The 60,948-nt window shown below is 42.3% G+C and overlaps 1 protein-coding gene, 1 long non-coding RNA gene and 2 other non-coding genes across 4 annotated transcripts; 2 read left to right on the top strand and 2 right to left on the bottom strand.

Annotated features, from left to right (window-relative positions):
- The first annotated feature begins 8,218 nt into the window (after window positions 1–8,218).
- On the top strand, window positions 8,219–9,036 carry LOC115402032 (uncharacterized). The gene is made up of 2 exons (XR_003933062.1): window positions 8,219–8,309; window positions 8,968–9,036. It is a non-coding gene; the product is annotated as an uncharacterized LOC115402032 (long non-coding RNA).
- A 5,554-nt stretch (window positions 9,037–14,590) lies between these two features.
- trnat-ugu (transfer RNA threonine (anticodon UGU)) lies at window positions 14,591–14,662 on the bottom strand. The gene has a single exon. It is a non-coding gene; the product is annotated as a tRNA-Thr (tRNA).
- A 5,789-nt stretch (window positions 14,663–20,451) lies between these two features.
- Window positions 20,452–20,523, bottom strand: trnat-cgu (transfer RNA threonine (anticodon CGU)). The gene has a single exon. It is a non-coding gene; the product is annotated as a tRNA-Thr (tRNA).
- A 5,999-nt stretch (window positions 20,524–26,522) lies between these two features.
- Window positions 26,523–31,249, top strand: gp1ba (glycoprotein Ib platelet subunit alpha). Its single transcript, XM_030110138.1, has 6 exons — window positions 26,523–26,725; window positions 28,576–28,671; window positions 28,758–28,949; window positions 29,030–29,125; window positions 29,185–29,364; window positions 30,007–31,249. The coding sequence occupies exons 1-6, from the start codon at window positions 26,558–26,560 to the stop codon at window positions 30,103–30,105; spliced, it is 831 nt and encodes a 276-aa protein (XP_029965998.1). The 5' UTR covers window positions 26,523–26,557; the 3' UTR covers window positions 30,106–31,249.
- The last annotated feature ends 29,699 nt before the right edge of the window (window positions 31,250–60,948 follow it).

The raw sequence follows: 60,948 nt of genomic DNA, 5'->3' as shown, positions 1-60,948 counted from the left end.
AAGTCACCAGATATGATCAGAATCACTAGTTGTTGGTGAGGGGCTTGATCAGGGAGCCACAGTGAGAATATTATTGATCTCAGGATCAACATTTTCTGGTGTTTGATCTGCTGTGTGCTGCTCAGTGGTGAGATAGAGACTCATGTTGTCAGAAGTCACAGGTTGGTTCCTGCAGCAGCAGCAAACCTGGGAACCACACACTCAGACACAGACACACACTCACACACTAGGAGGAGAGGAAAATGGAGAGACAGCACGGCGACGGCTGTAACAGAAAACATGTTGAATGTATATGTTACATGCCAGGATGTGAAGTAATATATTAGCTGTCTCATAGTTTAGGAGCATCTTGAAGACTGTGAGGAGTTTGCAACCTCAACGGGAAATCAAAGGAAACTCATCAAAGCAATCAGAGGGTGTGCAGTCTCTGTAAAGAAAGACTATCGAGCCCAGACTGGAGAGACATTCCTGATCTGAGGTGAAAGTGCAAACCATTCCCATGCTGTGAAGTCCCAATTTCAATTCCAAGATAACCTTTAACCTTCAAACTTAAATCCAATGTCATGAAATCAGACTGGACACAGGGAGTCCCCACATTGTTTTTGGACTGTGGGGGAGAAGTCGTGGAGAAAAGCCAGAGCCTCCATGACCTCCTCATGACTGCTGAACAGCATCTCCTGCCAGACTGTCAGGATGTTGAACTCTGTCCACGATACCAGCTGCTCCTGGACTGACACACTAACTGCTCCCTTCAGTGAACTCAAAATCTGAAGGACTTTTACATCTGCAGGTGTGCTCCTCCTCCAAGCCCTGCTTCCATTATCCCTGCAGGTGGATCAAGGACAGGATGGTTCAGATCACGAGCCTCGGTGATCCTGGAGAGGGAGAGAGACGACTGGAGGGAGATAGTTCATCCACTAGAAGAGAGACAAAGGTCAGCGACTCCTAAAAATGATCATGTTCCGTGAGAAGGTCCTCCAGCAGTTTCAGCCTACAGCAGCTTCACTAAGAAGACGGTCCAGGAAGTCCTGAACCAGCCCAAACAGCAAGCTTTATAAACAGAAAGGTCTTAAAGCAGAGACTGTGTCAGCCTCCCTGGCAGAGACTGGGAGCTGGTTCCACATGACAGGAGCCTGATAGCTAAAGGCTCTACCTCCTGTTCTACTGTTAGAGAACCAGGAACCTCCAGCAGACCAGCACTCTGAGAACCAAGCGTTCTCCTGGGACAGTCTGGGACGAACAGCTGTTTAAGATATGATGGGGCCTGGCTGTTCAGAGAAGCTGATAGTGTTCTGATGTGTTCTCTCCTGCTGGTTCTCCTCAGAACTCTTGCTAAATCTTTTTGAACCAGTTGAAGACTTTTTATTCATTTGTTGGTTCCTGATAACAGGGAATTACAGGAGTCTACTCTGGAGGGAACAAATCCATGGATTAATTTTCCAGCATCGCTCTGAGTCAGCATGTTCCTGATTTTAGAAATATTATCAGGTGAAAGAAGGAGGTCCTGCAGACCTGTTTAGGACTCATCCTTTAACTCCCACTTTAAAGCTGAACCTTGAATGAATGAATGAATGAGTTTATTTATTTTTCGAACATATATAAAGTGAAGAAAGAAAAAAAAAAGATGAAAAAGAAAGTTAATACAAATCAAAGAAAAAAAGAAAAAAAAACAACAACAACATAACAGCAAAGTTCGAAAAAAGGAGTAGGAAGAAGTAACAACTTTTTAGAGATTCCTACCCCTTTTTAACAATTAACAAGTTTTAAATCATACATCATAGGACATCATATAATATAATATATGTATGCATATACCGTGCAGATATCCCTATAAATACATAATATATACCCACAAATACCATATAGTTATCCCCATAAATATATACTGTATAACAGAATAATTATAATATAACTACAGTATAACATCAATATATCAATTTCCACTATATGTATAATACTCAACACCATTTGTTATCATCATCCACAGTTCCAGACTTCCTCTTCCATATACTTATTAAGAAATATTTTTTGTACCTTTTTTTAAACAGATTTATGTTGCTACTTTGTTTTATTTCTGTCTCCAGACTGTTCCACAGAGCCACTCCACAGCTTGACCATGCACATACTTTTCAATGTAGTTTGAACTTTTGGTTTTTTTATAGATCAGGTCTCCTCTTAGATTATAACCACCCTCCCTTTCCGCAAACATCCCCTGTATATTTTTTGGCAGTAAATTATTTCTTGCTTTGAACATTATTTGTGCTGTTTTGAATTTGACCAGATCCATGAATTTCAACAAGTGTGATTTTATGAATAGTGGGTTAGTGTGGTCTGTGTATCCTGCATTGTTTATTATCCTTATTGCTCTTTTCTGTATCGTGCATATCGGCTGTAGAGTGGTTCTGTAGCTGTTTCCCCAGACCTCAACACAATAAGACAGATATGGCAAAAAAAGTGCGCAATATAAGGTGTGCAGTGACTTAAGGTCCAGGATATGTTTAGTTTTCCACAGTATTGATGTACATTTTGCCAGTTTTGCTCGTATGTAGCTCAGATGAGGTTTCCAGCAGATTTTGTTGTCCAATATCACGCCAAGAAATTTAATTTCACTTACTCTCTCTATTTTGTTATCATCTATTATAAGTTCTACATTACAATCCATTCTATGTCTCCCAAACAGCATGATCTTTGTTTTACTTAGATTTAATGATAATTTGTCTTTATCAAACCATAGTTTTAATTTATTCATTTCTGTTGTGATGGTCTCCAAAATCTGCTGCAAATTCTCACCGGAACAAAAGATATTTGTGTCGTCCGCAAACAGAATAAATTTCAATAATTTAGATACACTGCATATGTCATTAATATACATTATGAATAATTTTGGTCCTAATACTGACCCCTGCGGTACCCCACATGTAATAGTCATCATTTTTGATTTATGATTCCCCATCTGTACAAACTGTTGCCTGTTTCTTAAGTAGCTCGAGATCCAACTCAACCCCACTCCCCTAATACCGTAGTTATCTAATTTCTTTATTAATATATCATGATCTATGGTATCAAATGCTTTCTTTAAATCCACAAATAGTCCTATTGCTACTTTTTTATTGTCCATACAGTCTGTGATTTCCTCTATTAATTTCATTAGTGCCAGAGATGTTGATCGACCCGTTCTGAACCCAGACTGACTGTCCGTTATAAGGTTGTGCTTTTCAATGAATTTATCCATTCTGTCTGTAAATAGTTTTTCCAGTATTTTGGAGAATTGGGGGAGTAATGAAACAGGCCTGTAGTTTGTGAACTGATGTTGATCTCCGGTTTTAAACAGTGGTATTACTTCAGCTATTTTCATTTTGTCTGGGAATGTACCTGATTGAAAAGACAAGTTGCAGATGTAGGTGAATGGTTTAGCAATTCCTTCAATAACTGACTTTACTGTGGACATGTCTATATCATTCCAGTCTTTAGAGGTTTTGTTTTTACAGTTTCTTACATTCTCTACAATTTCTCTTTCATCAACTGCACCCAAAAACATTGTATTTGGATTCCTGTACCCCATGTCTTCTATATCCCCCCTTTCTGTCGTCACTGGTTCCTTTATTTTCGCTGCTAAATCTGGTCCCACATTTACAAAGAATCTGTTAAAACCATTCACCACATCCTCCATATTGTTAATGGTCTTATTATTTTCAATATAGTACTCTGGGTAATTTATAGTTTGGGATCTATTTCTCACAATGCCATTAGAACATTCCACATGCCTTTAATATTGTTTCTATTTCTCTCCAATAGTTTGTTATAATATTCTTTCTTACTTTTCCTCATAATATTAGTTAATTTATTTTTGTATTTTTTATACTTTCCTCTGCCTCTGTAGTTTGATGCTTTAAGAATTGCCTGTATAATGTGTTTTTCTTTTTACAGGCATTTTGCAGCCCCTTTGTGACCCACGGACTATTTGTTTGTTTTTGTATAACACTGTATTTCTTAGTAGGACAATATTAATCATATAATGTCTTGAATATACTTAGAAATTTGTCATACGCTTTATTAATATCTTTCTCTCTATAAACCACATTCCAGTCCTGTGTCAATAAGTCATTTTTTAGTGCCATCATGGCCTCCTGTGTTTTCACCCTTATATATTTATAATTTCTGGTATTCTTCTTCCTACTATAGTTACAGTAATATACATTAAAAATAGGCAGATGGTCACTGATGTCCGTTAATAATAGTCCACTCTCAGTATTATTTTCCATGATGTTGGTGAATATATTATCAATTAAAGTGGCACAGTGAGAAGTGATCCTGCTCGGTCTGGTGATAGTAGGATACAAGCCCATACTAAACATTGAGTTGATGAAGTCATCAGTCATTTTATGTTTCTTTGGATTTAAGAGGTCGATGTTAAAATCACCACAAATGTACATTACCTTCTGTGTTGATTTTAGGAACATATTTTCCATCCACTCTTTGAAGACTTCGATGCTTGATCCAGGAGATCTATATATACAGCTCACCATTACATTTTTCATTTTTTCGCGATATATTTCTACTGTAATACTCTCAAGTAAATCATCAACAACTACAGTCATTTTTTCAATGATTTTATATTGCAGACTATTGTCAACATATATTGCCACCCCCCCCCCTCCACTTTTGTTCTTTCTGTTGATATAATTAAATTCATACCCATTCAGCTTAAATTCTGCTCCCTTCTCGTTGTTGATCCAAGTTTCTGATATGGCTATTATGTTGAATGGAGTATTGAAGTGACTTAAATATTCCTTAATTTTATGAAAGTTTGCATAAATACTTCTAGCATTAAAGTGAATAATTGATATCTTGTTCTCTTGTTTGATCATTGTATTGTATTGATTTTCAGTGTAGTAACAGCAGCTGATATTGATATTGTTGAAAAGATTATTTTCTGGCTCAATGTTATTTTCTGTATCTTGTGTTTTATGCTCAGTATAATGGAAAGTGTCCAGTTCTTCAGTCATGATGATCTGGTGTTTAGTCCCTGAGTTTGATCATTCCTTGTCTTGTTTAGCTCCATCATAGTTTGTCCAGTTCTCCAATATCACGGATAACCAAAACCTTGGCCTCTTCCGGAGATCCCTTCAGCTTGATGAAGATTTTGCAGTTTTGTGTCCAAGTGCTTTGTATTTTTCCTTGCTTCCTCAGGAGTCTCGCCTTTTTTTGCAATGTCCGCATTTTTCTTCGTTAAGTGCTCATTCAGAAAAACATCTGTGCCTTTAAGTTTCTTGCCTTGCTTTAACAGCTGCATCTTGTGCTTTCTGTTAGTAAACCGTATTATTACGGCCGGTTTGTTGTTTCTCTTGGGGAGAGGGTGACATGCTTCAATGTCTGTGCTTTTTACCTCGATCCCCTTGGATTGCAGGAACTCTGTCACCTGTTGCTCCACAGAGACGGCATCCTCCTCGCTCTGCTCCTCTCCGTCTCCTCCCGTCACGGCTCGAGCGTATGACCGGGGTTTAATCTGAAGTCCAGTCACAATGATGTTATTAATCCGAGTGTATTGCTCCAGATCCTCCACTCGGTTCTCGAGAAAGGCGATCCGCTTTGCCTTCTCTGCGTTCTGCAGCCGCAGAACCTTAATCTCCTCCACCAGGTCCAGAATGTTCTTCTGCTGCAGCCTCACAGCAGACACTTCCTCACCCAGAAAATCGAGGGATTTTTTGATGTCCTCCATCTCCTCGATCGTTGGAACTTTCTTGGGTGGCATCGCGTTTGTTGTTGTTACGCGGCCAGCTGGTCGCCTCGTCGGCAAAATTAGCTAGGTAGCTTAGCTTGGCTGACCCAGCTACCGGCTTCGCCGGCTTTCCAGTGTCCGTCTTCCTCAAATCGGTGTCGCAATACAGTCCGTGGTCAAAACCGGTAGTCTCCACCATTCAGTCCGAGGTCCGTAATCCAAATCAGTTGTTGGTCTGGAAAAAAAGTTCATAAACCAGGGACGATACACGGAGTAAACACAAGCAACAGCAGCAGCGACCCGGTTTTTGATCCTTCGATGTCGGCTCTTCCTGTCATTGTGAAGCAGAATTCACCAAGCGTTGGATTGTTCTCCCTCTAATAGGGAACGTGAGCTGGATTAGACCGTCGTGAGACAGGTTAGTTTTACCCTGCTGATGATGTGTTGTTGCAATAGTAATTTAATACTTTAATAATGTATGCTAGTCTCTGTGGTAGAATGTCATGATCAGCAGTATAAATGCAGACAGAGACCAGAACAGGGACCAGGACAGGGACCAGGACAGGGACCAGTCCTCTATCTGAGGCTGTGAGAAGATCATTAGTGACTTTTACCAGAGCTGTCTCTGTGCTGTGATGAGCTCTGAAACCTGACTGAAAAGACTCAAACAGGTCATTGTTATATAAATGGTCACAGAGCTGACTTCAACAGCTTTCTCTAGGATTTCAGAAATAGAGGGAAGGTTGGATACTGGTCTGTAACTTGTTAGAACTCCTGGATCAAGGGTGGGCTTTGTGAGGAGAGGTTTAATAACAGCAACCTTAAAGGCCTGTGGAACATAGCCTGTTACTAAAGATAAGTTGATCTGATCTAATATTGATGGTAAATGGCCATAATATTATTTATTGCATGTTTAAATTTGTATTAAATGAAAACATAAGGAGCAAAGAGACAAAGGGCTGGACAAATGTGGATTTGATTATCATGAGAATATTGTTAAATAATGTTGTGATTTATTTTGTATGTTTCATATTTTTTACATTGTAAACATTTGAATGACCCTGAAGTACCTGCCCGCGATCATTGAAATGTGTCCGCCTGGCTCTCACCGTAGCTTCGACACAGCCGTCAGGCAGCCGCCGCTGCTGGCGGCATCGCTCCGACTAGTTTGGCATTCCTTGGAGAGCGCAGCGAGGTACGTCGGTGAAATATGATTGGAAAGTCTAATATTATAAAGATCAAATTGCACTGTGAAATGTTTGTTTAAATGTTTATCTTTTTGTTTGTATGCATGCTTTTTAAACAGTTTCACGATGTCGTAAGGAGTGCATCTTGAAGGAATAAAGAAACCTAAACTGGACTGTCTTTAAACAGTCTCGTTGGGATTGGATCCAAAAGACATGTTGTTAGTTTAGATGAGGCCACAACCGAGGAGAACTCAGAGAGGCCTATGGGATGAAGCTGGAGAGCTGTTAGTCAGGATCAGCTGACAGATCTGAAGGTGGGATTGATCAGTCTGTGACCACTTTGGGGAGCGTGTTTTCATTTTTTTTTCTCTAATAGTTATAATTTTTCAGTCAAGAAGTTTGCAACCTGCTAAGGGGACATAAGGTTTGACAGAGGTGTGATTTCTGTCAGCCTGGCTATAGTGCTAAAGAGAAACCTGGGACGCACAGCGTCTGAGTCTATGCTTCTACTGCTGTGCTCCGGTATATCCTTCCGCGGAGCACGATGCTTGTGCAGGTCTGTGTGTATCAACACGTTATTTTAACGGATTGAAAAGGAAAACACGTCTTTTAAAATATTTTATAACCATTCGGATTTACTTCATGTGCTAATACACCATCCCCTGGACCACTGGAAGGAGGATTTTGTTCACTTTCGTCAGTCCAGCTCTGTCTCCTCTTCACCGCCAGCAGCTGAGCTAAGCTAACTACAATGCTAACAGCTGGGATCCAGCCGCTGGACGCACAGACACAACAAAGGTATTTATGAGCTTATCTCACTTTGTAAATGATAGGGATAGGGCGTGGGTCCAAAATCTTCGGAGTATTCCTTTAAAGCAGCAGATACTTTGATGATCTGTGTGGGATTATGGGTCATTAAACAATTGTCATGTTTACTTAAAAAATTATTTGTGTTGTGGTCAGAATTAGAAAAAAAAGTGAGTGTTGTTTTGTGATAACAATTTCAGACATTTTAATAGATAAATTGTGAAATGTACCAAAGGTTATTGTGACAGACTGATCACTGGAAAAGAGAAGTTGAAAAAGCAGAAATTTTTCAACAAGCAGACTGAAGAGACAAGTGCAATACTATGTAAGCCTGTCCAAAGTCACGGAGGACAGTTTGTGACTTTGCATTTGTTTTAAACAAATATATGAATATTAAAGAGTACTGTGACGTGTTCCACCAATCATGTAAGCTTAACGTTATCTGATGTGAGAGTCACATGAATCAAGAGTATAAAAATGGTGTGAACTGATATTATTTGATATTTCAGGGGATTCCATAGCGAGAAGAACCACCGGTATCCAGGAGCGTCAGAGGACTGCTGTCAGCAGAGGACGTTTGCAGCCATAATCTCCTGGTAAGTTGTGTTTCATGCGTCAGTTTTGAATCTTTTGGGAGTTTGAGTTCTTCACAAACCTCTAACATCAGCTGTGGTCTCTGGCCGACTGAATCCTCCCTCAGTCTGTAGTGGCTGGCAGATTCATCTTTACCAACTGAACATACAGCTTCCTGAAAATTAAAAACTTTTACATTTAGCATTCAAACTTCACACAAAAAAGCTCCAAAGCTTGATTTGAACTGAGAACACTCTCACGGTGTGGTTTGAGTGCTAAAAACTACATCACTGGGTGCACCTCTTCTTAGAGATAAATATTGTTCCATTTTATTCGTCTTCCAATTTCATTCATTATTTTTCACATAGTGAAAAAAAATTAATCTGAAGCTCTCGGTTGGAGAAACATACACTATAATAGGTCATATTGCAGTCTTTTTAATGAGATTAAAAAGAAGTGCAGACGCATAAAATAGATTTCCCCCTTTTAGTCCCTCACTGATTTTCCTTCCCATTCTGTGATGTCCCTCCCTAAAAAAAAAAAATTAAAAAAAATAATCAAAATTCAAATGAACTTTATAGATGATCTGCCACATCTAAAAGAACTTTCACTGCTCGCTCTTTGTACAATACAGGCAGCGGAGTGATCATTTTAACTTGTCTTCAACTGCGTCTCTTTCAGCTGTTCTGATCAACTGTGTTGCAGCTTCAAGCGCTTGACCAAAAACAGGGTTCTGCATCAAAAGTAAAAGGTTTGTCCTTTTTTTTTCAAGTTGTCATTAGATGACAGTTCTCAGCAAAGAATTTAATTTTTTTTGTTTGTACTATTTCAAGATATTTCCCCAAACTTTTATGAAACACACTGTTTTTTTTTCAGTTGTATTTGTCTAGTGTGTGAATCAGTTCAATTCCACCATTGAGTGACAATAATATGAATAAAATGGAGTAAACTGTATAAAGTGTTGTCAAATATTCATAGATCTTCAGATTTAAGCAACAAAAATGGAAATGCTTTGAATGAGTTGTTGAATATTGGAATAAATGTAAAGTATTTATATTTTCTCTTTGTTTCTTCACCAGCAAACCATGAAGATCCAGCTGGCCTGCTTCCTGCTGCTTTTCACCTCTGTTCTCTCTCAACCTCCAGCCATTCGTGAACGTTACGAGAAGTTCATATCGCAGCATATCAATACTGGGATGAGTGTGAATCGGTGTGATCAGGTGATAGGTCAAAAAGGGATCAGAACAGTCGACGGAATGTGTAAGGAGACCAACACCTTCATCCTCGCCAACACTGGGCGTGTCAAGCCTGTCTGTGGTTGGGCAGGACAGCCTCGCGGCCTGTTGACCGAAAGCCAGAATCTCTTCCCATTGATTGTCTGTGAGCTGAGAAATCAAGGTTCCAGACCTCCTCGCTGTCAGTACCGTGGCAGAGCTCTCACCAGGAGAATTGTGATCGCTTGTGAGCAAGGATATCCAGTTCACTATGACCAAGACATTTTTGTCTTGCCCAACTAATTACCTATATGCTTCAATGTCCTGTTCAATAAAAAAGAGTTGAAGCCTTGCAGCTGTGTCTGTCTCATATCCAGGGCACGTGACAAATCTGAGGTGAAATCTGAAGGGTGTTTTAGAAATTTTGTTTAATAATCCTCTGCTAGGGCATTAACGACTTCAGTTTTTTCCAGGTCGACTTATCCATCAATAAATTCGAAGTCGAGTCAACAAGTCGTGATGACGTCATCACATTGACGGGGGGAGCAACACAGCTGTCCAGCAATGAGCAACTTGCATTAAAGTTCACTGCAGCGTGCAGCCTCGTCCGTGCTTCACATGTCTGCGTGGGTGCGTGTTGCGCATTGGTCCCTGTGGCGTAAAAATCTTCATAATTCCTGTCCACTAGAGTTCGCTTGGATCGATCCACGGATGTCTGCACCCATATTTTGCTGTGTATGCGCAGGTCGCGCCGGTATACACATTCGCCAGAGCGCCACAGAAAACAAAACATGACGGACGCTAACTCTGAAAAGTGACTGTGTGAAGCGAACAGGCTGTCGCTCCGTCTACAAACACACCCAGAGAGTGAAAAACTCATGGACGCAGAGAGCAGACTCTGTCGGGAGGGATGAGAGGGTCTGCCAAAAGAAATGAAAGTATCTAATCGCTCAGACTCCGCCCCCACGATTCAGAAGCAGAAAAAAAGGCTAAACAAATTCTAATACTAAATGATAATATATTGACAATGCACCGTATTGGCCTGAATATAGGACGACTCTGATTATAAGACCACCCCTATTTTTCAAATATCATTTTGTGAAAATAAAAATATGTTGAAGACAATAAGGTTACTAATCCTGGTAGTCCACGCTGGATGAAGCTGTTGCCCCAAAAGATTGTCCAAACAGCATCAGGAGCAGCAGCACGCTGCAGACGCTCAGCTCCGACATGATGAGTCCTCACGGGAGTCCTGCAGCTCCGGATCAAACACCTCACCGACGGGACTGAGGATTCCTAAGCTAACATGGTTCATGTTTCTCACAGGGAAAACACACAAATGTGTTAAAACAAAGTCGTCACAAATTTCCCAACACAGTTTAACTCATTATGAGAGAGAAATCATTGATCTGTTTTATTAGAAAGACACGTTCAAAATAGTAAAGCCTGTCCAAACTGGAAACATCTTGAAAGATGTTGATGAAATGTTGAGGAAAGTGTTGTGAAAATCCTGGACCTGAATGGGAGGACATGCTGTGAAGAGATGTGTTCTATAGTCGGGTTCTGCACAGCCAGCTGAGAGGACGCTATTGATGATGTTTCCACTTCATGACCACAACAGAACATTATTTCCCTTCTCTTCTTAGTAAGAGGTCGACACAGTTTATCTATTTTCATTTCTTTCTGATATTTACTGCTGATGAACAACATTTGAAGATGAAATCTTTTCTAAGAAATGACTGTAAAAATGTTTCCAAATACACAAACCTTTGCAGCATACGGAAGAAATTATTTAGAATAAAAATGCCCAATGCAAAAAATAACAAAAAACTTTCATGTGCTGAGATGGTTTCAAGTCCTGTCGGTGTGTGTGACCAGCGTTTCAGCTCTTCAGCCCTCTGTATTGTCTGAACAGACCTGACATGTTGATATGAAGTATCAGTACCAGTTGGAGGATCCTGTGCTGGGTCGAACACACAGTTAAAACCACCAGGATCGGATGATATATGAAGAAAGAGGTTTTGATAAAAAGAAGGGTCATCACCATTAGGAGCGTGTACTCATATTAAACTGACTTGTGTTGGATACTATGGTACCATTCAGTATAATGTACCTCCCAGATGGGTCTATGTACTTGTTTTTTAATTGAAAAGGGATAGATTTATGAATTAATATTATGACTTCTCTGCCATTGGATGAGAAGAAAGCAGAATAAATTTGCTTTTTTTTTTAACTCTATTTATGGTGTTTTCTCCCAAGTGAGTTTCTTGTAGGAAAATTGTATTGGTCTTCATTTGTTTTATCCTGTTCATTACCTGTTTCAGTTTTGCCAGTTTATTGAGCCCTCTAGTGTTCCAGCTAGAGACTTTTAACTCTAATCTAGTGGTCATCTGTGTTTAAAATAGGATGTGGAATGACTGAAAAACTTAAAAAGAAAAAAGCACAAGGACAATGACAAACATAGTACTGGGATCTTATTCCCTCCCACAAAACCCTCACGCACTTCCCCAAACCAAGCACATGTAAATTACAAAAGAGTAATTGGCTTCGGTTATGATCATGGTTCAATCCACACAATGAGGACGACGTTATTCTTCAGCAGATTCAGCGTCACGAGGCTCACTGACTTATTAAAGAAAGACTGAGTTCAACCAGCAGTAAGTTTAAAGGTGGATTTAAAATAAACAAGTAAATCCAGTGGAAGAAAAAAGAACAACTTACACGAGCCACTCTAATTGACTAACTTTTGAGGTGTTGACGCAGTATTTAAAACTTAAAACAGTTAGAGAAAGTTGGAAGGATGTATATCTCTCGAGCTTAATAGTTGTACAAGTTTTACAACCATTTCAAAACAGTTATTTATATATCCAATCTCTGCAGGGAGGAAGTTCAAAATAAATGTCTCTTTATTATAATAAAGAGGAAAGAAAAGAGATTGTCCGAAACACAGCTCTTCCATCATGCATAAGCCAGGTATTTTCAGAAGTTACCTTGTTTATTCGCTGCCCAACGCAGTGATGAGGCCGGAGGAATTCACTTCAGGGAATAAACTGCACTCATTGGCTCTGGGATCATGAGTACTGTCATGGAAAAGCGGTGTCAGTGGGTTGAAACCCTCTGCCTCGGTGACGGATGTGAAGACGAGGCGCCTGCCGTCATGGGTGATCACCAGGTGAGCTGGGTGGAGCAGCCCCTAGCGGACGTTCAGGGCGTGGCGGAACCTTGCCTCCAGTCCATTGAACAGACGCCGACGTTGCCGACTTCACTTGCCAGCTGATCCGTTGGTTATTATAGCACACCTCCCCCTGTCTTCTGGCTGCTCTCAGTGTATTTTCACCATAGGCAGCGACAGGGTGGGGCTTGGTCGGGCTAAAGCCCCACCAAGAACTGTATTAGCCCGACCATAAGCCAACCAAGAAAAAATAAAAGTTTGAAATCCAACAGCGCCACTGCGGCGCATGTAACGGCAGTCAGACAGGCATCTGCCAAGACAGCTGAGCCGTCACTCTGGGGTCCTGCTACGTAGCACGTCACTCATGTGAGAACGCCTTAGCTAACCTGAACGCCTTAGCTAACCTGGCTGTAATTTGTATTGGCGGCTCATAGTCACCCGTGATTAAGTTAACAGCAGTAAGCTGGTCAAAACATGGACACATTTTTTTTTAAACGTTGCCAGACGGTCCGTCTTGTTGATGAACAGTTTGTCCTGCTTCTCAAGATTTTCGAGGAGCTTTTCCAGGTCACAAAATTCATGTCTGAGCAGCTCCAATCTCCGGCTCTGGAGCTTTCATCCACAACAGACTCATCAGAGTCAGTCACAGCGACATTATCAGACCAACGTGCAGAAGAGTGGTGGAGAGAGATTCGGGACGGAGAGCGGACCTGTGCTCCTGTGGTTTTTGCCTCCAGTCAGAAAAACCGGAGGATTATACTTCTGTGAAAATCAGCCTGGTGAGTTTAATATTGTGTATTATTTTCCTGACTGCTGCGTGTGGTTTTCCTCCTCGATGCGCTCTTGCTGCCTGCATTCTTCATTTTTTGGAGCTGTGTTTAGATTCTTGGCTGTTCTGTGGAATACAGCTGTATGACCGGAGCGGCGCTGTGTTGCCAGATTGGGCGGGTTTCTGCCAAATCCAGCTTCTTTATTGAACACGTCGGATGAGTTGATGAAGTGATTATGTGTTTATGACGTGTTTTTTTATTATACAAGTACCGTTTTAACGTGCATTTTCAACCGAGATGGCGGTTTGGGCTGCTTTCTATTGAGTTAGACGAGTTCCATAATGTTTACCGGGGGGGGGGGGGGGGGGGGGGGGGCAACAGATCTGGCAACCTCTGCCAGCGGACTGCAGAGACACTGCAGACAGTGCTGCGGTGATTCCGGACCGGAGACGGAACGCAGCCAGAACAGGTTGTTCTGTTGTACATGATTTTTCTGCAGGCCGTACAAATCGCTGACTTTCAGAAGGAAGACCGGCTCTCCGCCATGCTCGATGTGCGCTCAGAATAACAGTGTGTGTCGTGCGCTACGGAAGCCTCACACGGACAAAAGTGCAGCAAACGAGGAAAGTTGGCTCGACCCGGGGAGCGTGTTCTCACTGCATCCAGATCGAGCTGGAGTGTTGTTTTATTTTAAATACACACTCACATTGAAGTCCTGGCATTTTTTGGAGCCCTGCCACAATATGAGTCAGCCCCACCTTAGCCCCACCAAAAAAAATTATCTGGCGCCGCCACTGATTTTCACCATCTTTATAGTTCAGAAATTTTAGAAATTAGCCTCTTTGTGGCTATTGTTGGCATCATGTCTAGCATTGGTCAATGGTCAAGGAAATGTCCATCAGCGGCGGCTTGGAGGGAAAATGATTGTGGGATATTGTTAGGTCTTGGGTTCGACTCCAAATGACTGTCGGATCACTTGGGACTCTGCTGCAGCTGCGGGGTGCGTGAAGCCACAGAATGAATCCAGTGGAAATTCAGCCATTTACTACGATGGAGCAAACGCCAGCAATACACATGCCTGAAGCTCCTGGTGCCACCAAATGAAGCAACTCATTTCCCCTTGTAAGAAGGGAGCCTTTCACCTTCTGAGGCATAGATGGGGCTTGAACCCATGATCTTTGGTTTACAAGACCAACGCCTTACCACTTGGCGACCACGCATCATCAGTAGACAATCAACAATGTTTGTAGAACCCTCTTCTCCTCACTAGGACAGGGAATTGTTCCCAGATTGGAGCAGTTCTTTTCCAAGGCGTCACTCCAGACCTGCTCTGAGTTGTTCATCAAAAGAATGTTAATGACTTTGTTTTGAGTGTCTTTCTCTTCCAGTGTTTGGGTGTATGATGTCAGTGTTAGTTGGAGGTGTGTGATCATCAAAGGGTGGATGCTGATCATGGAGCCTCTTGTTGAGGTGATGCAACAACAGGGTTTGTTGGAGCAACAGTTTCAGGATTGTGAGAGGAAATGTCTGCAGGAGCTCCTTCAAACCAACGTTTTCTATAACTGTGTATCTTAAACCGCTGGATGACTGGATCTGGATGACTTGTTACTTGTTGACAACTTCACTGAAGAGTTGCTTCTGAGCTTTGAGGAGAAACAACAGTTTCTCAGTTCTGTACATTTGAGGATTGAATGAAGTTGACGATAGTCTGCTTCCTGTGTGTTGTGGCAAAAAAATATAAAGAATCCAATGAAAGGTTTAAGAGAGAGCATCTTCTCTGGCAGCAAGTTCTCTCTTTGTCGAATTCCAAGATCATTTCTGAAAGAACATCAAAATGAAGGAGATGTTCTGAAGCACCATGTTTAACTGACACATTCAGCAGATCTACTTAACTGCGGTTGAACCCAGAACCTTCAGGTTATGAGAGTGAGAGCAACCCTGGGGCAACTTCTTACACCAGTGGAGTGAAGGACACCATTCTCCTTGTAGTGTGATTCTGTCGATCTTGGATGTCTGTTTAATGAATTGCATGTGTGCACTGATCCAGGATTGGTTTCACCAGCTTGATGAATCTGTGTGTTTTCATCCTGGACTGGTCTTTTGTGCATCCAATAAACCCTGAACATTCTGGATTGGTTGAGCCTGGATCACTGAATCATACTTTCATACAATAGATACATGTCATGTGAATTTGTGAACTTTTTTCTGTTCAAACTGTGATTTTACTCTTGAGGAGTGAGGTTGATTGTGAACCCAACATAAGCCAATTTGTCTCTTGAGCCCAAGATGGTTATTCAAATTAATAAAGTCTGCTTAGCCGCTGCTAAGCTAACTGATCGCTATCAAACAATCTGAGAAGCTTCTGTTGGAATGGGCCTGAAAAAAGCTACGGAAGTAGACAATGTCAAACTAGCACTGGACTTTCTCTCAAAGGAGATTGCGGAAATGAAGGAAAAACAAGAAAATATGCTGGAGTTGGTGAGGGAGGTCAAGAAACTGCGTGACCTCAATGATGAAAAGGAAAAGAAAATCACCCTTCTGGAGAGCCAAGTTGCAGACCTCAAACAATATACGAGGATGAATGACCTGACCGTCACTGGGCTGCAAGAGCGAGGACATTGTGGCTGAAGAGACTGGATCAGTTGAGCAATAAGTGGCTGCCTTCTTACAGTCAAAAGGAATTGATCTCAACTGCAACCATGTTGAGGCTTGTCATGTGTTGTCCAGGAGAAGCACGGGAGAAAAATCACCTATTGTCATTAGATGTGTAAATAGAAAGCAAAAGAATGTGCTTTTAAAAGAAGGAAAAAAGCTCAAAGGAACCAATGTTTAATGAATCAATGAGAACCTGAGGAAGCATAGCGCAGACATTGCAAAGAGAGCTGGGTACCTGAGAAAGATGAAAAAGTTTCAACAGACATGGACTTCAAGCTGTAAAGTGTACATTAAGCTTAATGGAGGACCAGAAGAAGCGAAGGTACTCATGGTAAAAAGTCTAGATGAGTTGAGAAAATATAAGTAAAGCAAGCACTGGACAATGAGGTAAGCCGAAATACTCATACCCAATGCATAGCACAAGGAAAAACTCAAATATATCAGAGAAAACTATGAGACATGAAGACACTGACTATTCCACCACCATGGAGTTACAAACATCTGAATACACTCAACATACAAGTCTGGATATGGAATACGGTATTGATCCAGACAATCATTTCTTTGCTTGCATGGAGAATAATAATTGTGGATACTACACAGATGAAACGTACAACCAAATCAAGAAGTATGGCAAATTCTCTGTGATTCATGTCAACAGTAGAAGTCTTTATAGGAACTTTGAGCGTATTAAGGACTATTTACAACAATTCACACAACCTTTCAATATAATTGCAATATCTGGGACATGCATTTGCAGAGAGGGAGATGAACTTTAAGTTGGATGGATATGATTTTATACATGTGGACCGAAACAACAAAGGTGGAGCAGGAGGAGGAGTTGGATTGTTTGTCGACATGAATCTGAAATTTAATGTTGTGGAGGACATGTCTATGGCAATTGAAAATCTGTTTGAGTGTATTACAATTGAAATTCAAAGAGAGAACAATAAAAACATAATTTTCAGTTGCATTTATAGAATGTCAGGCTCTTGCATAGTTCAATTTAGTGAGAAAATGGAAGAACAGTTTGCTGGAAAATCACAAAAACCATAGTCGTGTGTGGAGACTTCAACATCGACCTGCTTAATCCAGATAGTAACGGGATGATTGAGAATTATATTGATACAGTATACAGATTAAATTTGTATCCTAATAGTACTCGACCCAGTTGAATAACATCTCGCAGTTCTACATTAATTGACAATATTTTGACCAATGATATTCCTCATGACTCAAGTGGACTGTTAGTATGTGACATAAGTGACCATTTACCAGTATTGACAGTCTTTGATAGCTGCTGCACGTCTTATCAACAGGAACAAAAAAAATCAGCATAAGAACAGAGGAATCAATAAAAGCTTTCAAAAGTGACTTAACACACAAGTGGGAAGAGGTGTATAATAAAATAAATGTGCATGATGCATATGACGCGTTTATTAAATCTTTTTCAAATGTTGTATGATAAAAATTGTCCCTTAAGGAAAAGAAACAAATTTTTTCAACCAAAAACCTAACCTGGATGGCTAAGGGACTGCAGAATGCCTGTAGAAAGAAGAATATGCTATACAAAAAAATTCATTAAATGAAGAACTAAGGAAACTGAAAATAAATACAAAACATATAAAAACAAACTAACAAATATTATCAGAAAGGCAAAGAAAGATTATTTATGTAAATTATTGGATAACAACAAAGATAATATAAGAGAATTATGGAAAATACTCAACAACGTAATAAATAAATCTAAAGGAATTTTAAGTTACCCCAAGTATTTTACTGTGGAAGGAAAAGAAAAATGATAACATGATGGATGTGGCCAATTGCTTTAATAAGTTTTTTTTGTCAATATTGGAAGTGACCTAGCTGAAAAGATTCCAGATGTGGGGAGAGACACAGGCAATCATAATTTTATCGATTGAAATGTATGCTCAATGTTGAAGAAAAAGAAGTAATTCAGGTAGTTGCTACATGCAAAAATAAAACACGTGATTGCAATGATATTGACATGACTCTTGTCAAAAATGTTATTCAATGTATTTCAAATCCACTCACCTACATTTGTAACTTATTGTGGCGATCTCGACGAGCGGCGGAGACAGTGAAGGAACTCAGTTTACTCTTTAGTTTTCACAAGCATCAAGTTTTATTGTTACAACAACCAACCTTGAGCACACTGGCACCCTCCCCAGATGCGCACAGGCCTGGTCCCTCCCCTTGAGGTCTCCCTGACCCACGGTGCGCACACAAATGAAAGTTAAAACAACACAAAATGGTGGCAAACACATAACAACAATGAACACAACACCCCCATAATAAAAGGAAACGTAAATGAACCCAAAACGCACACACAAACTGGCTCAAACGGCTCAAATAGTCCCGATTCCCATGAACCTTTGTGGCTCCAACTCAGTCAACAGGGCAGCGGTCCTCTACCGCCCCCTAGCGACCCCCCACGGTCGCTACATTATCTTTTCAAGTGGGTACATTTCCAAATCAAAGGAAAGTAGCAAAAGTAATTCCACGGTATAAAGCCGGGGATAAACATTATTTTACAAATTATAGACCAGTCTCATTACTTTCTCAATTTTCCAAAATATTAGAAAAGTTTTTTGTTGTCTATTTGAATACATTTCTGGAAAAAAATAAAATACTTAGTTAAAGTCAGTCCGGGTTCAGGTCAAGCAGGTCAACTGCATTAGCACTTTTAGATTCTGTTGAGGAAATAGCAAATTTGTTGAAGAAAAGAATGTATACAATCGGAATATTCCTTGATCTCCAGAAGGCTTTTGATACTATTAACCATGACATTTTAATATATAAGTTAGAGAGATATGGAATCTGAGGGAGAGAATTAGACTGGGTAAAAAGCTATTTGACTGACCGTAAGCAATTTGTAGTGACCTAAATAAAAATTCATTGCGCATACTTTATTGTTCATTAGTTTTGCTATATTTTACTTACTGTGTAGAAGTATGGGGAAATAACTATAAAATAGCATTACGCCCTCTAATCATCTTACAGAAGAAAGCAATAAGAATAATACATGGTGTCGGTTACAGAGAACATACAAACATACTTTTTGCAAATTGTAAATTATTAGAATTTAAAGATATTGTTGATTTATTGACTGTACAAATTGTATTTAGGGTAAGTAAGGACAATCTTCCAAAAAATATCCAACTTTTATTTTCTAAAAGAGAAGGAGTGGGTATAATTTACGACATAGACACAATTTTAAAGTTAGATGGGCAAATAATAAACGGAAAAGATTTTATCCTTCAGTTCAAGGAGTAAAATTGTGGAACAAACTGGGAAGACAGCTCAAGGAATGTCCAAATATTAAATTATTTAAAAAGCAACTTAAAGGTGGAATACAACATTTTCTCGAAAAGACGAAGCTCCACGTCTGTTACTCACTTTTTGAACAACGCGCATGCTCCAGACCATCCGCCCGGCTCTCCTGCTTCTCCCAGAAAACGCGGAAGTGTACGAGCGCGATCTCCTCTTCTCCGGCGTGCACGGCTCTGTTTACAGTTTCTGCGATCCGCCTCGCTCATAAATAAAGCTTTTTTTTTTCCGAAACAGCTACAGTTTCATTATGTCAGACTCGCCATCGGTAAGTACTAGCTCAGAAGCTCACCGGCTACATAAACACTCTGAATGCGCAAAAGGGTGAAGCTGATTGGGCGCAAGCACGGAGAACCGCCTTACGAAAGCAGCTCGTCAGAATGACTGACAAACAGACCCACCAATTATTTAGGTGATCCACCCGGAAATCAAAATGTTGTATTACACCTTTAAAGAAATGTGTAAATGCATCAGTTTTAGTGCATATAGTTATTTAATATTGTTGTTTGCATTTATAAATTCATGTTTATGGGAGAGTTATTAGAAATAGGGTTCAAGTGTAAAGTGTGATCATTGTGTATATGTGTGCTGCATGTTTTGGTCTCGAGAGATAAAGGTGACGTAGGTGCCTCTCACTTCCGGTTTGGACTGCCGTTTTCTTGTTGATGGCGACATGGCGTGTTGAATGACCTCGTCGTTTTGCTCGAAAGGATTAAGTTTTCCATCAAGAGACACCAAGCAGGCTCCAATGATGTTATCCCTTTGTTGTAGGCATGCAGCCAACGAGGTATTGTGTGAACATAATGATGTAATGATGGAAGTTGTAATATCTTTAGTTAAAGACTTTAAGTGGGGAGGGGTTAGAGATAATCAGTTTTACTTCATCCCACTCCCTTCCAAGCTAATATAAATGTGTTTCTTATTGTGTTGTATTGTTCTTTTCTTGACTGTTGAGCACTTTGAATGAAATTCTGCTCGAAACCAATTAAACATGCAAAGTCTGAGGCATGGATGGGGGTTGAACCCATGATCTTTGGTTTACGAGACCAACGCCTTACCACTTGGCCACCATGCCACAGATCAGTGACAACTCGTGGCCCATGGTGACTGAAACTGGCCCATGAACAACAACGTCTCACCCGCCAGGTGATTTTGGAGATCTAGAAGTCGTGGAAGTCGTTAAAACAGGAGGTGGACGAGTACGTGGAGTCGACAGCCTTTATTGTGACACAGTGACTGACAGCTGTCATACAGACGTTCCAATCCAGTGTTGAACCACTTCCTTCCCTTTAACCCCAACACACCAATGCACCACACCTCCACACACCCCTACCTCACCAAGCCCCGCCCCTTCTAATGTGAGGCACTAGTTCACCGGCGGACGCTACAGGTTCCTGTTTGACAGAAGCAGGAACATCGTCACCTGACTTGTATCCAGTTCCTCCAGAACTGCCTCCACTACCTGCTTGAAAAGCTCTGAGTCAGTTTAATGACATTTGATTACACTAGACTCAACTCAAGTGTGCAGAGAACAAATCCACAGACAACAAAATGCAATTTGTATGTATGAATGAAAGAATGAAATAATTTATTTCAAAGATAAAAAAAAAAAAAGAATTGAAAACCAAAGAACAGAATACAAACAAAAAAGGTCTGAAAAGGAGCAGGAAGCAACAAAACTTCTTTAATTTGTATGTGATATTATTTAGAGGTGTGGTATTGTATCTCTGTGCAAACTGAAATCCCTTCAACTCTATTTCAGGTTGTGGATGAAGGAGGCTATAGTCAAAATGTTGAAGGTCTGAGTCTTGTTGTTTTTGCTCATGGTCTTCTTTGACGCCCAGATGATAGCTGGGGAGGGGGGAGGTTTCCCACTTGAAGCAGGGCTCCAGGGCTCCAGGGCTCCAGGGCTCCAGGGCTCCAGGGCTCCAGGGCTCCAGGGCTCCAGGGCTCCAGGGCTCCAGGGCTCCAGGGCTCCAGGGCTCCAGGGCTCCAGGGCTCCAGGGCTCCAGGGCTCCAGGGCAGCCATCTTTGTCACTGTTGACGACAGAGTTCTATCCAGGGCCAAGCTGTTCCTGGTCTTCGTCTTGTTTAGTCCCACCACAGAAAACACTCTGCATCTGTATCGGAGTGGGGCAGGTGAACAAGGAGGCCATGTCATTATTTTTTCTTCTTTTAGACCTTTCCTGGCCTGACACGCAGTGGAGTACTGTGATGTGTGTGATGGAGCATCGTCCTGCATGAAATCATGTTTTTCTTGAACCATGCTGACTTCTTCCGGCACCACTGCTTGAAGAAGGTGTCTTCCAGAAACTGGCAGTAGGACTGGAGTTGAGTTTGACTCCATCCTCAACCCGAAAAGGTCCCACAAGCTCCTCTTTGATTGGTCCGTGCTCGGGCCAATTTTATTTCTGTTATATATGCTTCCTTTAGGGAACATAATTAGAAGTCACGATATTAATTTTCATTGCTATGCAGATGACACACAACTGTATTTATCTATGAAACCTGATCAAACTAATCAAATAGACAGACTCAGTGACTGTATCAGAGAAATTAAAACCTGGATGACTACGAACTATCTCCGTCTGAATCCTGGCAAAACAGAGGTCATTATACTAGGCCCCCATAAACTGAGAGAGTGTCTATCCAAACAGATTATTACCTTAGATAACGTCAGTGTATCCTCCTCCTCTACTGTGAGGAACCTCGGGGTCTTATTTGATCAGGATATCTCATTTAAAGCACACATCAACCTGGCTTGTAAAACAGCATATTTCCACTTGCGCAACATAGCTAAAATAAGAAACATTTTACCTAGAAGCGATGCAGAAAAACTCATCCATGCATTTGTTTCTGCGAGATTGGACTACTGCAACTCCCTTCTCGCAGCCTGCCCAAAAAGTGTATTAAAAAACTTTCAGTTGGTTCAAAATGCAGCCGCCAGATTATTAACTGGAACTAGAAGACGTGAACACATTACTCCCGTTCTAAAATCTCTTCACTGGCTTCCAGTCGAGTTTAGAGTTAGATTTAAAATCCTTCTCCTCACTTACAAAATCCTAAATGGGATGGCTCCAACCTATCTCCAAGATGCTTTAACGCCTTATCAACCAATCAGAGCACTTCGCTCTCAAAATGCAGGGTTACTGGTGACTCCTAGAGTCTCTAAATGGACACTAGGTGGAAGAGCCTTTAGCTATCAGGCACCATTTTTATGGAACCAGCTTCCAAGTGGTGTCAAAGAGGCAGACACAGTCTCCACATTTAAGGTTAGGCTCAAGACGTTTCTCTTCGATGCAGCCTATGATCAGGTCAGCTAGGGATTCTAAACTAAACTAAACTAAACTAAACTAAACTAAACTAAACTAAACTAAAACAAACCAAACTAAAGTAAACCAAACTAAACTAAACTAAACTAAAACAAACCAAACCAAACTACAGTAAACCAAACTAAACTAAGCTAAACTAAACTAAACTAAACTAAACTAAACTAAATTAAATTAAATTAAACTAAACCAAACCAAATTACACTAAACAAAATTAAACTAAACCAAACTAAATTAAACTAAACTAAACTATACTAACTAAATACTAGTTTAAACAGGTTAAGTATCCACAAAGCTGCCCCAGGAGCTAGAATGCTGTGGGAAGTACGGTGCACTGAGCCCTGTCCTCCTCTAATGTCTGAATGTTATTCCCTTTAGTCCGTTCATTGCTTTTCACCTGTTGTCCCCCCCTTCGAGGGGGAGTCTTCTCCAGTTTCAGTTGCTGACTCCACTATTACGAAGGCCTATGAACAAGCTCCGTCCGGACCGGGAGGACACCCCTGTCGGTCCTGCCCGTGGACTGGCTTCGGTTCTACTGCTGGGATCCGTGGTTCTTGTGCTGGACCGTCCAACGGACTGTCCTCAACATAGTCCTAGGCTTTACTTCTTATTGTCTCATGCTAGCTGTTGCCAAAGCTGTCCGTCCCTGGGAGAGGGATCCCTCCATACTGTGGTTCTCCCCAAGATTTCTTCTTTTCCCACTGGGTTTTTGGAGTTTTTTCTTGCCGGATGTGAGGGTCGAAGGCGGTGGTTGCTTCGTTCTGTCTCGTTACTGTAAATATTGACATATTACCATTATGCTTATTCACTGTTTTTACTTTTACCGACAAATGTAACATCTTGAAGCCCTCTGAGGCAACTGTTGTTGTGATACTGGGCTATACAAAAATAAATTGATTGATTGATTGATTGATTGATGATACCAGCCCAGACCAGTACCCCACCTCCGCCCTGCTGGCGTCTGAGTCTGAGTGGAGCTCTCAGCCACGGGCCCATCAAGACTCACTCTCATTTCATCAGTCCATAAAACCTTAGAAAAAAACAGTCCAATGGTATTTCTTGGCCCAGTGTTGACGTTTCATCTTGTGTGTCTCGGTCATTGGTGGTCGTTGTTCAGCCTTCCTGCCCGTGGCCATGTCCCTGATTATTGCACACCTTGTTCTTTTTGGCACTCCAGCGATGTTGCACCTCTGATATATGGCAAAACTGGTGGCAAGTGGCATCTTGGCAGCTTCATGCTTGATTTTCCTCAGTTCATGGGCACTTAATTTATGCCTTGTTTTTTTCAGCACGCTTCTTGCGACCCTGTTGACTATTTTGAATGAAAGGCTTGATTGTTCGATGATCACGCCTCAAAAGCTTGGCAATTTTAAGAGTGCTGCATCCCTCTGCAAGACATCTCACTATTTTTGACTTTTCGGAGTCTGTCAAATCTCTTTTCTGACCCATTTTGCCAAAGGAATGGAAGTTGCCTCATTATTATGCACACCTGATACAGGGTGTTGATGTCATTAGACCACACCCCTTCTCATTACAGAGATGCACACCACCTGATATGCTTCATTGGTAGTAGGCTTTTAAGCCTGTACTGCTTGGAGTAGGACAACAAGCATGAAGAGGAGGATGTGGTCAAAATACTAATTTGCCTAATAATTCTGCACACCCAGTAGTGATAAAAACACTTTTGTGTCCCAGTAAAATGAGACTTTAAAGGGGCTGTATCATGCTTTTTTAGCTAGTCCAAACCCTAGAAATGGCATTAAATGGTTATAGTTTATTTTTGGCGCAAAGGAAAAGTCATTTTGTGTGAAATAAAAGATTTTCTGGGGCTAATTCTGAAACCCGGAAGAGAAAACGCTCTGTTTCACTGAAAATCCCGCCTCTCCCCTTGACTGACAGCTACTTCAACCAATCAGCGCTTCAAAACAAATACGCTGGCTAGCTTTAGCTCTTTAGCTCTTGCTTCTCTACACGCAAAGACAGGTGAAAACATCTTTTCCTGTTAGAAACTCACCAAGCGCAGACCCTTCAGACCATTCAGACCCTTCAGACTCTTGCTCTTGCTTGATTGTTGCTTTCAGACGATGGTTATCTCCGTAATCAGAGTTAGAAAAAAGCAGCAACGCTGATTGCCGAGGGCCTGCGGGAGGGAGGCTCAGGGGAGCCATCTTCACCGTGTGACGTGAACGTGGGAAACAGAGCGTTTTCACGGGTGTGGGAGGGGCTGCCTCTCTGAGCAGCAGAAACACGAGGAAAGCTCAAACACACAGGTACGAAGGAAAAAAACACTTTGGGGGTGTTTTTGGTGAGAACATAACTATATAACAAGGTTAAAACATACAAAAAGTGAATTTTGCATAATACAGCCCCAAAGAAAGGGCATCTCATCCTCACAGATGTACTCAAAAAAGGAGCCGACTTTTTGGAGAATCTCCTGGGCTTTGGAGGGGCGAGTACCTCTCACTGTTTTTTCTTTATCGGCTTTCCCAGAAGCAGCACTGGCTTGTAGCCCAGTGCATAAAGCTTTTTAAGCTGCAATGAAAATGTTAGTAAAGTTTGATGTTAAGTTTGTTCAAATAAATAATTGAATAAATGAATATAAAATAATTTCAATTGCAAATAATATGAACTCAGCATCTTCTTTCCAAGCAAATAGGCAGACTCCACAGCGGTGAGACGCTGCTGAACAGAGTTCTCTGTGGCCTGGAGTGAGTCCAGTGAGACCGGCAGTGGATTTACAGATTCTTGAGTCAAAAAACTATTGTCCTGCCGAAGCAAAGTCGTCTGCTTTTGAAACTCTGTGGTGAGCTGCTCTGTCGTGATGGACACCATGCTGTGGGTTTCTCAGAAGAAACGGAGATCTCGGTCGTTAACTGAGACTCGCTAGCTGCTAATGGAGCTCGCTTAACCACTGCACGTGTTGCCAGAGTTTGAATGTTACTAACGTTTTCCCTCTCATTTTGTGGGTAAATTTCTACATGAAACTTACTGAAGCTTTCAGTGTGAGGGTTGACTGAGACAGTAGAGTTTAAAGTAAAGCTTGTATGCAGAAGGTGAACCAGGAGCCCTCTCGCACATGTCATGCTCCTACATCGTAACTGGAAGTCCCTGCTTGGGTCTACTTGAAATAGATAACTGATGTTATTTCATTCAGACTCAGATATTGTGGACAATCTAGTGCTGTAGGCAAGTGAGTGGGTTATTGCTGCAGTCGCCATGTTAAGGCAGTGCTGTAGAAGAGCCATCCTTTGTTCTGCTGTCCTGACGGTGACATCCAGCACATGTTTCTTCACACGCATGTTGAATGTTTTTATTTCTCTTGCTCCGCTCCAGATGCTCATGGTCTCCAGGTGTGGTTGAGCTGACTTGATCTCCTGTCCATATTACCCTGGGTCTTTGGATGTGCTGGTGCTATAAATGATACACAGCTTTCTATTTCTATATCATGTGACGCACAAACATCTTCCTCAGCTGAAGGCCAAAATGAGACAACTACAGTGTTTCAGCATTCCTGTGTTCAGCCATCATTTTGGAAATGGAGGCATTTGACTGTGAAGCTCAAACAGAAGCATAAAAAGTGATCAGTGTTTTCAGAAAACATGCCACTTCATTCTCATGTTGACTTGATTTTTCTTCCTATCATGCCTTGCAGGATATGCAAAAGGCCAAATGTCCAAATACGGAATGTGCTTCCAAACAGGAAGCCGTCAGTCAGAAGCCCTTTATCTCTGTCTCACACACACTCACACACAGCAGACTAAAGTCCTCTCACTGGTCGCAATGAGGGCTTCTCTCCTTCTTGCCCTAACTTTCCTCTTGTCTCACGTTACTGGGGCAGATCCAGGTCCTGGTTGCCAGACCAAAAGGGACAAGGACTATCGACCGAGTATGAACTGCACTGCGGGTGGCTTTTCCAGCATCCCACTGGAAATTGAACCTACGATCCAGGTGAGGCAAGACACAGCAAATCAAGCTTATTTCTCCAGCACCATTGAGACACAGTCCAGACAACAGAGTGAGAGGAAAACATGAAAATAGGCCATTAAGTACTATATGAGAGGCGAAGAAAGACAAACAGTAAAAGCATCATCTTAATGCTAATGAAACAAGACAAGTCTTTTGTCCATTATCCAAAGAGCAAAGTCATCAGATGTGATTTGAAGGAAGTGGGTGTGTCAGCAGTCTTCAGGTGTTCAGGAAGTTTGTTCCTCAGGTGAAGAAATAAAAGCTGCTTCAGCTCATTACCTCTGACTCTGGGAATGCTGAGAAAACTAACCTAGACTAACTACTAGATTAACCACATCTAACTGAACTAAACAGGGTCTCTGTGCAGTCTATACTCTCTCTCTCTCTCTCTCTCTCTCTCTCTCTCTCTCTCTCTCTCTCTCTCTCTGTTTTTGTCTGTTTTCTCTCCCCTTGTCTTTCTCTTTTTCTCTCCTGTCCCCTCCACCTCTCAGCCTGGTTCTGCAGGTTTCTCTACCTCTTCGTCCATTTCTGCAGGGATTTTATTCTTACACTCTCTCTTGTTGTTGTTCATATTGAACTGTTTACTTTTTCTCTGTAAAAGTGCACAGAAAATTACTGATGTGTTTCAATAAAGCTGAATTCAATTGAATAAAAACTTTGTCAAGAGAATCTCAGTGGTATGCAACATCTTCCTGAAGACTTTGGTGATCTGGGACATCTTCCTGAAGACCTAAGGGGTCTGGAAGACCCCCTTGAGGACTTCAGAGGTTTACAATGTGTTCCTGAAGACTTCAGGTGTTCGGATCAACTTCCTGAGGACTTCAGGACGTCCCTCTGAAGATCTCAAAAGGTCTGCAGTGTCTTCCTGAGGACCTCAGGGGTCTGGACCATCCTCCTGCAGATCTTGGGTGTCTAGTACATCCTCTTGAGGACCTCAGAGGTCTGAAACATCTTCCTGAATTATTCGAATGTAAAGAACATCCTCCTGAGGACTTCGGAGGTCTGGACCATCCTCCTCAAGATTTTGGGTGTCTGAAAAATCCTAAAACCTTGGGGGTGTAGAACGTCTTCCTGAAGACCCTTGATGTGTGAAACATCTTCTTTGGACTTCAGAGGTCTGAAACATCTTCCTGAAAACTTCAATTCATTTCAGCTTTATCTATACAGCACTAATAACAACACAGTCATTTGTAGACACTTTTACACAGAAGATCCAACAGATCCACATGAGCAAGCATAAGTGAATGTGGAACTCAAAGACTCCCTTTTAAAAGACAGAAACCTGCAGAAATTTGTATTCAAATTCTATTTAACTTTTCTACATATGGTTGGGTTTTGTAATTTTCACTTTTTATTTCTACATTGTGCTACTGTAACCCTGGGGTTTCCCCCTGCGGGACAAATAAAGGACTTTCAAATTTCAAAGAACCAGGCGAAGGGGTGGCTTTCTGCTGTTCCGGTTGGGGTGAGGGGACAGACAGAGATAAAGGGACAGGACAGACAGATTGAGTTTCTGAATCAACTCAGCAATTCAGGGCAACTTCAGGGTTCCTGAAAGTCCTCCGAAGGACTCCGGGATCCGGAACGTCCTCCTGAAGAAGCTCAGCTGTGATGAATGTCACTTCCTTTGAATTGATGAGGATGGATGGATGGATGGATGGAAGGAAGGAAGGAAGGAAGGAAGGACAGAAGGAAGGATGGATGATGGATTGTGTCTATGTCTTACTGATGACTGTTTGTCTCGTCTGGTCTGTGGACAAGCTGAGCATCACACCAAATCCCATCTCAAGAGTACAACCTGCTCTCCTTCTCACCACCATGCGTGTTTTCAGGTTCTGCTGTTTAGAGACAACCGGTTCTCGAGTCTCTCCTGGTCCTCCTTCCAGGTGTTTGCACAGCTCCATGAGGTGGACCTGACAGGAAACCAGGTGAGTCCGCCTCTGCTCAGACTCCATCAGACCGTGTCCTCCATCAGTCCATCAGACCATGTCCTGATCCACCTTCTGGCCCACAGATCCTGGAGGTCCCTCTGTCCCCTGGAGCTCTGCTGCCTACCCTCAGCGTACTCCGCCTGGGATGGAACCGCCTCACCGGCCTGCCCAACGGCTCCTTCTCCGCCTGCCCCGCACTCACCGAACTCCACCTGCCCCACAACACAATTTCTGCGCTGAGCGATGGCAGCTTCTCCGGACTGAGCCGGCTGGAGGTCAGAGATCACAGAAGCAGTTAGAGAAGCACAGCCAGACCACTGCACACCCAGCCTCTCACACTGCTGCTGTTTCACAGACCCTTGACCTGACATCCAACCGGATCACAGTCCTTCCTCCCCTCATGCTGCATCCACTTGTTGCCATAGAAAATCTATTCCTGGGAAACAATCAGGTAGGACTCACTTGATGCTGCCGGCAGGAGATGGCTGTGTGACTGATGTGTACTTTCAGATCCGGGTGATGCCTGATGATTGGTTCAGCAAGAAGGAAGATATCCCCTACATCATCCTCTCAGCCAATCCCTGGGAATGTTCCTGCTCTCTGCGTATTCTGCACCGATACCTCCAAGACAATGGTCTTAATGTGTATGTCCTTGATGGTGGACTCATCAGCAGTGACCCTGAAAGCGTGGTAAGTAACACAACAATAGCACAACAACAGTTATCAGGGGTGACACAGAAAGTGTGGTAAATAACACAACAAGAACACAACAGCAGTCCTCATAGGTGACACCGAAAGCGTGGTAAGTAAACCCGCAACAATAAGACAACAGTCAGCGGCAATGCTGAAAGCATGGTAAGTAACACAACAACAATTTATATAGCTGACTAGGTTTCAGTTGTAGATGTTTAGGTTCGGCTGAAGGCCTCAGTGTGATTCCCCGTCGCAGGGACGTGTTCCTACGCTGGCAGCCCTACGCCGCTACTGAACATATCTTGCTTCTGCATCAAGGGAACACCCTCCTCTGCAATTTCACCGCCAAGCCGCTAGCAGTCACAACAACAATGCGGCTTCCGTAGCTCCGGCTTTACCTAGACATAGATCTATAGACATAGATTTCTAGACGTACATATACACGTACACGCGTGCACTTACCGAACATATATCTGCATATATGACATATCTGGAAAGGGGAAGCATACTGAGGCCTTTAGGCTGTGCCATACTCAGCTCCCAGAAGGAACAAGTCTCAATCATTTCAGGTCTCAGAGGGATGGGGTCTTTTAAGGCTCCATGTTGGCTTCAAGTGTTCTTTTTGTGGTGTTCCCTCAGGTCTGTCAGTCTCCATTAACACTCAAGGGATTGTCTGTTGTGAATCTGGAAGAAAGTGAGCTGTGTGGACCAAGACCAAGGTCCTTGTCAAGATTTTGATGAGACAAGAAACAATATTCCTCCATACCAGTCCACAGTTTCTTTGAAGAAGACCACCGATTCTCCATACCAGACCACCGATATTATGTAAACTGTTATTTACTGCTATCAAATCTCATGATAAACTGTCATTTACTGTCATGACATGATAAACTGTTATTTACTGTGATCACATCACACGATCAACTGTTGACTTATTTCATATCAAATAATATTTTAGCGTTGCCAAAGTGAAAATTGATGATGATGGCCAACATTTACACAGACACACAAACAAGCACATATCCTAATCCACTGACAAACTCACTTTCAGGTTGAGGCATGTGTTCACACATGCACAGACAGACACATGTTTTGAAGTGTGTTTTCTAACCGGCATATTCACACACACACACACACACACACACACACACACACACACACACACACACACACACACACCACAAACAATAACTTATGGCATGTTTCCACCTACCCGCCTCTCCTCTGCCCTACTCTGCCTCACTTGTAGAACCGTGATGTCCTTATGACTTTGTATTGACATGACATGGAGGCTGTCGTGTTTCTTTTTGTTGTTTTGTTGCATCACTTCCGCTTCCGCTTCCGGGTCGCTGCTGTCACTTGTGTTTACTCCGTGTATCGTCCCTGGTTTTTGAACTTTTTTTTCCATACCGACAACTGATTTGGATTACGGACCTCGGACTGAATGGTGGAGACTACCGGTTACGACCACGGACTGTATTGCGACACCGATTGGAGGAAGACGGACATTGGAAAGCCGGCGAAGCCGGTAGCTGGGTCAGCCAAGCTAAGCTACCTAGCTATTCTAGCCGGTGAGGCTACCAGCTGGCCGCGTAATAACAACAAACGCGATGCCACCCAAGAAAGTTCCAACGATTGAGGAGATGGAGGACATCAAAAAATCCCTCGATTTTCTGGGTGAGGAAGTGTCTGCTGTGAGGCTGCAGCAGAAGAACCTTCTGGACCTGGTGGAGGAGATTAAGGTTCTGCGGCTGCAGAACGCAGAGAAGGCAAAACGGATCGCCTTTCTCGAGAACCGAGTGGAGGATCTGGAGCAATACACTCGGATTAATAACATCATTGTGACTGGACTTCAGATTAAACCCCGGTCATACGCTCGAGCCGTGACGGGAGGAGACGGAGAGGAGCAGAGCGAGGAGGATGCTCTCTGTGGAGCAACAGGTGACGGAGTTCCTGCACTCCAAGGGGATCGAGGTAAAACGCACAGACATTGAAGCATGTCACCCTCTACCCAAGAGAAACAACAAACCAGCCGTAATAATACGGTTTACTAACAGAAAGCATAAGATGCAGCTGTTAAAGCAAGGCAAGAAACTTAAAGGCACAGATGTTTTTCTGAATGAGCACTTAACGAAGAAAAATGCGGACATTGCAAAAAAAGGCGAGACTCCTGAGGAAGCAAGGAAAAATACAAAGCACTTGGACACAAAACTGCAAAATCTTCATCAAGCTGAAGGGATCTCCAGAGGAGGCCAAGGTTTTGGTTATCCGGGATGTTGGAGAACTGGACAAACTATGATGGAGCTAAACAAAGCAAGGAATGATCAAACTCTGGGACTGAACACCAGATCATCATGACTGAAGAACTGGACACTTTCCATTATACTGAACATAAAACGCAAGATATAGAAAATAACATTGAGCCAGAAAATAATCTTTTCAACAATATCAATATCAGCTGCTGTTACTACACTGAAAATCAATACAATACAATGATCAAACAAGAGAACAAGATATCAATTATTCACTTTAATGCCAGAAGTATTTATGCAAACTTTCATAAAATTAAGGAATATTTAAGTCACTTCAATACTCCATTCAACATAATAGCCATATCAGAAACTTGGATCAACAACGAGAAGGGAGCAGAATTTGAGCTGAATGGGTATGAATTTAATTATATCAACAGAAAGAACAAAAGTGGAGGGGGGGGGGGGGGGGGGGGGGGGGGGTGGCAATATATGTTGACAACAGTCTGCAATATAAAATCATAGAAAAAATGATTGTAGTTGTTGATGATTTACTTGAGAGCATTACAGTAGAAATATGTCGTGAAAAAATGAAAAATGTAATGGTGAGCTGTATATATAGATCTCCTGGTTCAAGCATCGAAGTCTTCAAAGAGTGGATGGAAAATATGTTCATAAAATCAACTCAAAAGGTAATGTACATTTGTGGTGATTTTAACATCGACCTCTTAAATCCAAAGAAACATAAAATGACTGACGACTTCATCAACTCAATGTTCAGTATGGGCTTGTATCCTACTATCACCAGACCGAGCAGGATCACTTCTCACTGTGCCACTTTAATTGATAATATATTCACCAACATCATGGAAAATAACACTGAGAGTGGACTATTATTAACGGACATCAGTGACCATCTGCCTATTTTTAATGTATATTACTGTAACTATAGTTGGAAGAAGAATACCAGAAATTATAAATACATAAGGGTGAAAACACAGGAGGCCATGATGGCACTAAAAAATGAATTAATGATACAGAACTGGAATGTGGTTTATAGAGAGAAAGATATTAATAAAGCATATGACAAATTTCTAAGTATATTCAATACATTATATGATAAATATTGTCCTACTAAGAAATACAGTGTTATACAAAAACAAACAAATAGTCCGTGGGTCACAAAGGGGCTGCAAAATGCCTGTAAAAAGAAAAACACATTATTCAGGCAATTCTTAAAGCATCGTACTACAGAGGCAGAAGAAAGTGTAAAAAATACAAAAATAAATTAACTAATATTATGAGGAAAAGTAAGAAAGAATATTATAATAAACTATTGGAGAGAAATAGAAACAATATTAAAGGCATGTGGAATGTTCTAAATGGCATTGTGAGAAGTAGATCCCAAACTATAAATTACCCAGAGTACTATATTGAAAATAACAAGACCATTAACAATATGGAGGATGTGGTGAATGGTTTTAACAGATTCTTTGTAAATGTGGGACCAGATTTAGCAGCGAAAATAAAGAAACCAGTGACGACAGAAAGGGGGGATATAGAAGACATGGGGTACAGGAATCCAAATACAATGTTTTTAGGTGCAGTTGATGAAAGAGAAATTGTAGAGAATGTAAGAAACTGTAAAAAACAAAACCTCTAAAGACTGGAATGATATAGACATGTCCACAGTAAAGTCAGTTATTGAAGGAATTGCTAAACCATTCACCTACATCTGCAACTTGTCCTTTCAATCAGGTACATTCCCAGACAAAATGAAAATAGCTAAAGTAATACCACTGTTTAAAACCGGAGATCAACATCAGTTCACAAACTACAGGCCTGTTTCATTACTCCCCCAATTCTCCAAAATACTGGAAAAACTATTTACAGACAGATTGGATAAATTCATTGAAAAGCACAACCTTATAACGGACAGTCAGTCTGGGTTCAGAACGGGTCGATCAACATCTCTGGCACTAATGAAATTAATAGAGGAAATCACAGACTGTATGGACAATAAAAAAGTAGCAATAGGACTATTTGTGGATTTAAAGAAAGCATTTGATACCATAGATCATGATATATTAAAGGTGTAAGACAACATTTTGATTTCCGGGTGGATCACCTAAATAATTGGTGGGTCTGTTTGTCAATCATTCTGACGAGCTGCTTTCGTAAGGCGGTTCTCCGTGCTTGCGCCCAATCAGCTTCTCCCTTTTGCGCATTCAGAGTGTTTCTGTCGCTGGTGAGCTTCTGAGCTCGTACTTACCGATGGCGAGTCTGACATAATGAAACTGTAACTGTTTCGGAAAAAAAAGCTTTATTTATGAGCGAGGCGGATCGCAGAAACTGTAAACAGAGCTGTGCACGCCGGAGAAGAGGAGATCGCGCTCGTACACTTCCGCGTTTCCTGGGAGAAGCAGGAGAGCCAGGCGGATGGTCTGGAGCATGCGCGTTGTTCAAAAAGTGAGTAACAGACGTGGAGCTTCGTCTTTTCGAGAAAATCGTGTATTTCACCTTTAATAAAGAAATTAGATAACTACGGTATTAGGGGAGTGGGGTTGAGTTGGCTTTCAAGTTACTTAAGAAACAGGCAACAGTTTGTACAGATGGGGAATTATAAATCAAAAATGATGACTATTACATGTGGGGTACCGCAGGGGTCAGTATTAGGACCAAAATTATTCATAATGTATATTAATGACATATGTAGTGTAACAAAATTATTGGAATTTATTCTGTTTGCGGACGACACAAATATCTTTTGTTCCGGTGAGAATTTGCAGCAGATTTTGGAGACCATCACAACAGAAATGAATAAATTAAAACTATGGTTTGATAAAAACAAATTATCATTAAATCTAAGTAAAACAAAGATCATGCTGTTTGGGAGACACAGAATGGATTGTAATGTAGAACTTATAATAGATGATAACAAAATAGAGAGAGTAAGTGAAATTAAATTTCTTGGCGTGATATTGGACAACAAAATCTGCTGGAAACCTCATGTGAGCTACATACGAGCAAAACTGTCAAAATGCACATCAGTACTGTGGAAAACTAAACATATCCTGGACATTAAGTCACTGCACACCTTATATTGCGCACTTTTTTTACCTTATCTGTCTTATTGTGTTGAGGTCTGGGGAAACAGCTACAGAACCACTCTACAGCCGATATGCACGATACAGAAAAGAGCAATAAGGATAATAAACAATGTAGGATACACAGACCACACTAACCCACTATTCATAAAATCACACTTGTTGAAATTCATGGATTTGGTCAAATTCAAAAAAAAAAAAAAAAAAATAAAGCAAGAAACAATCTACTGCCAAATAATATACAGGGGATGTGTGCAGAAAGGGAGGGTGGTTATAATCTAAGAGGAGACCTGAATTATAAAAAACCTACGGTTCGAACTACTCTGAAAAGTATGTGCATGTCAAGCTGTGGAGTGGCTCTGTGGAACAGTCTGGAGACAGAAATAAAACAAAGTAGCAACATAAATCTGTTTTAAAAAAGGTACAAAGAAATATTTCATAATAAGTATATGGAAGAGGAAGCCAGTAACTGTGGACGATTGGGGGGGGGGGGGGGGGGGGGGGGGGGAAGTGTTTAATGTTATGCATGTGGTGTAAAGTGATATATTGCTGTTATGCTGTAGTTATGTTATTGTATAATATATATTTATGGGGATGACTCTGTGGTATGTGGGGGCATATTTTGTGTATTTATAAGGATATCTGCACGGTTTATGCATATTATATTTGGTCATATTATGTCATTATATTACAGGATGTTCCTTGAAGTATGACTTTAAAACTTAAAAAGGGGTAGGAAACTTAAAAAAAAAGTCTTTACTTCCTCCTACTCCTTTTTTCGAACTATGTTGATGTTTTCTTTTGTTTTCTTTGATTTGTATTAACTTTTTTTTTTTTTTTATCATTTTTTCTTTTGTTTGTACAAATTAGCTGCATACGTTTTTACAAGTTCGAAAAATAAATTCATTCATTCATTCATTCATTAATTCATTCAAAAATGTGTAACATATTTATGGTGGAAAATAAGTATTTTTAAGATTGTAAAACTCCTTAATGCACTTTAAATGAAAAAAAAAAACCTAAACAGAGTTGTATTTGATGTTCAATTAAAGTGAAATTCTTTTTCCTTTATTTCAGACATGATATACAACATGGTTAATTATTGCTGGTGGTGACAAGACGACTGAAGACAAACATTTAAATACATTTCAACTCAGGTATTCTTTAAATCACTGTGTAAGAGTACAACATTGATGCACTGTTCTTGGAAACTCTTCAGGAAACTCATGATGCGTTAATGGAAAGCTGGAAATGTTTCTGTTGAAAGATGACACTTTGCTGAGCCTGGATTCAGATGGTTGCGGTGAAAGGATGAACAGAATGCAGCAGGTGAAATTATGTTGTTTTACTTCAGGATCAAACAGCAGCCATGGACCCAAGCAGAAAGAGACTGGATTAACTCTCAAGGTATGAATTTGCTCACAATATATCACTTCCCCCGGGCGTTGTCTGCTTCCAAGCGGCTTGTCTTCATCAGGAGGTGTGTTTCTGTGCTTCACTGTCATTGGCTAGAAGAGGCTGGTCTCTGTCTCGGTGTGTCTGTGTGTAGTGATCACATGATCAGGATGGAGGGTGAGCCTCTGCTGTTCCTCACCAGCAGCTTTCTGTGGTCAGAGAGGAAGTGAGGGTCCCTGGATGACCTTCTGAAAGGATCCCAGCAACCTGAACTGGAGCTGTGTTTGTGACCGTCCAGTGAGGTTTTAACTCACAACTCCACATGTGCAGAAACACAGACTCAACAAATATGAATGTAAACGTAGCACAGCAGTGGCATTAATGTAAATATGTGAATTATCAATGACAGAACAGCATTTAGCAGTGGTTCCACAGTTCCCCCTTTCACACCATTTAAACTCTTGGTTCCAAAAAATATAGAATTTGAAACTAAACGTCAATTTAAATTTCAGGTGAGACTGAGATGAAATAAATTACATGGTGGAACCACGAAGCAAACGTAAGGACGAGAAAATAAACATCCTAAAAGCACAAGTGTACAGAAGTACAACTCAGTTACAACTTTAAAACTAAGTTTGGAATCAAGTGTGCAGGAAAAGCAGTTCAGGTCACCGTCTAGCAGACTGAGAGTAAATTTCCATTCAGTGCTGAAAACAAACATCAGTGTTTCCATCTGAGATCAGTGTGTTTCCTTTTTCAGCTTTGGTAACTTTGCTAACAGTATAAGTAATTACATGGTGAATAATGTATTTAGGTATGAGCGCTTAAAAAAATACCTCAAGAAAGTCAAAATACTCCTTGAATGCAGAAATGTGAGTGGAAGTAATTAGTTACTTTCACCTCTGGAGAGAATAAATTTGTAATCAGGTGTCATCTGCAAAACAATGAAAGAAAAAAAAGGCTCACTTTCAGTTAACAGATTGTATCAGTGAATTTAGAATCAGTTGTGAACTGCACATCAGTGTAGTGTCACGGTGCAGGTAGGAAGGGCCCGAGTGCAAGACAGCACAGGGTGATCAGAACTCCTTTATTTCCAAGAGCCACGAGGAATATGGAAGAGCAGAGCTGGGGCAGGCGTGGTAACAGGGACAGCAGACACAGACAGACCCACAAGGACCGGCAAGAAACAGCAAGGGAAGCAGGGCTTAAGCACAGGTGTCACACATACGGGTGGTAAAGAGGCAGGAGAACAAGGAGCAGACAAAGAGGTGAGGCAGGGCGTGCACAAACACAAAACAGGCCCCGAGCGCCCCCATCTGGCTGTACAGGGTATGACATGCAGATCTTCTCTTTCTGATCTGAGTGTGTGTTTCCTGTTCCTGCTTTGTGGCTGTTCTCCTGCTGAAGGTTGGTGTAGTTAGGTAGACAAATAGAAATGTTCCTTCATCAAGAATTGCTTGTAAGATGAATCAGAAGAATCAGAATTTTATAGGGCTTCTGGTATTTGTGAGGATTCTACAATCTGTTGAAATATCCTGAGCGACTCTTCTTCCGTCTGCACTCACAAAGCAGAGACTTTTTAAAACCTCATCAAAGACTCTGAACAGTTTCAACCCTCTGCCTCTGTTTCACTTGTGAGAACGAATCAGATGAGTGTGATGAGGCCTTGTGGCTCCGGCTGTACAGCAGCTCCTCCAGGGGCTCTGATGAAGGCCTCGTCCATCATGTCCCTGTGATTTGTCCTCATCCAGGGCCGGATGTAGGCATAGGTGAACTAGGCGGCCGCCTAGGGAGCCACGGCCGTACAAGGGGCGCCCCGACGCTCCGCGTGAGCGCCGTTCTGCGCCGCCCTGACAGCCCGAGTTAGCAGCGCACTGCTCGGCATCTTTCGGCAACGTTCGGCATCGCTCGTCGGCGGCACCCCCTTCCTCTCCTGCTGAGCAGGTGGATCTTGAGCTTCAGTCACTCTGTTCGTCTCCTCCTGCTGATTTGGACTCATTCAGTAAATGTAGCAGCAGCAGTGATGTTTCAGTGTGTCTGAGCCTTTTGTTTCCAAGTACACAAAGGTACAATTCACCAAAACGATTATACCTGAAAACAAAGTCTAAAACTGAACAACAGTAAATTCTAGTTGTTAATGTTGAACTGAAATGTTTCATCCAGGAGAAGCTTTTGTTCCAAAAACTTTGTTTCACATAAAAATAGTCAGATAACAAGGAAGGCACTGTCTCAAACATCAAAAGAGAAAATATAATTGAATAAAACACAGCAGTTCACAAAAAGCAGGATAAGATTTACAAGTTCCAGAACCATTGTTTTTTCTTTTTCTGTTTTTAGACATAGCATCAAAACCATCGTGACAACAAGAAACTGATTTTTTTTTCTTTTTTGTAAATTGTTCCTCAGTGGTGAAAAAGCACATCAGTGTCCATCTCCTCCTGATCTGAGAGTGTGTTTCCTCTTTCCTCTTTGGTCACGTTTCTCCTGCTGAAGTTGGAGCAGAATAGATGAATGAAGCTTCATCAGTCTGAGAAAACACAGGAACAAATGTTATGACCACACATGTGATTTCTTTACTTTAAAATAATGTCATTCTGTGACTTTACCTGCTGATGACGGCTGGCTGGTTTTGCTCTTAGTTTTAAACATCCTGATGTACATGACCACCGTCTTCACTCTGTTACAATCCTTTTCCTCATTCGTCCAAATGAGACCGACTGAAACAATGATAGCTGCAAGAAAAGCTGCTCCGAGACTATAAAGGGCCGTGTTGGCTCTTTTCAAATCCTCCTCTTTGTGTTCTGAATTAATAAAAAATGATATAAACATTAATTCATTGTGTTCTAAATCAAAAGAATATAATCTTTTATCATCTTAGTCCTTCAGTAAATATTGACCTGAGAAAAATTGAATAGTAAAGTAACCGAAAAGCAACTAAGTCAATGTGCAATCAGGATATATTTGTTTGTAAATAAAGAACAAGTAAATGAATATTTGTGGAATTAAGTGAATACCTACAGTATTTCAAAACATGTGAATGAATTTAGATGCTTACATTTTGAAATATAAAATAAGTTCACTTTACCTTTAACTTCGAGAAACACTCCTCTCAAAAAGGTCAAGACAAGTATGCTGGTCCGTATGCAGTAGTAAAGTCCACTGTCACTGATCTGAGTCTGGTGAATGTGTAAAACAAAAGTTCCAGGTTCTTGTTTGGCAGTAAAATGAGGAGTTTCATTAACTGCTTCATTATCGAAGACGGACGTTCTCCCCAAGAATTCAGGCTGGTGACCAGAAATGATTCTGATCCAGTACAGATTCTCAGAACCATCAAAGCTTTTCTCTCGAGGACATTCCAGGGTCACATTTTGTTGAGCAGCAACAGACTTTATCTCAAAGTTCTGATCATGTGTGGAGCCTGGAAGAAAAAAGCAAACTGAATTAAAAGCATAATTTCATGTGTTCATATTTCATGTGTTTGCTAAATCTGACACTTCAACAAATACTTACGTCTGACTCTGATCATCAACACAAAACAAAATGTGACAAACATTTTCTGAGAGTTCCACCACTGACTGCTGCTATCAAAGAGCCTTCAGTTGATTTTTAAAGTGGGAGGGTCAGACATCACAACCATCTGATTGGTTTCTCATCACACAGAAGGATGTGATGAGAAACACGTAGTGGAAAGACTTTGTAAAACCAACAGAGTCCCACCTGAAACACATGAAACATCAACAGCAGGCTGTATGTTTGGTCTCTGAAAACTCCACACAGTGAGTCAAGTAAAGAACAAATGTATTGTACACTGTTTGAAAGATATCCCAAAGAGCTGATGTAGGAGGTGTAAACTTCCTCCTTTCAGAGGGGTTTTTACACAGATGACTTCTTTTACTCTTCTCTCAAACCTTCTGTCATCTCTGTTCAAAATGGCTGCAGCACTGTGAATAAGGAGTGTTTCTGTTCCTTGAGGTATATGTCACAGGGTGATTCTCTGGGGCGGGGTTTGGCAAAGCTGGGCTGGAGAGTGTGTGCGGTTGAGCCCCGCCTCCCTCCTGGAATCAGTAAATTGGGCACAGGTGTGTGTGTGGGGGCGGCATGTGTGTGGCTCCAGTGGCAGGGAGAAGACAAGACAGGGACCTGGGGCACGAGTGGAAAAACGGAGACCTCAGCGCACCAGAGGGACCCTGAGACGGACCCAGAGGGACGGCGGACCAAAGAGGAAGAGCGAGAGCTTCCCGGGCAGCGGCAGGGAGCGTCGTGGGAACACAGGAGGGGGGGAGAGTGCGAACCCCCTCCTTCGAGCTAAGTTTTCCCTTTATGGCTTTGGTTGGTGGTTGTGGGTCAGAGTACACAGATTGATGTTTTGTGTGTGGTGTGCTGCAGTGTGTAGTGCCAGTGGCTCTGGCCCAGCCAACCTGCTACACCCATCATCTCCAGAACCCCTCCTTCCACCACGTCAGCCCCGTCCTCCAGCAGCTTCACAGGCTCCCAGTCAAATTCAGTATAATTTTAAAAATCCTCCTCTGTACCTTCAAAGCCACCCACAACCTTCCCCCGTCTGTCTGATCTCATGCACATCTCCCCGCCCTCTGGCTCCCTCAGGTCTTCACCTCCCTCCACCTCTGTCTCCTCCGCCCGTCTCAACATCACGAGGAACAGAGCTTTCAGTCACTTTTTCACATTCTCGTTTAACCAATTTGAATAAGGATCAATAGATTCGCTTTATAATTGTTAACTATATCCAGGTAAAAGTATTCTTTGTCACATTGATTGAAAGTATTAGTTACTTTTGAAACGTGTTTATCGCGTTGGAAAGAGCAGGCCTTTAATTTAAGTATTGGTTAATTTATTCAAACAGCAGTAAACACACAGATAGTAATGTACACAACACTAACAACACGCTAAAGAGTTGAGAAGGTAAAGACAGATTTTTTTCTGTTAAAAGACAACTTGTCTTTGTTGAATAATTATACAGTATTCTTCATATTATGTTTATCTAGTATTCATTACATTATCTTATTTACTATTATTCATATTATGCATGTCTTTGTTTAGGTATAGTGTGTTTTCGTAAAGAGGTGTGGAAAAAGATGCATCCTTTTATTTTTTCTGCCTTAGTCACTGTCTTTATTTTTTCCTTTCTGGTTTTTCTTTTATTTACGACATTCACTTGGCAGCCTGCCAGGGGCAGAGGCCACCTAGTCTGAGTTTTATTTTTTCACAGATGGAACCCACGTGACTAGTGGTGCAAAATATATTGTTGTGGGGAAGCATGTATAGGTGAGACGTATTGGAAGTCTGAAAGTCCTGATAAGATGCACCAAGGGGGGTGGAAAGGGGGAAAACACAAAACGTACCAGTGTGCCAGTGTGTAGGTCCCCACTGAGTGACAGGTCGTAAAGTTGAGAAAAGCCAGATGCAGGGGCATTCCCAGAAAAACAGTATAAATAGAGGGAGCTGAAATCAGTCTGTGCGCCTGTTTCAGACGGTCACGCCATTGGATACAATTAAAGATTTTTCTGGAAAATGTGTTTGTGGGTTTTTGTCCATTGCAACTGGCCCAGGATACTTTTTTAAATAAAAATCCACGACATCTTCTGAAATGTAGATCTAAAGCTGTGAATAGTTCATATTGTGGACGTACTCAGTAACAACTTGTGACTTTCAAAGTATCAAGGTAGATTACATGGAGTGAATTGTATAGAAATACTTCTTTAAAATGCTTCTTTAAAGGGACTTAAGGCAAGATTTGTGAAAAACTTCACATGCATTTCCAGTTTATTCAATGCTAATGGGTCGTGAAGCATTAAAACCTAAAATAACAGGCCAATCCGCGTATCTGTCTGTTTCCTTATACAGGCTGTGTGCCAAATAATTTGTTGCTGTTCGGGGTCCGAATTTCCCACCCAATCGTGGGGATGTGATGTAAATTGACGCTGTATGCACGTTGCTGAACAGGAAGAACATGGCCGCCGTGGACACGGACTCAGACACTGCTGGGATCAGGGGCGGGCAGTGTTGCCAACTTGGTGACTTTCTCACTAAATCTGGCGATTTTCCAAAGCCTCTTGGCGACTTTTGTTTTTTGTCAAAAGCGACTAGCGACAAATTTAGCGACTTTTCTGGTGTTCTGGAGACGTGACAGGACGTCTCCGCTGTCCTCAACTAGCAGCAGGTGCTGCGTGAGCCCCTCCCCCGTCCCAAAGCACTCACAGGCGGCCAGTCTCAGCAGCGCCCCCTGCTGCAGGCAGAGCAGAGAGGAGACCCACACCACTCCTCCACACTTCAAATGAATCGCGCGTGCGCAAATACGCTGCTGCTGCTCACTCGCTGACAAACCAAGAATCAACAGAAGAAAGTTCATCTGTAGTTCTATTTGTAGTTTCATTTGTCCGCTCTCCTGGGCTATGAATCAAAGCACGAGCAACACCCCCCCCACAAGTCTCCAAACGCAGCTCCAGGGCTGAATTTCAACCCCACCCGACCCTGGCTGGGATACAAATGGATTTTTCAGCAGCCATCAAACGACCTGCATCCACTTAAAGCCCACAAAAAAGTGCCACCACGAAGAAAAAAAGGACTTTATCAGCGTTATCTCGTGAGTCAAAAAAAAAAAAAAAAAAAACCAAGCCGGGCAGGCACCCCAATAAATATTGGATATGCGTTTGATTCATGGAGGGAACTTCAGCTGCATTTGGGAGTGAAAACGAATGCTGACAAAAATCACATAATATGCACTGTGGTCCTGCAGTAAACTACAATGTAGTAAACAGCATTAGCAGCCCTGGTGCAGTGCTGTGAAGACAGTCTGAAGTGTTTGTGTGCGCTCCCGTGCCGCCTTGGCTGGTGGCTGCAGTTACCCACAGCGCCTATCGCGGCAGCACTGAGGCACATTTTGTAAAGTTGCCTTAAGTCCCTTTAAGCTCCAAAAACCAAAGTCACCAAAAACACTTAATGATTCCATGAATGTGAGCGCTAGTAAACGTTTACCTCCACAGCTGGAAATTACGTTGGCACTTGGGACTCAGGAAACTAGAATCACATAATTATTCAGTAGATTCAGGGTGAATTACTACTCTGCTGTGAAACGCACGTCGTTGTAGATCGTCTCTTTCTGATCTGAGAGCATGTTCCTTCTTTCTGCTTTGGTAACTGTTGTCTTGCTGAATGTTGGTATAGAATAGATCAGTGAAGCTTCATCTCTGAAGAAACATCACGAAATGTATGTAGAGTTTTTAAAACTGTTTTCACAAGAAACCAGAGAAATAGTTCAATAACTTTTCCTTTTTTTTGTCTGTAACTATACCTGCTGATCACTGGTCGTCGGTTCAGCTTCTGTTTCAGATGGAAAAGAGAACTCTAACACTAATGTGATGTTGGTCAACTTAAATCTGCATTTAGTTTTAAATCTGCTAATGTAAGAGAATCTTGTATTACTACTGTCACAAGTCTTCTTCTGGTCCAAATGACACTGAGACAATCATACTCATGGTCAGTGCAGCAATATGAAGGGCTGTGTTCACACGCTTCAAATCTTCCAGCTTACACTCTGAAAAAAATACATTTACTCATTCTTTTTATTATTTATTTTGTTTTTATTGAGTTCAGAAAGCAATTTACAGGAACAACTATAACCTTTTATGATGCCAGATTGTGATCCAGAGCATACAAAATAATAACTACAATTTGGCACTCAGAGAGCGCAGACCTCCGCCACAGCTCAAATCAGTCACCGCGCCGCACGCCGCACGCCGCACGCCGCACGCCGCACGCCCCCTGTCGGCGGGCCTGCCCAACTATGTGAAAGACTCCCTATTTCTCAATGATATAGAAATCTTTAAAAAATTCCTGGATCCAGACAGTGATCCGGATCATCACCAAAATTTAATCAATTCTAAGTTAGCCCAAGACCCACCTTTCCACAAAGTTTCATTGCAATCCGTCCATAACTTTTTCCATAATGTTGCGAACAAACCAACCAACCAACAAACCGACGCGATTTCATAACCTCCTGGTGGAGGTTAAAATAGTTATATTGGTGGAAAAAAACAATAAGTGTGAAATTAAATAAGACTACAAAGAAGTAAGATATATTTATGTAAAGAAATGAGTAAATGGCTAAATAACCTTCACTTAAATAATGCAGTCAGTAAAACGTGTCAATAAAAGATTGAAGGATTTTCTGAATGATTGAAAAGGTTCATAATACAACACTGAGTTGGTAAAATGTCGATAAAAATGATTAGAAAAGTAAATTAGTAGGTTGTTCAATAGGTCTGTAAGTAACTATATTTGGTAAAACTGAGCATGGATGTAAACCCACATTAGCCTCAACTCTTATAAATTCCCCTCTTTTATATAGAAGTATAGAAGTAGAGTCTGTTGAGATTGATCTGAGTTTGATTAATATGCAGAATTAAAGTTTCACATTCTTGTTTTGTTGTCAAAGGAGAAGTCTGATCGACTTCCCTGGACCCACAGTTGGTTGACCCAAGACTTCAGTCTGGTCACTGAAAACCATTTTGATCCGAAACGTTTTCTCCTGGATCGAAGCCTGATGAGAACATGAAAAACTAACATTTTGTTGAGCTGCAGTAAACTTTTTCTCATCTGCGCAGACTGAAAACAACAAGAAATCATCCCTTAAACCATATTTTTTACTGTCATCATTAAATCTAAGGACTTTTCTACAAAGACGTACATCCAGCTCCAATCATCATTACAACAATAAGACCAGTAGCCTATTTTCTGACACACTCACCACTGACTGAACTAGAGTGTCTTCACTTCGTTTGTCATCTCATATAGTGGGAGGAACAGATATTGCAATGATCTGATTGGCTCACTCTTCAGTTCGATGCGAAGCAGAGTGGAATACTAACGTTTTACCATCGATAACACCTGAAACATCAACAGCAGGCCATGTGGGTTTTTTAACATTTCAGTACACAGTAAACACAAATAGATGAAATAAAGCACAATAGATCAGAATAGATAATGTCACTGCTTGAGGAAAACCACGTTGTTTAGCTCCCTGTTGGAAATGTTAAAAATACAAAATTCACACAGACTAGGTTTTATCACCTCTCTGTATTATCTCGAGGGTATTGGGGAGTTTGGCAAAGCCTGCATGGATTTCTATGAGGTCTTCAAAACCATACAGAATCTGGAATGTCAGGAGAGATGATTTACCAAACACACTGATTCAGTCTGGACTATCAAGATGCCAAAACATCCAAAAACACCCAACCCAGACATTTAAACAAGCACTGACAGAACAACAGTAACTCAGACGAGCAGCAATACCTGCTGATCACTTTATATCAAAAGAGATATTCCACCTAAGAAACGTTAAATAATACACTAATAAAAGGCCCCATTGACACCATCCACCACAAGCCCCCCTGTTCAAACTACACTGAAGACAGTCATCCCACCACCAGCAAACAGACCGCCGTGTGGAGGACTCTCATATGTTTCAAGTAACGGCCAATGATGAAGAAGATGATGAAGGGATGAGGATGCTGCTGGTCTTTGTCTGTAGCAGTTCAGTGTAAAAGTCTCTGAGGGGAGGGAGGTGGTCTGGTTCTCTCTTCCAACCACACCACTCACTGGAGGTCCTTCCTGTTCCTGCAGTACGAGGGTGGACCCAAAAGTTCCCGGACTGTGGTTATAACTTTTTATTTTTTAATCTTCGCAATTATTTGAAACTGTCACTTCCAATATACTCTCCTTAGGCTTGAATACAACGCTGCACCGGAGATTTTCACTGTTCAGAAGAGTCGCCATGACCGTGCGTAACTGTGCCGATAAGATAGAACTTCGATTTTCCCTCCCCCGCCTGTATGCCTGTCTTATCTTTCCGCTGCTGCTCCAGTTTCATCTTTGACAACAAAAAGCAGTCGCCTGGGGCCAGACCAGGGGAATATGGCGGTGGGGAGGCTGGCTGGTCACGGTTTTAGTCCAAAAATATGCTTTACACACAACATTTGGTGCTATTTCTGTGCGTAACGGGGCGTCCTGTGGTCTGCTGTCTGTTATGATGCGGCCATTTCCGGGTGCCTTCGTCTCCCTGCTTCTAATAACCGCCTGAGGATCATCAGTCTGGATCTCTACAATACTCCCATCAGTTCTGCAATGTCATCAAAAGTCCTGCGTGGATCGACCAGGACGTCTTCTTCAGTTTTTGTGACGTTTTCCTCTGTTCTGGAAGTGGATCGTTGTCCTCTGCGTGCCTGGTCTCCGTGATGTAATCCGATCACTCTTAAAGGGCCCAAACCACTCAGACACCCTAAGAATCCTTCTTAAAGAATGTCTGCAACATGGTGAGTGTTTCTGCCGCTGTTTTCCCAATAAAAAACAAAATGTTTTGACAGAGCGCATATCCGTGGATATCCGCCATCTTGAAAAATCGAAGAGCGGGGTGTCACTCTGTCAACATAAACAGCGACTGTCAGCTGACCGCATCACGGGGGAAGACCAAACCTGGCACAGTTATGCATGAGGCTATCCTGTAGCGACATCTAGCGGCCAAAGTCAGAAATTCATTGTATTTTTTTATTAATAGAATCAGTCCGGAAACTTTTGGGTCCCCCCTCGTATATCTGGAGAAAGACACAGTGGGGTTCAGAAGGTTCTCCGTGGCTGTCTGACAGAAATTAATCCACACATTCACTACGCTGTGAAATATTAATGCAAAAATTACGAGATTGAGTTATTTATGCGAAGATTGCTAAGACGGAACTACTTACTAAACATGGCGTCTGGGCGTAGTAATTTCAAAAGAAAAAGTAGTTCCCAGTATTTGCTTCAGTGTCGTAACGCTACAATATTGTTTGTTGGTGTTCCACAGCGTAGTGAATGTGGATTATAATGTGTCCACCAAAGTGTTTTGGGGTTGTTGGATTGTGTATTTGATGAGTTTGACGAGGGGGAATAAAAATACCGTCCACTTCCATTGTGTCCGTCCAGAAAACCTTCCCCGACTCACCTCTGAATAAACAACAGCTCGCCCTCACAAAAAAAGTAAGTATGCTGTTCCAAATGACTAAGGAATTGCGCTAAATGGGCCAATTTGCCAAAATGTTGAAGTATCGCTTTAAAGCTAGGGTTGGCAATCTTGGAAAACTAGCATGTATTTGAATGTAGCATTTCCCCAAGGCTCCGCCTCGGTCCGCCCAGCTCCTACCCCATTGGAGGAGCTCCTGCTGTTACGAGGGGAATGCAATGGACGCAGAAGCGCCGCGCACGGAGTTTCTGATCTCCTCCCATCCCTACCACCTATCTGACTGCCCACACACAACGAGCAGGGCCATGGCTCGTGCTCTGCAGCACCCCCGCTCCACTTTGTTCCATTTTTCACGCGAGCCGCGAGCGCCGAGAGCACGCTTGGCAACACGCGCACTGAACCAGGGTCAGTGCACGCTATTGACATGTACACTGTTACGGCCGGCTCGAAACCGCAACAAAACGAGGGAGACAGATACCGGGTAACGTGCGTAAAAGGAAAGTTTAATAAAGTAAAGCAAAAAAGATCCGCCAACATAACCAAAAAGTGAAAGGTTTCAACAAGTTGACACGACAAAGCCGAGTTTCAGATCTATGCCTCGGAGTAGACCTCAAATAATCCAGATCAGAGCACTTTTCCATCACAGTCAGTAGGAAACTAGCACCGGACTTAGATGGTAGCAAAGGGCCAACACAGTCAATCAGCAGATGCTCAAAAGGCTGACTAATAACTGGAATCGGACTGAGAGGCACAGGCTTGAGAATCTGGTTAGGTTTACTCGTCATCTGACATGTATGGCAGGACTTACAGTATGCAGAGACATCCTTTTTCAGGCGAGGCCAAAAGAAATCTCAGAACTCTGTCATATGTTTTCCTGACGCCAATATGGCCACACTGGTCATGAGAAATCTGCAAGACAATCTTACGAAATTGCACTGGCACAACAACTTGTTCAACAGGTTCCCCAACAAATCCCTCAAACTGAGGTGTCCACTTTCTCATAAGCACGCCCTCATGCAAAAAGTAACCATGAGAACGGCTTCTAACCTCAGAAGGAGAGCCGACCTGATCCAAGAGCTCCTTCAAGGTGCCATCCGCCTCCTGCTCCTTCACAAGCTCACTGCGAGAAATGGACCACGGAGCCACAGGCAGTGCAAAATCACTAGCAGAATCATCATCTCCGACCGTGCTGACACTCTTCTTTGACCGAGTAACCACACAACCCCCAAGGACTCCAGGCATCTGAGCTTCATCCTCATGATTGCATTCACCAGGTTCACTGATTACTTTGACTGGAGGGGGAACACCGGCCCACACTCTGCTACCAGCAATGTCATTCCCCAATATCAGAGCTACTCCATCCACTGGTAATGCTGGACGAACACCAATGGAGACTTCACCCTGAAAGAAATCACAATCAAGCATAATCTTATGCTGTGGCACACTCAAAACACTCATGCCCAGACCCACTACAGGTACACAAGTGCCTAGAGAGGTTTTCTCAGAAAATGGTAACACAGAGGCTACAATGAAGGAATCAACTGAGCCAGTGCCACGCAAGATCTTCACACGCACACGCTCACTACTGCCCACAAGAGAGACAAAGCCCTCAGTAATGAACGGCATGTAAGATTTCAGCTCTGGAGCAACCTCAGTGGTAGCCTCTGAAAAACCAGGACCAACAGCAGACGCAGCACACATCATCGGCTTAGACGATGCAGCTTTCAAATGAGACTTCAGTGCAAAACAATCCTTCTTCCAGTGTCCACGCTTGTGACAATAGTTACAGATCTGATCAGAGTCACGAACACGACCAGACTTAAACTCTGCGCCATCTGACCTTTTAAATTTGTCACGGTAGCCAGAATCGCACGTTTTACCCAAGTGAATAAGATGGTAATCATCCGCGAGAGCAGCAGCCTCTGCCACAGACGTCGCCCCACGCTCACTGACATAAAGGGCAATCCGCTCAGACACTGAATTCTTGAATTGTTCCAACAAAATAAGCTCACATAGATCCTCTGGTTTTCACGCCTGCTGAAGAGCACCAGCAATCAAAATTTGTCACCAAGACACGCATAAACTCCAAGTGTGACCTATCACCCCGTTTCGTACCACGAAAACGTTGTCTGTACGCCTCAGGAACCAGCTCAAAAGCTTTTAGAACTGCAGCTTTAACCATCGGGTACCGGGCGCCGTCAACACTACTCAAAGCGGAGGATGCCTGCTGTGCTTTCCCAACCAGTACACACTGCAACAAAAGTACACGAGTCGAATCCGACCAATTCCTAGCTTCTGCGACACGCTCGAATAGAGAAAAAAAACTCAAACCGTGGAATAAGCCTCAGATCATCTGACTGACCTCCACGCGGTCCTTGTGGACGCTTATCACCCTCCAATCGTCCGTCACGGATCAGCTCCATTCGTTGCCTCTCGTTTTCAAGCCTCAGTTTTTCTATTTCCAAACAACCTCTCTGCTCTTCAGCTTGTGCCCGTAACAACAACAGCTCCTTCTGCTGTTCAAAAGTTAACATGGCACCCAGGTGGATCCATGATTTGCTCCTCTTTGCTCCTCTTTTAACACGCCTTTCTCCATCAGAGCGGTTCTCAAAGTTCCTCTAACCTGATCCACACCTCTTTTTAAATCCCCGACATCCACCTGATAATGCCTCCCAATGGCAGGAATCTGCTTTTTATCACAAAACTCCAATTTACCAAAACTTGGTGACGCAACAAAAGTGTCCACAACGTCATCCATGGCCCAACAAACCTACCTGGAGACCAAAAAGCTCAAGTGATATCGACCTGATGTACAGCCCAAACAAACAAAGCCGAGGATATCCGCTATCTGCACAACCAAACCGAAAAAAAAAAAAAACCTAGGCCAACTCCTCCCTAGTCTTCTGGAGACGTGGCGGTGGGAATTAAGTGCTGCTTGCAGTGGCGAAAAACGCCCTGCACACACCCCGAGCCAATGTAAGGGGGAAGGGAATGGGATGCTACAATCCGCAGCTCGTCTCCGTCCCTAAAACCACCCACTGCACACGCTCTCCTCGTGAGAACGGAGCCTGAAGCCTACAAGGATAATCCTCGTCTTTAACAACCAAAAACAAAAGCCATACATCAGAAATCATACACTTACCATAATGTCTGCCAAACAGACTAGACCAGAAACCACGGACGACTTCACCACGCCACCAAACCCGGAAGTTGACCGCATTCCCAGCCGTGTCTCCTCAAGAGCGCAAACAAATCCAAATAAGGGCAATGACGTCATGAGGGACTCCCCGAACACCAGACACCAGAGACAATCCTGACTGGAGACCAAAAAACAAAACAAAGGATTGCTCCACGGCCGCGCTCAAACTCCAAATCAATGCAGAAAACAAACCAAGCCAAAACACAACAAAAACAAAACGCGGATGAGATCTCCCACGTCTGCCACACGCAGGGCCGGCGATTAGGCTGGGCATCCGGGGCACTTGCCAAGGGCGCCGAGCCATAGGGGGCGCCTGAGGCCGTGAGGCGCACCGCCCAGGGGGCGCAGCGCACTGCTTGGCTTCGCTCGCTCGCCCCCCCCCCCCCGACAACTTTCGGCGACACTCGCGGCACGACTCTCCGCGACACTACCACGGGGCGCTCGTGTCGGGCTTGCCCAGGGCGCCTGAGAAGCTCACGCCGGCCCTGGCCACACGTGAGCAAACACAACGCCGTCTGATTGGACGAGCCCCCACATTTGTTTCGGCCGGTGTTCTGACAAATCACCGTACAGATCAGAGCTTCATACACCGCAGTTCTGCGCATGCGCAGCACGAAACACGCATGCGCAGAGGGAAATCCCAGAGATTCCAAACAAACGTCGACTAAACATACAGGAGATGAGAAGTAAGCAAAATGATGGTATTACTGATGATTTCACACTACGTTTTATTGAATACACGTCCTTTGAGATAGGTAAGATCATAACCAAAAGGAACTATGTGTTGTTTTTTTTTATTAACTTTTGAGTGGGAGTATTTTTTTTTTCGGATAGTAAGTTCCACTACGCACTTTCATTCTGCTCCGTGCTCCACCAAGACGATAGGATCCTTGTGAGAGAAGCCAGTCGGTGCTGGTAAATTAAAAATTCGGCATTTTATTTCTTTGTAGCGTGCATTGTGTTTATTTGCGTGAATTGTGCCTGAGGAAGATCTTTTTACGGTCCAAACGGCGCGCGATTGTGCACGGTCGGGTTTAACGTCGCGCGACTGTACACGCTCGTTTTGTTTTTTTTTCTCGCGGTTAAGTTCCACTACGTATGCACTTTCATTCTGCTCTGTGCTGCATCGACACAACAGGATCCTTGTGAAAGAAACCAGTCGGTGCTCGTAAATTAAAAATTCGGTATTTTATTGCAGAGTCAGAGTCAGATCCGTCAGACATAGCGGTCAAACCAACATACGGTGTATGCGAATTCCGCAATGCATGGTTTTCCGTCGGAACACCGGCTCAAAGCCGCAACAAAACGAGGGAGACAGAGACCGGGTAACGTGCGTAAAAGGAAAGTTTAATAAAGTAAAGCAAACAAAAGATCCGCCAACATAACCAAAAAGTGAATTGTGGACGTCATTGGGAGGTCTGGAACCCGCAGCCGGCGCGCGGGAGCAGGACCCCGCAGATGGATGTCATCACGTGGCGAGGCGGAGGAGCGAGGCAGCGACGACGACCCACAGAGACAACAACCCCCCAGAGCGCGTGCATACTCGGGCTTTTATGCTGGTCCATGGAGCAATCACCGTAATCTGGAACACCTGTGCAGAGGGGAGAGGCGGGAGCAGCGGCAGAGCACAACAAACCACTCCCCCGTGACCTCCCACCGACCCAGGGTCGTAGCAACACGCAGGGGGCAGGTCAAACGGCGAAGGGATTTGATTGGTTTATAAAAAGGTGTCCCGGCAAGACTATTGGTTGCTGTTTTTCCCGTTTTACTCCTGCTGTAGATAGCAGATATTTTCCGCTCTACTTTAAAAACTCGCTATGAATTGCTTCCCATCGGGTCATAAAGATCATTTTAACCAGTTTTTAAAAAAATGTATCTCATTCAGATCGCCAACCCTAGCTTTAACCTCACATGCTTGTTTCTGGACTGTGACAGGAAACCAGAGTACCAGGAGGAAACCGATGCTCACATGGGGAGAACAAGCAAACGCCACTCAGAAAGGAGTGAACATCTGCTGCTGTCTGAGTAATGGTGGCATGTTCTGGTGTTTCTTTGATGCTTTTCTCTCTTTTTTAGTTCATAAATCGACATCTGTGAAGATCGAGTGTTGTGGAATTTTCAGCAATCATGACGCACTTTACATAACCTTTGTGGCTTTGTATGATCACATTGACAAATCGTGAAATGAAGAATTAATTAGAGTGGTCTAAATAACGTGTGCAGCACAGTTTGACTTTAAAGTGTCTGGTGTTACTTCAGCTGAGTTTAATAAAGTGAATCAGTCTTCAGACTGACCCACAGAGTGCCTTCAGCTTGTGAGTCAAACAGTCTTTACTCTTCTAAATCTGCTAAACTGACCCTATTTGCAGCTCTCTCACTTTATACGTGGTTGAATCCCCAAGTGAAGTGTGTTTTCAGTCAACAGCTCTTGTGGTTAAACGGAGCAGAGATGGCCAACCACAACCCTGGTGTGTCTGTGAAGCTGTTGCATGTGGCTGAGCTCAGTGTGAAAATGAAACACAAAGTGCTGCAACAGAAGAAAAATGACACCTGGCTACTCTTGAAAATGTGTATTAACTTTTGTTTCTGACAAATAATTATATCTGAGGCATAAAATATGTGGTGGTGTTTCAGTCGTGCTGATCTCTTCTGATTCCTCTTCATGCTGTGATGGAAACAGTGTTAAACCACACTGTCAGTAATGCTCACACACTCGCTGTCTCCACATGCACTTTTAGACAAGATGGAAAGATGTTTTCTATGAAACACGACTCTCCAAGGAATGAATTGTTTGTGTGCAAAAATGTTTTAAAATCCTTTTGAGTTCAGCAAAACTATCGCTGGAAACTTCAGCAGGAAGCAGTGAACACATGACCCCGATTAGATCCAACTTCCTGGAGTGACTGTGGCTGAGTCGGGATCTTGTCCTTTCAGTCATGACCATAGGTGAGGGTGGGAGTGAAGACTGACCAGTAAATGGAGAGCTTCACCTTTCAGCTCAGCTCCTTCTTCACCACAACGGACCGATACATCGCCTGCATCACTGCAGCCGCTGCACCGACCTGCTCTCACCTCCAGCCGTCCCCCACTGTGAACAAGACCCCAAGATACTGAAACTCCTCCACCTGGGCCAGAGTCTCTCCACCGCTGCTCATCTCCTAAATGGAACTCGGTCACACATAGAGCACTTTGAGGACACCTTCATCCTGACATTGACAACATCAACACTACTCGTCAGAACAAAAGCTAAATTCTTATTTTTATGTCCTTTGTCAGTGGAAAGAGAGATGTGTGACTGGTAATGGAAAGAAACCACTCTGAGGTGCAGTTTTAGTTTCTCAGTTGCCTGGCAGTTAAGCTGTGACTGTTTTTTTCTAAAAAGGTGTGAATTCAAAGCGGGGTCCTCTTCCTGTCCCTCTCTGCTGTCGTCTCAGGCTTGGAGGAAAAAGAAAAAAGATGATGTGGTTTACACAGTCAGTGAGGCCAGGGAGCAGCCTGATGAGTATATCACAGGGGCAGAGATAAACCTGAAGTGAGAGTGAAACCCACATATCTGACATCTGATCAGTGTTTTCTGCTCAGAGCTCATCAACTCATCTGAATTCTGACAGAAGAGAAATTCTAAAATTCTGAAATCCAACTGTGAAGCTGTTTGTAAAGAAGACGCCTGCTGAAGGCTGCAAAATACAGAGACGAGTTTCTGAGTTTTGCACCAGGAGGAATTGTTGAAAGTGGAATAATAATTCTTAACTGCTCTTGTTTTGTTTTGTAAAAATAAAAGTAGGAACAGAAGAACATTGATTGGTCCCCTTTGTATCTGTGTGTAGGTCTTTGACCACAATAAGGTTGCTGTAAATATAACCAGACCACATGACTGCAGACCATCAAACCTTCCTACTTCTCTTGCAGTTCAAGAATTGCACATGACAATGACATTTAATCAATTTTACTGAATTGGTTTTACAGAGAAACCACTGATTTAATTGCTTGTGAAGAAAAATACTATCTGCCAGCATTTGTTTTGTGTATACAATTAAAAAACCCATGATAAGAATATATTGCATGTTTCAGTGTGAATAAGATGGAGCGTCAGATTGTGTGGAGTCTGTTTATTGCTCTGGAACCTGAACCCCCCCCCCCCACAGTGGAAAACAAACAACTGAAGTTGAAACTTCGAGCGTCTGTCTGAGGACGTGAACACGACTGGATCGGACAGAACGTGAATTATATGAATGCTGTTTATGTACCAACAACAACAACAACAACAACAACAACAACAACAACAACAACAACTGCCCGTCCTTTAGGACTAAATGAAGCTCAGTGTTCTGAAGGTTTCAGCAGCTCCTCTCTTCTCACAGCATATCCTGTTGCAGCCCGGAGCCACGTCAGTTCTGAGGAAACAGCCTCAGGGTTGGTCAGACGCTGCAGAAATAACTCACCACAGTGAGGCTGCAGCGCGGATGTTGACTGTGGCTTTGACACATCATTTACCTGAAGGAGCTCTGAGTTCACAGATTTTAAGAAAGATAGTTTAAAACTTTTGTCAGAACAGCTCCTTCTGTTTCTTTTCTAAATCTTTTATTATCAATATTTTAAACTAGAAATGTTCATTTCATGAAGAAATGTCGTTTGCACATTTAAACTAATAAATGTCTGGATTGAGTCTCTCATTTTGTATATTTTGATAAATTTCACAACTCACCACAATTGTTCTCATCAAAGATTAAAAAATGTACATGCATCACTCATATAAAGGGATTTTTGTTGATTTTAGTGTGAATGAAATCAAGGGTGGGATCAGGTTGTAACGACTTGTCTTAATGTTCACGACAACTAGTGAGGAGTTGACGACTTTCCAGTTGAGTAATTCCCACAAATTCCCATCATTTTTATGGAAAGTTTCCAATTTGGAATATTTCCAAAATTCAACACCTCTTTTGCAGCCGGATTGAAAAACAGCTTTTCTGAGGCGCTGCTGCTGCTCGTCAGCCGTCATAAATGCTGCTGCACATGTGTGACTAGATGGACAATGACAACGTTTGCCTGTTGGTCCACTCTTGTCATTGTCAGTTTTTGGTTTTGTTGGGTCGAACAAGATCTTTATTTCAGCTCTGTGGTCTCCTCAACATCCGAGAATGCTTTTCTTTGTTTCTGTTATCTTTGTTTCAAGTGACTGAAATGTGCAGTAACATCAGTGTTTTCATTTGCTTTTGTACACATCTTTATACATACAAAACACCGTTGCACTGAAACCTTCAGCTGGACGAGCAGCTACAGAGGACTGGCCTTCGTGGCGTGCTTGCAGGGGCTCATGGAAACAGTCTCAACCACATTTTCACTGTGTGGTGGACTGTGTTCACTCAGACGTCCGCTCTCTTCCTTTTGTTCACGCTGTGATGCTCGGTGCATGAAGCAGGCCTGAAGCACTGTGAGAACTTTCTGATGAGTCTGTTTCTCTGGTTAAAGGTGTTGAAAATACACTTGTACTAATGGGGTTGTCTGTGACTGTGACTGGAGTTTTAAATATGTTTTAACTGCTTTTCTCTTGTGGGGTCGTCATCGTGGTTATAATTGTTCCAGTTAAAAGAAAATACACCAATATCAGTGAACTTGTAAATTATATCAAACTAAGCTGCATTGTTTGATTAAATGCTACTTTGTATGTGATATATTACTTTTACTCAGTGAAGTAAAATCAATCATCAAAACTCATAATTTGAACTGATGTGGGATCTTTTCAGGCTCATTTAGAGCTTGAACTGATTGTTAGTTCTTGGAATAAAACACTTGAACTTAAAGCACCCTGACATATTTTCTCGAGAGAGATTTAAAATTCCTTTTCTGATAATTTCACCTCTTTTTGAACTACTTTGATTATGACTCTGATGCCAGTCCTGCAGAGAGACATTCATGCCCAAACTGGCCAATATCTTTTTCAGGGACCAGACATCTCATGAATACTTGGGGGAACTTTTCTCTCTGAAGGTTCAAGAGGTTTAAAACAAGACATCGTGGGGAAAACAGTCGCGGACTAGAATAGGTGGAGGAGGAATTTATTCAGGGGATGTGTGTATCTGGAGCAGTGTGTAATACTGCTGTTCCACCGGGTGAGGAGCCAGTGACCTACATGTGGGTGTGTGTGTGTCCTGATCAGTTTCAGTTCAGCAGCATCGCCTTATGAAAGATGGGATCGGCACTTATCAATATGATCGTGATCGTACGGAAAGATGAAATCTCACGACAGGTCTGACATCGTTTACGTAGGTTTTGATCAGTGTGGATTGGCGATGCAGCACAGAAAATCCTGGCAGAACGTTAAAACAGATATAAAGCAAACCTCAATCACGTTATAAAGCAGAAGCAGCACATATTCAGGACAGATTAAAAAGTAAAATAATGAAAAATAAAATAACGCTCTTACAGAATATCTAATAAAATTCCCATTTGGGATTAATGAATGATTTAGTGACCAGAAATGATTCTGATCCAGTACAGATTCTCAGAACCATCAAAGCTTTTCTCTCGAGGACATTCCAGGGTCACATTTTGTTGAGCAGCAACAGACTTTATCTCAAAGTTCTGATCATCTGTGGAGCCTGGAAGAAAAAAGCAAACTGAATTAAAAGCATAACTTCATGTGTTCATATTTCATGTGTTAGTTGAATCTGACACTTCAACAAATACTTACGTCCGACTCTGATCATCAACACAAAACAAAACGTGACAAACATTTTCTGAGAGTTCCACCACTGACTGCTGCTATCAAAGAGTCTTCAGTTGATTTTTAAAGTGGGAGGGTCAGACATCACAACCATCTGATTGGTTTCTCATCACACAGAAGGATGTGATGAGAAACACGTAGTGGAAAGACTTTGTAAAACCAACAGTGTCCCACCTGAAACACAAGAAACATCAACAGCAGGCTGTATGTTTGGTCTCTGAAAACTCCACACAGTAAACACAAAGAGAGGAACTGAAGAGAAAAAAGCTATTTTATTCTTTATGAAACAGATACTGAAGAACTGTTGGTGTAAACCTCCTTTAAGAGAGGCTTTTATACAGATGACATCTTTTACTCTCAAACCATCTGTCATCTCTGTTCAACATGGCTGCAGCACTGTGAATAAAGAGTGTCTCTCTTTCTTGAGGTCTAAACAGACAACTGAGTCTGGACCTGAGTTGTTGTCTCCTCTGTTCTGAGCCGTTCATTTGTTCAGTGATGAAGTTTCATCAGTGTAAAGGTTTTCCACAGTTTGGCACACACCAGGCTGCTCCAGCAGGGTGGAGTTCAGTCCTCTACCTGATAAAATCACTTGGAAAAGTGGTGAAGCTGGATTTATCTGGTTCTGATGTGCTCTGATATCCATATTATTTGTTGCAGGTCTTTCATCTTCTTCAGCAAACAGCTGGAGAAACAGACAAGACAGTCGGAGGTCAGGAGTCTGGATGTGGAGAGTGACAGAAGTGAATCAGCAGGGAGAGGAAAGAGGCCTTTGTGGTGTTCATGTCCTGCTGTGTGAAAGCATCAACTCGTCCAATGATCAGTTTCTTCTGACTAGAGCTGGGATTTCTGGTTCTTTGAAGTTAGCTGGCGAGTGAGGAGCTGTTCATTTGAAAGAGCCATTCAAACGAACAACTTGTTCACTGAATGTCACAGCTCTACTTCCTTCTTCCCAGTTTCCAGGGTTTGAGAGTGCTCTGCTTCTCTCCTGCTTCTCTGCTTCTCTGACTCCTCCTGCTGGAGCCGCTCACCGCGGCTGGCTCACATTTCACCAAATTCGTCCAAACAAAATCATAAACAGCTGGTATTCGGACAAATAAACGACACACTCGGGTTCTAAACCACCACTTTGTTCCCTAATTTTAAAAAAAATCTCGATGAAGTTGTACATTTGAAGAGTTTAGAGCTAAAGTGAAATCAGCTTCAGCAGGTAGATTTCGGCTCGGGGAGGAGTGCAATGCATTGTGGGTTATTATGTAGTATGCTGTAGTGTAAACGCTTTGCATACTGCCTGATGGACTGAGTATGCAGGATGCAGTATGGGCAGTATGAGTATGGAAGGGTGTAGTAGGCAGTATGCGGTTTCGAACACAGCCATGGTGTTAAGAATTCTTCAAGTTGTGTGTGCTTTCATGTTGAAGTGGCGCTCTTATTGTTGAAGACGTCCGCACTTCCTTCCTGCTCCTCGTTCAGCTGCTGAAGCGTCTGTGGTGATGGAGCATCATTGACGGTGTATGTTATGTTCCAAATGATGTTAAATCTTCTGTTAGTGTTGCGTAGCTCCTGGGTTGTATTTATGTTGCTTAAAATGTCCGTTTTTTGCTCGTTAGCATTATTGCGAGTTAGCATCTTGACAGTGTGAGTGTGAGTGTGTACTGGCTGTTGGTGTCAGGTTCTATCTGCTTCATATGTTCATGAGTCCCATTTGATTCCATTCCTTTCACTGTTTATTTACCCCAGTGAACGTGCAGTCAGTAGTACACAGTGTTAGATCAGAAGGTTTATAAACTGGGGAGATTTGAGCTGAGAGTTTAGATCATGTTTAAAGTGTGACTGAAGCAGAGCAGCAGCCAGAGGAGACGAGGGACTGATCCTGTCAGGAGGGAAGAACAGCTGAGCTGTCAGAACAGTGTGTGAACAAGCCAGCAATACTTCCAGTAATATCACTTTCTACACCTGAACCCCAGGAGTGACCAGTGACATCTTTTCTAAAAGTAAGACAGTAAATACACAAAGCTCACTGTTGAAAGGCAAAGAGGATGACAGTAATTTCATTGAGCTCACCTCATTCTGTTTCCGCTCACTGATGTCCACCATGTGACTGAACTGGCCTACAAGCTGCTGTTGACACTGTCCGTCACTCAAGTATCCTGCGAGAGCAGTTCATCAGCAAAAATCATTAAAAACAGTACAGGAGCCCTTTGACCCGGAAACAACTGGAGGCGTCTGTGTTGATGAGCACTGAGAACGAGAGCCTTTGTCTTTGGACGATAATCTTCTCACAAACAAAGAGGCCGAGGCCAGAGCTCGGCTCAGGAGCTTATTCATGTTGAAGGGTCGGCCATGTTTCTTTGAAAAACAGATGATAGTGTTATGAGAAAGAACATTCTCTTATTTTATTTTCTAAATCTAATATTTTATGTTTTTCTTTCAGTTTTTGGACATCTGTTAACATATATTTGAAATATAGATTCTGAAGTGATTAAAAAAGATGTGTAGTGTAATATGTTGATGTGCTTGTGTTGAAATAAATTTGCATTATAAAGCAACCCTTACTTGCAATGAATATGAAATATTTTAGAAAAGCCTTTACAGAATATTGGTATTTCCATATATAAGACTGTAATTCATGATTATCAGTAGGTGGGGATCTAGAGTGGGCCGGTGTGAGGTCCAGGACCAGGGAGAGACCGTCGGGACCGAGCCTCTCAGGCAGCCCGGGCACAAGAAGGACATTCTTTAGATTTCCAGACTCCTCCAGGACTGGAGCCAGACAGGAGGGAATTATAGGGGCTGTATTCATTCATTTTAAAATAAAAAATTCAAAATGAATATTTTAAATACAGCAATTGATGTGAATAATTGTTGCCATACCTTTTAAAGAACTTTTAATCAGAAATATATCTTCTTCTTTTTTTTTAATTCTGGTTCATTATTTTTTGGAGAGATGTGAGGACTGTAAGTTGCATTATTTTTTCTGGGAATATAAAGTGTTTGTGGTATCTTGGCAATATATGATAAAGCCATTGTGTTTGAAAACATCGTTATCAAAGTCATGAAATCCATCCTGTGAAAATGTGTTCACTTCAATCATTAAACAAAATCAGTTTAAAACACGATCCGAGTCCGGAATAATTTTCAATGTTGGGTTGAACAACAACATTAATGATACTTGAATTTGAAACACAATTTGAAACACATACAGTTGGCACGTAGATGCATGACTTCACAAACTGACTCTATGCTTTACACTCCATGCTACAGCGCGCAACTCGGTCGTTCTCCTCACTGGATTTATCACAGAGAATTGGAACATCGACTTTATTCTCAACATTTTGACTTTTTTCTCGAAGTTCATGATGACATCTTTTTTTTTTTTTACCCCTTCTAAAAAATTTTCTCACGGGTGGCCCGAACGCACTGGGTGTGGAAGCGATCGCCTCCCATGTTAACCTATCTGACTGCCGCACACAACGCGCAGGCGGGCGCTGTGCGCACCGCGGCTCGCACTCTGCAGTGCCCGCTCCACTTCGTTCTATGTTTCACGCGAGCCGCGAGCGGCGAGAGCGGCAGCAGTCAAGCTGGATCAAGCAGATCGGACCAGACAGGAAGTCGGAAACAGAAAAGGCAAGAGAATCCGGTCAGTTTTCAAAATAACATAAATTAAATGACGATTAGTTACGGTGTTGCTCGTCCGTAAGTCTCTCCACAGGTCACCAGAACACACACATCCATCCTGGCAGGGCGAGACAGAGGGAACAAACGTGAAAACCGAGAGCAGACGGATCAGCCGAGTGCAGTCGATGTGACCAGCGGAGAGCAGGCAGCAGACACGCCTCCAGGGCGAACAGGCAAGCGCCGGCGTGGAGACGTTCGCGGCCTCCGCTTCGCTTCCA

This window comes from Salarias fasciatus, chromosome 2 (genome assembly GCF_902148845.1).
Source record: "Salarias fasciatus chromosome 2, fSalaFa1.1, whole genome shotgun sequence".
Taxonomy (NCBI): domain Eukaryota; kingdom Metazoa; phylum Chordata; class Actinopteri; order Blenniiformes; family Blenniidae; genus Salarias; species Salarias fasciatus.
This window is presented reverse-complemented; position numbering and strand designations above follow the sequence as displayed.

Bases quoted from the DNA above. Each gene is read 5' to 3' on its own strand.
- gp1ba (XM_030110138.1), top strand. From the start codon at position 26,558: ATGAGGGCTTCTCTCCTTCTTGCCCTAACTTTCCTCTTGTCTCACGTT. The intron at 26,726-28,575 runs GTGAGGCAAGAC...GCGTGTTTTCAG, and splicing joins AAATTGAACCTACGATCCAG to GTTCTGCTGTTTAGAGACAA. The intron at 29,365-30,006 runs GTAAGTAACACA...GTGTTCCCTCAG, and splicing joins GCAGTGACCCTGAAAGCGTG to GTCTGTCAGTCTCCATTAAC.